The sequence below is a fragment of the Durio zibethinus genome, chromosome 18 (genome assembly GCF_047325235.1).
Source record: "Durio zibethinus cultivar Kanyao isolate XHJ-2024 chromosome 18, ASM4732523v1, whole genome shotgun sequence".
Classification (NCBI taxonomy): Eukaryota; Viridiplantae; Streptophyta; class Magnoliopsida; order Malvales; family Malvaceae; genus Durio; species Durio zibethinus.
The window spans coordinates 4,748,002-4,815,467 of NC_143179.1; the positions used below are offsets into that span (position 1 = coordinate 4,748,002).

Consider the following 67,466-nt stretch of genomic DNA (forward strand, 5'->3'; position numbering starts at 1 on the left):
AGTTGCATTGTCTTTTGTTTCATCGACGGACCCTTACTTCCAATTTTTTAAAAGCAAGTTAGATATGATAATTATTAAATGAATTAAATTGTTGATGAAAATAGCCTTCTGTCAAATGCATATATTTTAAATGAAAAATAAATACAAGTCTTATTCCATAGATTGGATAGTATAATATTTAAAAATATTTGAGGAATTTAAGATTTAAGAGAGTGCGTCCAACGCTACTCCATTTATATTCTCTATTATTATATTGTATCCTTTTTTTTTAATTCAAATCAGAAAAAATCAGTTCCAAAGATCCTGGTTCTAGGGTTCTTTCTTTCCTGGTCATTCTTTGTATTTTTTGGTTAAGTTTAGATAGATCTGATAATTCGTATCATCGTATCATATAAAATATTATATTTGTATTAATTTTTATATAAAAATTATATATTTTAATTCGTATTGACACAAAAATATAAAATATAATTTTTTGATTTTATTAAATCTATTTATAATTTTTAAAAAAATTTTAAGTCGTGTTATTTTTATATTTTTTATTTATGTTATTTTTGTATCGTGTTATTATATCATGTTTTAAATTACATGTATAAGTTTAGGTTAAGCCATTACTTTATTAGTAGCTCCACAAAGTTATTAACCATTGCTAATTGCTTTTACTATTTCATTTTTTTTAATTAATAAATGTATATAACAAAAAAAAAATTATATTTTCAAGAGAAATGTCATTGCAGAAAAAGCTAGAGAAATTAAGAATATACAAAGATGCTTCGATTATTTATATTTGCTTTGGAAGTCATGGCAATTTTTTTGTCACAATTATTTGAATTTGCTTCAAGTAATGACATTTTGCGACGAAAGAAGGCTTATTGAATTTTTGTTTTTCATATATTAGGAGGTGTAAGATCAATTATTTAAGTACATTAGATTTCTTTTAAGAAAATTAGAAAAAAAAAAAAAGATTGGGCATTCAAAGTCATTGGTCGATCAATGTCATTGACTATTAGTTTATTTGAATAGCTGATGAAACTTTAAAAATTTAATAATAAAACAACGTGATGTCGCATACATCTTGTTCAATATTTAAATATATTGCTTACCAAATGTTTGTTGTTTTATCTTTTATCATTTATCTAATGTTTATTAAATAATATGAAAGTTGTCGTAACATAAATCAAGTTATGGTACACTATTTAATTTAACATATTAAAACCTATTAAAGCTATTTGACTTTCATTTAAAAGCAACAATATACTTTGATCTTATGCAAATTTAAATATCGAAGTGAAAATAAAATAAATCCCATGAAATTAATTTGAGCACATAAATATAACAAAAATTATTTTAACTCACCTAGTGTCAATTAATTTTGGGTTTAATGCCATTTTAAAATTTCACATGGTATTAGAACAATCACTATTTCTATTCGTTAATCCCTTCGTCTTACATCATTTATCTTTACACGTAAAATTTATGACACATTATGGGTTTATTGTCTTTATACATGAGAGGGAGCATTGAACTGAGGATAATGTAAATCCCATATATATTAAAATGAGGATAAATAATAATTATTTTATATATTATCAATTAATTTTAAGTTTGATGTAATGAGTTGAACTATTAAAACATATGATGATGATTTTTTTTTAATATATATATATATATAAAATAAAACTAACGAGAGAAAACCAAAGATTTTACTAAGTTTTGTACTTATCTTCTTAGATAAAAAATTATGCATTAATATATTTATTTCTTAGATATAAAGCCTCCCCATTCTTTTATGTCTAAGTTTAAAGGATTTATTACAACAAAATTATTCTTTTTTTTCAACAATCATTTTCATTCCATTTCACAATCAGTAAATAGTAGCTTTAGATATAATTACAAAGTGTGGGTGTTACGCATTTGGGAATTGGATCATGTTAGTGGTAAGTCTTAGTCCATAAGTGAAAAGAGAGATATTTCTTTTACTATCCTAAGAAAAGAAAAAAAAAATTAGTTGCTGGCCTACTGGTCTATGTCAAGTGTTTGGACAATTTTGTTTGTTTATCTATGAATTATTAGTGTAGTGATATTAAAATAATATTAAAATTAAATTTTAATCTTAATCAAAGAGAGAAATTGCTTGTTTTGTAGATGACTAGTTGTTTCAAGATATTCAAACTAAAAGAAAGAAATAGATTTATTTGGTTTATAAGTTTCTAACTAACCATCCAAATTAATATAAAACATCCCTTTTCCTGATCCTTTAAATTTCTTAATTTGTTAATTTCGTAAGGATTAACAACTTTCTATGGTTCAAAAAAACCAAAAAAAAAAAAACTTTCTATTAATCAACAAAATATCAAAAAAAAAAAAAAAGAACCAAGTCCTATCATAGCTTTCTATTAATCATAAATTTACTTTTTTTTTTTTTTTTTGGTTATATCACAAAAACAAAACTCTAGTATAAGTAAAGAGAGGGAGGTTCGTAATCAACCATTCGATATTTCTTCAAATACCTTCAACCACTAAACTAAAGACTTTAAGATAAATTTATTTATTTTTTTTTATCTTAGCATTATAATTATTCTTTTTAGTAATAAAAAATCAACAAATATCTTCTTTATAATTTTATATAGATAAATATCCTAATTTTGTTAAAAAAAAAAAAAAGCTAGCATTTCCATATTTATACACTCAAACTAATGAAAAAAGTATTTTTAAACAAAATAAAATGTATTAAAAACTCCATTCTTTCCTTTTAAAATTTCCCACTTGAAACTTTGAAATGAAATTTCAAATTAACCATTGAGGTATCCTCTAAAAGAATATATATATATATATAGAATGAAAAAAATGTACGAGATGGACTAGGGTCAAATTGTTTAGAAAATCAACAACAGATAATCTACAATGAAGGAAAAAATAAATATTTTAGCCACATTTTCCTAGACTTCTTTTTATGTACATGTTTGTGATTTTTTCATGAATTACATTTATATTGAATAAGTGCATTGAATTATTGATAATATATCATATATAAATTTATATATTTATATGTATATGAGTTTATAGTTGATGTATTAGTGAATTAATTAACGACTTTTATTTATAAATAAATATAAATTTTTATAAGCTTTTAAAATAAATACAAAAAATTTAATTAAAAAAATTCATTAATAATATATTACTATTTAATTTATTAATAATATATAAAATTTATATACTAATAATATATCAAATATAAACTTTATATATATTTCTACTATTATTTTAATAACTTTGCTACATTAAAACGAAATTCTAAAGCTTTACAGGATAAAAAAAAAATAATAATAATTTAATAATTAAAATTTATAATATTTTTTATTTTATAACTTAAATTTTAGGTTAACAAATTTTATATTCTCTCCTCTTTCAATCTTAATGCCAAGCAAAGCTTAAAAGAAAAAAAAAAAAAGGAAAAAAAAACGAAAAGAGAGAGAAAGGGGTGAGGGCGGCAATTGCCATCCCCACAAAAAAGGTGGTGGGAAAAAAGTTTTTTTTGTACACACTACTGCGTTGATGGTGATGATGATGCCTTCAATCTCCAACAGCAACAACACCCACACTCCTTTCCCTTCTCTCTCTCTCTCTTTCCTCTCTTCACTCAACTCAACTCTTTCCTTCTTCTTCTTCCTCCTTTCATTTCTCACCACGGCCAATCTCTTCTTCTCCTCGTCCTCCTCCTCCTTCTTTTCATGCAATTACTGTAACATCCCATGAAACATAAACTTTTTTTTTTAAGTAACTAACCAATACTTTCTGTCCAAACTAAACACTTCCTAATTGTTCTCCATGGGTGATAACAACTGTGGCTGTTGGGGTGTCTTGAAACGCGGTGTTTGCAAGTCCTCTGCTTCTCGTGACTCTGCTAATACAATTCCTCGTACTAGTCTTGTTTATGATGCTGGTAATCTCTCTTTTTTTTAACAAATATGTCTTTTTCTCCTTAGCTTTTGCCTTTTTTGTTTTGAAAACATTGATGCATTTTTTCCTTTGTTCTTGTCATTTGTTTCTTGTTGTTGGGCTCCTTTGTTTTTTATTTTTAATGTTTTCTTATTCTTGTTTTCTTCCTTCCCCTCTTTCTTTCTTTGCAGCTAATTTCTGATACTAATTCAATGTTGCTTTTCCGATTTTTGTTCTTCTTTTTCTGGAAAGTTTCAAAATTTGAGTTTAATAAGCAAAATATCAGGCTGGGAAACATTTTGGCTACAGATCTTCATAGTTAATTTTTCTTCTAATTCTTGCAAAAATATTTGTTTTCTTTAGTCATCCGAGTTTCAAAATGGGAATTTTAAACAATCTCAGCTGGAAGTGGGTCATTAAAAATCATAGCTGTGTTTTTTTTCGCAGGACAGGAAAGGGGATTGATTTATTCCACTTGATATCTGACAAATTTGCCAAATTCCAACCAAGATGACTTTATCTTGCATAATTCATTTTATTTAAGATCTCCATTTAAAGATTCATGACTGACAAAAGAATTGTGGTCTTTACCCTTTTCTTATTATTATGTTCAACCTGAAATGAAATGGAATTGATTTTGTTCCTTTAGCTGTTAAGGAATTATGATCATCGGAAGACAACTTACTTGCAATCTCTATTTGCAGCTACCGAGACAAGATATCTAAATGCTAGTAATAGAGAGCTTTGCCCTCCAAATGAAGCTCATCTTTCATCTGATAACCCTGATCCACCACCATCAGATGACAAATCTCCATGCCAGCTTCTCCAGTTTACTTTTCAGGAGCTAAAATCTGCAACAGGAAACTTTAGACCTGACAGCATTCTTGGAGAAGGTGGTTTTGGCTATGTCTTCAAGGGGTGGATAGAGGAAAATGGGACAGCACCAGCGAAACCAGGTTCAGGGATTACAGTTGCTGTCAAGAGTTTGAAGCCAGATGGTCTTCAAGGCCATAGAGAATGGGTGGTTAGTAGAAAAAATATGTGCTTTGGGTTAGTAGATTTATTGTTGAAGGGACCATTGGTAAGTTACTGAAACTTGGGAGTGTAACATTGGATGATTCTTTTAATGCAGGCTGAGGTTGATGTCCTCGGACAGCTTCATCATCCTAATCTTGTTAAACTCATCGGTTACTGCATTGAAGACGATCAGCGGCTGCTTGTATATGAATTTATGACCCGAGGAAGTCTTGAAAACCATCTTTTTAGAAGTGAGTCTCACTGTTTTCTTTCCTTCTTTCCTTCCAACTCAGAGTCATTTTTTTTTATCTCCAATTTGGTGTTTTAAGTTAAAATCCGATGTTGAAGTGGTCCTCATGGACTTTTACTCTGTTAGTTAGCATTATACCTTCTTATTAAAGGGCTTTCCCTTGTGAGAACTTGGTACAGGCGTCACATAATAGCACTTCTGATAAACAGTTTCAGGAAATTCCGTTCTTGCATAGTTATAGAAGTTCAAATGAAAGAAATACTGATGTTGTCTTGTTGCCTAATTTTGCAAAGGGACAATACCTCTTCCATGGTCCAATAGGATTAAGATTGCACTTGGGGCAGCGAAAGGATTGGCCTTTCTCCATGGTGGTCCCGAACCAGTCATTTATAGAGATTTTAAGACATCCAACATTTTACTTGACTCGGTATGTAGGTTGATGGTTTTAATTTAGGTGGTTATATCCTCCTGTCCTATATTTTTGTTTCGTTTTATGGAATCACTAATATGGAATTTCTTTCACAGGAATATAATGCCAAACTTTCAGATTTTGGTCTAGCAAAAGCTGGTCCTCAAGGAGACAAAACACATGTTTCTACTAGGGTTGTTGGAACCTATGGCTATGCTGCACCAGAGTATGTTATGACAGGTATTAAAATTGTGCAAGATGATCTGAACTAATTGAAAGCTTAGAGCTCTAGTATTATTTATGCCTTCTCTATGGAAATTTGACTCAACATTGAGAACCCGTGTGGGATAGTGGTGCAGTGCAGGATCCAGAGCCGTTAGGGGGTTCTGTGCCGTGGGAGCCCCCTTTCGCTGCACTGTACCACTATCCCAAACGGATTCTAGAACAAATTTTAATTTCTGCAGCAAAGCAGTAGGAATGACATCAAACTGCTAAGACAAGTAGGTATCTGTTTTGGTCTTGGACCATAAATTTTGCTGGTTGTTAAAAGCAGGTCAGATATATTGTTCTGATTTCAATTACCATTAGAAATGCCTGTTATACAAAATATCAGTGGCAGAATTGGAAACCAAACCCAGATGGTCATACAACAACGAAGGCACAGCCGAAATCAATAAATTAACATTCTATAATGAAATTTACTTTCATATCTGCGCCATGCAAAAATCTGGAGAACTGATAATATGTACAACTTTGGATCTTTTTTCCCAGGACATTTGACATCTAAGAGTGATGTCTACAGCTTTGGTGTTGTATTACTTGAGATCTTGACAGGCCGAAGATCAATGGACAAGAAGCGCCCAAAGGGGGAGCAGAATCTTGTTGCTTGGGCTCGACCATATTTAGCTGACAAGAGAAAACTATACCAGCTGGTGGATCCCCGCTTGGAGCTGAATTATTCTCTTAAAGGGGTGCAGAAAGTTTCTCAATTAGCTTACAGCTGCCTCCATAAGGACCCAAAATCCCGTCCTACAATGGATGAAGTAGTGAAAGTTCTCACTCGATTGCAAGATCTTAATGATCTCGCCATCTTATCCCATCACTCTCGTCTATCTCAACAAGGGAGACGTAAGAAGAAACCAGATGGATCTGAGCAACTCTGCAACGCTCAATCCAAAGGCATTAGAGATTCTCCCTTGAATACTGGAAAACAGAGGTGTAGATGATCTGCAGTCAATTCCTGTCATTATTGGCTCAACTATCAAACCAACCAGAGGTTGGGATGCCACAGTTGTATCTTCAATTGTGTGAAGACAATATTTCAGGCTTGTTATACAACTTTGGGGAGTTTGAAAATTTGCTAGAGGCAGAAAGATTGGAAGAGGTAAACCGATTTCCTTTTCTTTAAAACCTTATACTAAAGAGCTAACCGTGAATGTGGGACCATTATTTGTCACGATTTCCCAATGTTGTAATTAGATCAAACCTCCCATTTCCAAGATTTGCAGCTACCTGAATGTCAATTTCTTTGAGTTTTTGGAATTTGCAGTATGTTTCTCCATGACACTATCTTGTACTTCAAATCTACACGTTCTCTCTTACAACGAAAATGTTGTTGACAGTTTGCTTCAATTTGAAAACCTTATTGGATCATTCAACTCAGTACTATCTATATCTGTAATTGTGAATGTTAAAGATGGGAAGTTTTGTTTTAGTGAACCAGATATTAAGGTTATACATTAAACTTGGTCTAAACTCATAGAAGCCGCTGGCAACAAATGTTGTTGCAACTGCACAAACTCAACCTGATTCCCTTGATACAATAGCATCTATCCGCTGGCTTATTTGCAGCAAAATCAGCACATAATTTTCTAGAAATATAAAAGGCATAGTACTGTTATTTTTACAAAGAACAAAAAAAAAACTATGAATATTGAGTAATGCATGTTTCCACTAGCTGTACTGTTCAAACTAGAATCTAATCCCTGCTTTAACTTATTCTGAAAATCACTTACAAAAAGAGTATAGTGCAATTGTTCAGCTACAAATGCATCTTCATTTGAGTTTGTATTTTGTATCACATTCAATCTGGAATCTTTCTGAGCTTTACATATTCTGCAAATCATTTCAGCAAAGGCTACAGTAAAAATTCTGATATTCTTTACAAATAAAAGTGGTTTAGTTAAGTGTGCATTTCGTTCTCGAATTTTCCTTTTTTTAAACAGAAAACAAAATCATTACATTAGACAAACGGCTCCAACTCAATTTGAAAAAGAGTAGAGTGAAAATTTCTGGTAAAAACGGAGATTTTATCGAGCCATAACAGCAGCAGCTCTAGAGAATATTATGCTAACCGTCAATGGTGAGGGCTAGAGGTTGTTCCAAAATTAATATATATTTCTTCACCAAGAGATATGGTAAATGGCATATATATTTCTTTCTAGGTGGACCGCCTCACTTTATCCAATTCACTAAAGTTCTAAAATTACTTCATTCAGTTAATTTTCTTATAGACTTCAATCATATGGCTTAAGACAAGTGAATTAGCAAACCTAGGAAATGTACTACCGGCTGGCCACCGCATAATCAGCTAGTGAAGGACACTCATTGCTGGATTACTGATGTTAACAGTCATGAACTTGCAAGACAAGCTACTTTAAACATGTGGCATAATTAATTAACCATCAAATCGAAATCTTTTTTTTTCTTCCTACACCCATTTTTCTCCTTCAAGTTTCGACTTCATTACATACTATATGATGTAAGCTTCATACTTTAATTAAGGAATGTTCAGTAGCTAGCTGGCCGGTATTATTATTATTATTATTACATACATTTTGATACGAGGAAGACGAGAAAGTTTAAGGGGACAAGAGAAAATTTGTGAGCGCAGGGAATATAATCCCCAATTTTACTAAAATCCATCTTAAAAATGAATGAATGGTTTGCCATGTTTACCAGCATCATTGCAAAAAGACTAATTAATTAATTCCATGTAAATTATATAAGATTCCTTGATCCGACCTATAATGTTTCTTGCTTTTACAAGATCAAAGGCTCCTAATTAAAAATCATCTTCCACCAGGTTTGGTTTAACATATGGTGCCAGTTAATGAATATATAGTTTACTCCAACCCGCCCGCTTGAGAATTGCTTAAGGGGAGGGAAGCACCTTTATGCCATGCATATGGTAACAAAAATACCCGTACCAACGTGGTTAATATCGGGCTTAATATATATTAAAACCATAGCTGTTTTTCTTTTTTTTTTTTTAATTTTATACATAAGATTTTAGACTACATAAAAAGATGTACCTTTTACTTAATCCTCTTCCATTTCGTGTATAAATTTCATTCTGTCTATCTTAAAATTTCAACATAAAACGAGTATGTTGAAGCCAGTAAGACATTTCTTTGTAAACATGGAAATTCTTGTTGATATGTAGTTTGATGTATCCCTTGCTAGCTAGGATTGAATATGCTGGAAATTAAATTTTTAGAGCCAGGGAGAGGCCCAAGGGAACGAGGGAAGTGAATTTGTTGAGCCAAAAGCCATACATACATATGTACATAAGTCGTCATAATCTGAAAAAAAAAAAATTGTATATGTTGAAATTCAAATCTTAAATTTATTGAATGTTATTTTTTAAAAATGATTAACTAAATTAAACTCCGGATTCCAAAGTCATATCTTTTTTACCTTCTAAAATGTTAAGTAGTGATTAACATGTCCTGCTTTGCCAAAACAATTAGTAGCAAATTTTGACATTTGATTTTGAAATGACCAATTAATATTACACTTTAACTTATTTGTTCATAAGACATACTTTATGATACTCATTAATATAAAATATATAAATGTGAAAAAAAATATATTAATAAAAAAACCAAGTTTATAAAATTATAAAGGAAAATATTACAATGAGAACATTAAATATTAAAGAATAATATAACTTTTAAATTAATGGTAATATTATTAATTACACAATCTTCCAATAAAGTATTAGATCTTTCTTGGTTCTTTTGACAGTTTAATCTTGAAATAAAACATAACAAATCAATATTTTTATAAGCATCAATGGAAAAATATTTTTTATCCAAACAAAAAAAAAAATAGATATACTTTTAAAAAATGAAGTTGAAATTGTAAGACAATATGAGATAAAGATTTAAAGCGATTAAAAGTGAAATATGATATTCAAGGAAAACTTGTAATTACTTAAAAAGAAAATGAAAACATCAATAGTCGTGCATGGTTATTAATTGAGTATTAAATTTTTAGTTTCAATGAACAAGATTCAATCTTTGATAAAGAAAAAAAAACATTTAATACTTGGTTAAAACTTAATATAGTTGATAAAGCTAAAAAATTAATTTAGTTTTTATTAAAATCATATGATTGTGATTTAAAATTTATAACAAAACTTTTTATTTTAAGAATTTCTAAATAATGATTAGTGAGTACAATAAATAGACAAATAATAATGTGAGTAATGGGTAAAATAAATAAAAAAATAATACAAAATTAAATTATTAAACTATGATAAATAATATTAACATATTTTATGGGACCAATTTAAATTTATTTAACACAAATATATATATATATATCTTAACTATAAAAAAAACATAAATATATACACATTCTAAAGATTTTTCAAAACTTCCGATGGGGCCAAAACCCCTCCCGCTCCTCTTACGGCCTGCTCCTGATAATGACAGTAATTAATAATGAAATGATACTTAGCCATGTTTTTTCTTCTCCTCTGTTATATGCTAATGTTAGAAATTGGACAAGACTAGACCACCTGACAATCACTTCATATACATGGAGAAAATACTTAATTTTCTTGCATTAGGTAAGAAACTTGCTTCTGGTATAAGAAATGATTTTCAGAAGTCAAATGTCTGTTGGCCTTATTCTTTATTATTTCTACTATAGTTTATATATATATATATATATATATGTATTATACAAAAGAGTTTCAACTTGAAAATAGAAAAAAAAAAATTGCATGTGTTAAGATTTAAACCTAAATTTATTGAATGTCATTTTTTAAAATTGATTACATAAATCAACTTAATTAAGTTCCGACTTCCATACTTCAATATATTTCTATCATGTAAAAGTTATAAATATTAATGCAATGTAATATACCGGTTACTTTTTAGTTTTATTGGATATATAATGAAACAGTGAAATTATCTTTGCTACAGTATTATAAAGTAGTACTGCAAACAATCCTCTATATATATTCTTTCATTTAGTATACCAAGCTTCTGAGAGTAAGACATCTCAGACATTTTTCTAGTACTATTCCATTAGCCAAAACATACAATTCTTCTGCAGAGGAAAGAGAGTTGATAAGAGATTATAAAATCAATTAAGATCTAAGCAAACTTGGTTCAACTCTGATAAGTCTCAAGCAATATCTGTAAATAATAAGTAGCCTTTGTTTGCAGTGGTTACAATTGGATCGTCATTAAAAATAAGAAAAAATAAACTCTGCATTTGTAGTCATTCCTGTGTCTGATCATCAATGCAAGAAGAAACCTGAAAAACAGTGATAGTTTCTACTTCAATAAGGACAGCCAAGGATGAAGAGATTAATACTTATTTAAGCAAAGACAAGTTCAAGATGAAATTAACGAGAAAAACATGAAAATTTGCTTAGGAATTAATTATATATAGATTCATGACACACTCCTAACCTAGCAACATGATAGGACGCAATAATACAATATAAAAATGATATGAAAAAATATATAAAAAAAATATTAGTTAAAATTTTAATAAAAATAATATATGAATTTAACAAAAATAAAAAAAAAATGTATTTTATGTTTTTTTAATACGAATTATGATATTCAATTTTCATGAAAAGCATAACAAGAATACATAAGTTAATCGATGTTTTATGCAACATGAATTGTCATGTACCACCCCATCACCCCATGCAAAAAGATATACTATCATACTAGGAAACATTAATGAAGCTGAAATTGAGAACAATATATAGATATACAGTCAAAAGAGAACTTGAGAGTGAGTTTGGAAAGCAAATTAGAAAGAGTTATGAAAAGTGATATTGGCGCGGCTCAATCTGAGATCGTATTTTACAACTGAAGCCATGGCGTAAATCCGTCTTCGGATTGAACCTCACCAACATCGCTTTCCTTTTTGCTTCCCAACAACCAGCAAATTTCATTCTCTCATGGGGGAAAACAAGAAAAAAGGCAGAGAAAAATAAAAATGATGCTCCCCGAATGATCATATCCCACGAATGCAACGAGAAGCACACCACAATGTTAAAGAGTTTCCACTGGTTTTGGAGCTTTTATATACTTGCATGCCTTGTATCACTTACCAACCAAAAATAAAGAAGAAAAGTACTTGAATAAAGAAGTCTTTAGTTATGGTCCCATGACAATAAAATTGATCTTTTTTCAGTGTCCCTGATAGGGCAAAAGATGCCTAGCTTCATGGAGTAGAAGGTGGAGATGGTGGATTTGTTGGTGGTTGGGGATGATAATGCCAAAGTGGGATCTCAAATCATGATTTATATTCCTTGAATTGAGTCAAAATCAAGGCAATTTGATGCAAAAACTTTTACTGTATCTATTCAATGGAATCATGAGGAAAAGAAATGGGATAAAAGAAATTACAGCAGAGGAAAAATCACCTCAACCAACTATCCCAAAACAAGACAGGGAAAACAGTAAAATCATATGATGTTTTTGGGTGCACTAAGACATAACACGTCCCAATTTAGGAACATTAGAAATGAAAAACAAAAGACAAACGAAAGGGACATTCTTCTGTCATCCATTGATTAAAAGTCTAAGGTAATCCTTAAAGATTTCAGCAAACTATACATTATTGTTCATCATGGAGTACCACTCAAATCAATCAAAAACAAGGCATATTTTTCAAAAGGTTTAACTCAATTAGGGTTTAAAGAGAAGAAAAAGGAAAAAAAAAAGAAAAAGAGAAAGTCACAACATAAATGATACACACCCGACGATGAGATTGTGATCAATATGTCAACAAAAGAAACAACTGTATAACTTTATTTGATGCACGAGAGGGGGTAACAAGAGACTATATAGCTGGGGAAAAGAGAGAATAGAGATTGAGTGAAGAAGAAATTAAAGGGTGGGGGCGGGGGTCGGGTTGAGGGAGAGAATGTTGTTATAACAGTGATGGTTTGCCTCGGGATGGGGAGGTGAAGAAGGTGAGGAGAATGATGTAAAGGGGAAGCAAAACTTACTTTTTAGGGTTTGCCATGCTTAGTTTGTAATCAATGAAAATCAAACTCCTTACCTTGCGCATGCACCTGTAAATATTCTCCGAAAACAAGAAACCCTTCAACAAACAACTTCTTTTGACTGTACCTCCTTCTTCTTTCCCTAGAATTATGTGGTATTATTTTTACACCCCCACCTTTTTGTATCATGCTTGCATTTGATTAATCTAAGTGAACAGATATTGCTAAGGAGAGAATAAGATAGTTGGCTTATATGCATTCCGTATAACTAAACAAATTCATATACAATGGCTAAGCTTTATTAGTTTTAATACATCTTTAATCATCGAATATCATAAATTTGAATGTATCAAATATATATAAACAAAAATATAGAAAATAAGTAAATCCCATAGAATGTTATGTCTAGCTGTACTAATTTAATTTAAAATTTTTGAGCCCACTAAACTCATAATCACAATTAAATTTACACAAGTTGTTCAAAACTGGTTAGTACAAGAAACAATCCTCTCTTAGGCTCTCCCAATGGGTTCCCTCAACTTGGCTGTAGCTTTAAAAAATGGCATTTGGTGATTAGTTGTGCCAAAAAAAGTGTAATATGTATCCATATTCCATGGTAGAATATAATCAAATAAGACGTTCACATTTTGATGAAAAAAGAAAAGGATTAATTGTCACTAATATTGGGGAGAGGAGAGTGAGAGGGAAAGGGCGGGGATCTTGGGAACAGGAATGCAGAATGTCAGCGAAGGTGATTGTCTAGAAAGAAGTTTCCATTGGGAAAAAAATGAGTGGGCAAGATTTTGCCATTTGCCAACAACCCAAAGCGGAGACACCGGCGCAAAAGGAGCCCTGCCTTGGGCCTGCAACAGGGAACACACTCCTTGGGTTTTGCTCTGCTGACCCCTTTTTTTTTTTTTTGAAGATTTTGGGAACTGTAAAAAAAGAAAAAAAAAAAGGAAGACCCTTTTTGATTATATAAAAATCGGCATTCTCACACACTCATGATTTTTGGGCCATAAGTTCGCGTGCCGTTATCAAAACAGATTCCCCCACGCCTTAAACCATTCCATTGCCACCTTATTCTGCTTTCATCACCGGATCCTAGGACTTCTTTTTTCTCATTTTTGCTCCTTCGTAGACGTTGTTTAGCATTATCGTTCAAAGTTATTTTTACGTTTAAAAGTTGTTTTTATTCAAATCTAATATTAAATAATAAAAAAAATTTAATACAAAATGTAGAGTGGGAACATAGATTTCCAAAGTTGTATTGATGATACTGAAAATTTTGATTAAAGGGGGTTGGACAAAGAGACACCACTGTTTCTACTCATACATAGATTTCTTAAAGTTGTATGGTCCATTTTGGCTTTTATTCTTTTATCAGGAAAGCAAACATTCTTTCTTAGCATCTCTCCAATGAAGGGAGTAGTTGAATGACTTTTGATTTTTCAAGTTTCCTCTGTTTTCTTTAATTTTCTCTCTCTCTCTCTCTCTCTCTCTCTCTCTCTCTCTCTCTCTCTCTCTCTCTCTCTCTCTCTCTCTCTCTTTTAATTTTATTTAAAATAATTTTCAAGGAAAAATCAAGGGAGAGATTAACACGATTTCTCCGGCTTAATGTACTTAACACATCAAGATCAACAATGACATTGTGAATCATAGTCAACAAAAGATGTTGTTGCTCTTTCTCACGCTATCTGATGGTAATGGGCAAGCTTTAAGCTTTAATGAATGTGGGGATGACTGGTATGTTTCAATCATGCAAGGCAACTAGGCCAAACTCGGTTGTCAGCTTGTGGAGACAAAGAAAGACACACCTCACTCTTCGGGAACTCCTGTTTGCTGTCCATCTCTCTCTTACCTTAATTGCTACTATTTATGCTGTAGTATTCGAATTGAGATTTCTCTGTGTCCGCACCACACATGGGAGCAGAGGGGGTTACCTCCTAGAATGCCCTCTAAAAAAATTTGCTCCGCAATAAGTGGATGGCATAAGCCTTTTGCTTTTGTAAAGATTCAGGCACAAATGGACACAATTTCACCTTTTATGGGGACTTAATGGACACCTGAACTGTCCCAAGTCAGTGGGCACACCATACCAAAGCACAAAAAAATTACTGCACGAATTGTTGATACCTTATAATAATGTCTCAAGTGTCAGGGCAATGGCAACAGTATTCTGCTTTGATCAGAACCAGGAACACATGAAAATAAATTTAAAATCACTTATCGTTAAAGGAAATTAAATGCGTCCAAGATTAAGGAAAATAATCAAGGATTAGGTGTTGTTGTCCCCGGAAAGTTTTATCCAGCGCCAACACCTGTATCTAATATTTAGTATTATGCATGTATTCTTGTTTATTCAGAACATTCTTGGTTCTACCATCGGCCATGGCTTTTGCAACAGTAAAGTAGTCAGATTATATCATTTATTTATCAGATTAGAAATGTGTAACAGAAGAATCAAAGTCAAGCAATTGGAATGTTTATATGTGGTTACCGGCCACACCGGACAGCCGTGATGAGATAAGCTGGGAGTGCTAGTCTCTAGTGAAAGATATATGCTAAAGGTCATCACAATGCACGAGGCTCTTCCACTTTGGGGTTTGGGAAGGATCAGATGAGATAAAGCTGGGAGTCCAAGCAACTTCAAATTTTCATTTTGAGTAGTTAAATATTTTAATGATTCTAAGATTAGCTAGAAGAAGTGAATGTTCATCAGAATCCACCAATTTCCTGTATTGAGGACACTGAATTGTTTAAGAGCCCCTGTTCCTCTCACAAACCTAATTCTTGCCTCTCTGTATGCAAGGGAACTTTGACCATTGAAACTTTTCATGTGTGCTTTAGAGTATTGATCTCTGAATCAAAATTTTGCAGAAGACAAGGTAGCAGTAATTGGCCATCAGATTATTCACCTCCAGCATGAGGCTCTTAAGCAGTTGCCAAGTGTTTATTTTCGTTTTGAGTTAACAGTGGGCAACTAGGCATACAAACATGATCCCAAAAACCCAAGAGATTGCCCAACAACATTCATCTGGTAGCAAAAACAGGAAAGTAGGTTACATAACTATACCAGCTCAATTGATACTTTCATGAAACGGGCCCTGCAAAACTTTTTGACACGGAGTAGGAGTCCATACTCACTAAATCAATTGGAAGCCCGAAAAACAGTAGCCATCCCAGTCCAATAGTAAAAGGATCCTACCACATCACAATTAGGTTCCAGGGGATAAGCTACATAAAAGGCAATTAAATTCACAAGAACAAAATTTTTTTCTCATACATATCTGTAAGAGTTGAAGTTACACTGTTTTTTTTCCCATACATATCTATCAATTGAGCCACAGGCCATGAGCCTAGTAGCTTTAGTGTTGATATAATTTGCAATATTTTAGTTTGGCATTTACAAAAACATGGTGAACCAAACGTTAAACAAGAATCAGAAAGATGTCAACGAAACAGCTAGGGCCTTATGCAAACTTAAAATTAAGTTCGTTCTCTCAGACAGTTGAAGCAAGAATCTTTTGTTATGCCTTGTTCGGCTTGCTTAAAAGTGAAAACCATTTTGATGGATCAGCACTCAGCAGTGCAACTGACAGATGTTCATCATTCATAAGCATCTAGATCACAATATGACCTTTAAGTCCTTGAATAGCCATCAAGTCGTGATTGATCTTTCTAGACATTCAAGAAACTTAATATATATAAGCCCAGACAAAACATTACTGCAGACTACTAAAACCATCAGGCACAAAGTGATTTAGTTGTCTTCAAAATGGTTCATCTTATTTGATGCCCTCAACCTCTCTCGCATAGAATTTGTTCTGTCCCAACATATTAAAAAAAGAGAATCAGTCTTTTCAGCCACTGACTGCATATGCATTACGCAGAGTTAACATCAAACAGACAAATATGTTATATTAAACCAAAGCTAGAAAAGTGATCACACCTTCAAATTGCCACATATTGTCTGCGTCAGAGCTGAATTGAGATAATTTATCAGCCAAGCCATGATACAAGAGAGAAGCAAACATACAAAAACATTCAAATGATCAAAGTGTAAAAGAGTTTAAATGCTGTAAAGTTTTTTCTAATCTCATGCCATCAAATTTATTAGTTATGGTAGCTAAAATCTTGATGTAATTTTAACGAAGCTATGAAATTTGCCAAAATGAGTCAAATACACTTGTTGACTGGATTACAAAACTGTTACATGCCGATTATGAAGTTATGAAATGCCTACCATTCCTTGGAAAATTGTTCTTCGCATTGCATTCCTTTTAAATACGATTTGAAGTTATTTTTGATATACTGACAATATATAATTTTTAATTTTACAAATAGAGTTAAGAGATAGAAACATGTTTTATTTTTTTAATTTGTTAATATACTCTAAAATGTATGCATAATCCTGTTAATTTTCTTTGTAGAGTTTAAAAACTATATTAATAATGTTCATGGATTAGATAATTTTCCGATTTGAGTTAGGATAAATTTATGGATTAATTCGAAAAGAATGACTTCATACAAAATTTTACTATATCTTTAATAATACTTTAGTGTGCCTATTCTTAATTACAATCTACACAATAGCTCAAAAGTCAATATGATCCCAAAAAAAATTATTGCCTGAAAAAAAGCTAAAAATTTGGCAAAGTAATTAAATACTTTCCTAAAGTATTAGGTTTCTCATTAATCATCTACTTGTAGTGGGGATAACCAAATTGAATTGATTATTTCCTCTCCTTATAATGTGGGAAATCCCTTTATAATTTGGAAAATATTTAACTAAAAATTTTTAAGTGAAGTATATAAAATCTTTGATTAAAAAAGATTAAATAAAAATTAAAATAAAATATCAAAATTAATGGATTGAAAGATTTTGTTACATATTTTAAGTATTTAAATTTTGAAAAATTTTTAATAAATTTTTATATATTTCTTAAATAAGTATCATTAGCAAAAAATTTGACAAAATTTTTATTATTAAATAAATATCAATCAAATGTTAACTATAAATGATATTTTTAACATATTTTTTATATCATTAATTTTTACATTAGATTTTATTAATTTAAATTTTTATTAAATCATTTATGAAAACTTTATAAATTTTATCAAAAAAATTTTATGTAAATTTTGTTCTTATAATGTACCCTAATTCCTGAAGAAAAATGTTTGTATTTATCTTATATTTCATCAATGGACATCTAAATTAAATTTATTCATCTGTACGGTTGGTTGCCAGACCCCAAAGCTGGCATGCTTGGGAAATTGGGATAGAGTATTGGACAAACATTTTAAAGCCAAACATTAAAAATACATATTAAATTAATAAATAATATAGTGTAATTAAAAACATAATAAAATAATATAAAATTAAAATTTATAATCTATTAATTAAATAATTAACTCAAATAATCAGTCAAATCATAGGCTTAAGAATTAACATATCAAATAAAATTTAATACTTCTAATCTAAATTTTAATCCTTATTTTATAAGCAAAAACAATCACATATCTTATTTTTATTTTTTAATATATTTTAAAAAATATAAACCATATTATTAATTTTACTTGTAAAATTTAAAAACTTCATATATAATTTTTCTTTTAAAACTCCGATTATTGAAAAAAAAACCAAAAATTAGCACATAGCACAAAATTAAGTTTAAATTAATTTAACTTGTTTATTAAGTAAAAAAATATATTTATAAAAAAATTAATTCAATTCACAAAAGCAATAAGATCTTAGTTTAGTGACAAAAAGAAAACTTTAAAATCTTAAAATTTTAGGTTCAAATTTTATTGTGTTAAATTTTAATTGTTTAACTAATTTTAAGTCCGTGCTATGTACGCGGTAAGCAAACGATTATCATTTTTATTATCTAACATTATTTGCTTTAAAATAATCATATAAGTAAAATATTAGAAGGTTTATAGTGGTATAATAAATATGTTGCTATATTTAACATATCCACTTTTTTTTTACAAGGTTGAAAAAGTAAATTTTAATTTTTATCAAATATTTAAGAATATTATGTAATTTCAAAAAATTAAGGTCAAGAAAAAAAAAATTTTTTCAATTTAAAAATTTGTCAAATATTACTTATGTGAAAATTTAGAATTTTATATTTGTGCTATGCATGATGCAAGTGTATATATAATAATTTTATAATATAATATTATTTCAAATTTTAATTTAATTATAATTTTAGAGAATAATTTAAAATTTATTTTCATGATCACAAATATATTGATGATAGTTGATAAAAAACTTAACTCACACTAAATAATTTTTTATCATCATTTTATTTATAGTTTAATAGATAATCTTGATTTGATTATTAATAAAAAGTTATAAAATTACAAAACAAAAAAATATGATATAGATTTTTTTTCTCAATAAAAAAAATAATTTTATTTATAAAATCAACAGATTAAAGAATTTAAAAATCTCACTAAAGAATGCTCCAATGTATAAACAGAAAACAATTATAACAATACTTAATAGTGCACACAATATGATTTCTCAAAAAAAAAAAAAATACACATATTCTAACCTCTTGGAGTTTACTACCAACATGCATGAAATAATTTTATTTTTTTCACTCCCCATTTTGTTAAAAAATATAGTTTGCTACTTTGCTTCTCTACAAGTATAGGCAAAATCAATAATTTCCATTTTACTTATAATATTTAAAAAATTTTCACTCATCCAATATCTTAAATGTGTGTGGAATATCTATAATATAATTGTAACTTTAGATCGAATATTATATATATTTATTTAATTTTAAAGAGATGTAAAAATAATTGATTAGATAAAGTTACATATTTAAAAAAATTAACATGAAAATAAATTTAGATCAAAATATGTTATAAGTCTATATGCTCATCGAATTTTAAAAATTTAAATCCTTTAATATAATTTAAAAAAATTTAATCATTGTATTCTTATTTTTTTAGAAACTCAATTCAATCATTAACAGTATTAAATTTTATCTATTAAATAATTAACATAATATTTTTATTGATTTTTAAAATTATTAATATTACCGTGTATTACAAATTATAACCACGTAGACTACAAAAAATTTATGTCAAATATCTCAAATATTTCTTAAACTTAATAATTTCATTAAAAAAAATTACTCTAAAAATAAAAGAAAAAAACAAAAACAGTAACAGTAACAAAACTCAGCAACTGGTCGACTCGCTGTCGTTCGACCACCATCAACCACCGTACATTATGACCGCAAGCGCCTCTTCGATCCTCCTTGCTTCTTTTTTTTTTTAGCTTATCAAACTCCTTCCTTTTCTTAAGCCGAAACCCAAAGCCAAAAATTCCATAGCCAGAAACTACTAAATATCACCGTCATAGTCGCCTTTTACCTCCATCGGCATTCTTTTCAGTAGCGTAGCTTTTTTGCCCAGACCCTAGAAGAAAACCAAGAAACTCTCCAAAAATTTCAAACAAAAGCTACAGAAAAACCTTTGGCCCTTTTCTTTCTTTGCAATTTTGTCTTTGTGAATTAGGTTGTTTATGCTACTGAATTGCTTGAATGTTTGCTTATTGTTTGGTGATCATTTGATCTAACTTTTGTTTGTTGGAGCTTCCAATTTGGCTTCTGGGTTTTTAATTGAATGATTTCGGTTGTTTGTGTTAGACCTTGTTGTTGATTCCTGCCTTGAAGTTGCTTTATTACTTTTGGTTGCTTGAATTTCAAGTTTGCTGAGTTTGTGAAATTTTTGCTTGTGGCTAGATTCGGTTTGAAGTTGCTTCATCGTAAGACTGTGTTTTTTAGCTGTCGGGTTTCGGTTAATCTTCCGAGCTTGCTGGTTCTGATTCTCTGCTATATGCCAATCAGAAAATAAAGCTTGAATGCCAAATTTGTCTTTGTTTTAGATTGTTTTGATTGCTTCCTTCTTGTTAATTGAGGCCCTTGGCTACTGTTTCTAGAAATTGGTTGCTTCTATTTTTTTTTTTCGGAGTAATTTTTTAATGATATTATTAAGTTTAAGAAATATATGAGATACTTGACGTGGATTTTTGATAATTCACATGATCAATATTAATAATTTTTAAAACCAAATGAAAGTACCGTATCAACAATCACATCGATCATTTAAAGTATAAAATTTAATACGATTGAATTAAATTTTTAAAAAAATAATAATACAATGATTAAATTTTATTAAATTATACTAAAATGATTAAAATTTTTAAAATTCCATAAGCATAAGGATTAGGACACATTTTGACATAAATTTTGATATTAATTGTAAAACATTTTTTTGCTATATTAATATTTTAAATTTAAATTGTATGTATGTGTTTTTCAAACAAACGAAACATTTGTATTAATTTATATCTTATATTATGAAGAAGTTGAACTTATATTAAAATTAAACTATTGGCATTTTTATTTTAACATTGTTTGTTTTTGTTATTAATTGGTGGCATATCAATATGGCTTTTTAAAATTTTTATCTATAAAAAAAAAATCAATAATATCTATCTAAAATAATATAGAAGAATATAGAAAATTGAGTATAAGAGTTTCAATTATAGTTTGAGTATTTCTAAAATTTTAAAACTTGTTAAATGAAATAAATGATAAATTTCATAAAATTGAGGAATTTGTTTCATTTTTTATAAGATTAGTAAAAATTACAAATTAGTACCCCTTACATCATGTAAGGCTTCATTCACTATGAACTTAGAAATTAATGTTTCCATTTTCAATTGAAATCAAAACATATATAGTAAGGTCATAATCAACTATATCATTTTAAGTCTATTTAGCTTATAATACAATATTTGATAATCCTTATGATTTGATTTTCTACCAATGCATAATTATCCAGCGTGATAGTATATAAATTAATCAATCGTTATTAACATCTGATTGTAAAGTTTTGCAAATCAACATAATCTTATGGAATAATACTTAAAAAAAAACAAAATCTAAGCTTTTACTAATTAATACCTTGAGAAAAAAAAAGAATTTTCTAGCAATATCACATTCAATATCATATAAAAAAATAAAAAATTCACTTTTAAATTATAAATTAGAAAAAAAATTATACCAAAATATATAGTTGATAAAATTACTATTCTAAAAATAAATTATAATAATTGCATAGATAAAAAGCATAAGTAAAAACATTAATAAACTTACAAAAGAATAACAAGCAATACTAAAAAGTAAATTTCTTATAATATAATAGAGATAAAATTGCAATAAACAAAGTTGTAGAATAGTCAAATTCTATTTGCTTAATATATATTTTTTAAAGAACATTTGTATTTATATTATTGTCAAAAACATTATCGTAAATGCATTAAAAAGTTATTATTATTAATTGTAAAATACAATAAGTAATAAAAGACATATAATTAATGCAATTGTTCTTTTAAAATTATAAATTCTGAATTATTATCTAATCTGCTATCTGTTTAAAAAATAAAATAAAATATTCCCTAATTTAATGATATCTCATTTCTTTTTTCTTATTTACTACATTAAATTTCATTTAATTTTTCTTGAATAATTAGAGATATGAAAATATATTTATGAGTAATTAGTTTTTTATTTAATTTATTCTTTTATTTGTATTATTGATCAAGTTAATTATAATTTATTTATATAAAGTAAAAATATTTGATATTTAAAAGGTAATAAATGTAATTAATTTAGTTTAATTAATTATTTTCAAGTAATAAAAATATTACTATAAAAAAATAAAAATATTTTAAAAAAATAAAATGTATTTATTATAGAATACATCATAATTTCTTAAACCTATCCACATATTAAAAATGTAAACTATCCACATTGTACTATTTTTATTTTTATAAAAAGTTTTGAGTTTTATATATTTATATAAAATTATATTTTAATTTATTAGTTAATTGCCAAAAAAAAAGGATATTTTATTTGTTATTATCAATATCAAGTAGAATTATGAAGTAGAAATTTTTTTTAATTCTTGAGTTCCGTTGAGTATTTTTTTTTTAGTCAATTGAAACAAATTTATCAATTTAATGAATTCATAAAAGATTTTTTTATAATTTTTAAATAAATTCAAATTAAAAAAAAAAAACATTGTTTACCACTTGAGTAAACCATCTATAGTTGGAGTACAATTTTTTAGGAAAGAAAATTTGTAACTAAACTAAAATATAAACGGGAGGGCTGTAACTGCTTTCTCAGGAAACTAACCACAGGGTACAGAAGTTTCTCGTTCACGCGGGTCCCACCCCGACCTCCCGCTCTACACCTCATCTCCTCTCCTTCTCGTTTCTTCACCTCGAAGGTAGAAAAAAAAAAAAGAGAAAAGAAAAGAGAAACATCTCTGGAAGATGCAAGAAGCCGAGCTTCACGATTTATCAGACGACGCCGATTACGCTGCGTCTCAACAACAAGTAAGCAAAAAAAAAAAAATCACATCCAACGTAATTCTTTTCCGTTTGTTTGATTCTTAGTATTTATTTTTATTTAAATGAATTGCTTTTAATCATTTCCTTTTTGCGCGATTCGATCCCATGATTAATTGTTATCTTCAAGATTTGAATTTAATTACGGTTTTGTTGTTTTCATTTTGTTTCCTTCCTTTTTTTTTCTTGGGGTGTAGGGATCGGCGAGTATGACGCGGTGTGACAGTGGGAAAAGAAGCTCCTCGAGTGAACCGGAGGGAGCTGAAATTGTTTATTTGAAGGATAATGTTACAATTCATCCTACACAATTTCCCTCTGAACGGATTAGTGGAAGATTAAAGTTAATTAAGCAAGGCTCTTCTCTCTTTATGGTAATTACTTCGTTTTTAAGTGCTTCTATGTACTTATATCGATGGTTTTGTTAATTATTTTTATCATTGAATAACATGCCATCGATTGTTTTGATCATGCTATTTGCCTTATCTAATTTGAGCTGATTTTTGCAACATTTCATGTGGCAAATAGTCATTCGATGAGTTCGTAATGTGCCCGACCAGTTCATGGATATGATACGCATCAAGGGAGGCAAATAGGATGTGAAAAAGTGTTGGGGAAATTATTATTTTTGAATGTTTTATCTATTGTAGAAATTATATGTTTGTTTTTTGTATTTGATTGTAGACATGGATTCCATACAAAGGGCAAAGTACGAATGCTAAGCTGTCTGAGAAAGGTTTTCATCTTTGGACTTGTGATTTCAATGCATTATCAATTTGGTATTAGATTATATGTCTGCTGAAGTTGTTGTTTCATGGCTTTATTATGCAGATAGGAATCTCTATACTATTAGGGCAGTGCCATTTACTGATGTGAGGTCCATTCGTAGACACACTCCGGCTCTTGGGTGGCAGTACATTATTGTTGTTCTATCATCTGGTAAGGAACCGTAAACTCTATTGTTTCCATGGCTTGTGGTATAAAAGGTCAAGCATGTTGGCTTTTGAAGTTGTATGTTCTACTTCTACTTATTATGTTCAGTTGATCTTCATGCGAACTTTCATGGCCTTGTGGGAGGAGAAATATATTTTAAATACGAACTAATTCATATATTTAAGGCCAAATTTGTGTGGAGATATGTTTTACCAAAATCTCTTAGGGTTATGTAATGAAAATGTACTGCCTTTGGAGATGAGCCATTCTTTTAAAGCCATATATTGTTTAATTACCACCAATGCTATGCACACACAGAATTTCATCAAACGATAATAAAGTTTGTGTGATTTCCATTGTGTATGAATAAGTAATCAGAGCACTCTTAAAGGAAGATGGTAGATTCTACTCCACAATTATAGTGCCTTTAGTTCCAGAAACTTGTGAATAGAACCTCTAAGTAGAGAAGCTGATAAATGATAATCTTCCAACTTTACTTTTTTTATTGAGTTTTTTAAATGATAATAAGCAAAGTCTTTGGAGATGCGGTACTTATCAATTTTTTATTTGCTTCTCTTCTTTGTTTGATTTATCGCTTAGAGGCCAATGCCTGATGTGAACAATGTAAATATGAAAAGTTAAATCCTTGCACAACTTTTTAACTCAACTAAATCAACTTTAAGGAGATAATTAATGCTATAATCTGCATGATTATATAATGAAACCTGTCATAATTTGAAAACTCTGAAGCATTGGATAATAGATATTCAATATCTTAAAGAGCTGAAGCATCGTGAAAACTGGTGTCATCTAGATTTCTTTAAAATGGTCATGTGTGGAAATTGCTTCTTTACAGCCTTTACTACATATTGACAACTAATTTCTTTCCCTAGACATTTCAAAATTTTAGTGGAATAGTAATGATTTTCTTTTTAGCATACTGGCTGCATGGCTACGTTTACCTGACAGTTGAAAGGACTAGTAGGCACAGAATTGACTGTGTCATCTTTGTGCTACTTCCAGCATCTCATTTGTTTATATCCATCTTCATCGAGTGTCCCAAAGAACCACTTATTAACTGACTAGCTCGAAATGTATCAAATTACTACTTAATAGTTGATTTGTTCTTGTAGAAAAACTAAGAAATAAATCAGTGTGGAAACTGAATGTATGTTGGAAAACTGCTTATTGAGAATTATACAAGAATTTTAGGTTTATATACAACTAACTAGGGGTTAAACTAGGAAACTAAATCTTCCTAAAAAACTAATCCTATAATTGAGGGATTGTCTATCCTAATTTTAGGGATACAAATACTTAATTCTAGATACAAATATAAATATAAAGATTACAATATTACAACCAGCTGTAAATAAGTATTTTCCCACACTCCCCCTCAAGCTGGTGAATAGGTGTTTTCCATTCCTAGCTTGAAAATAATTTCTTGAAATGTTGCACTACTGAGACCTTTAGTCAATACATCTGCAAGTTGAACCTTGGTTGACACATAAGGTGTACAAATCAACCCATTGTCTAGTTTCTCCTTTATGAAATGCCGGTCTATTTCAATGTGTTTTGTTCTATCATGTTGCACAGGATTGTGTGCAATGCTTATTGCAGACTTGTTATCACAGTAGAGTCTCATTGGTCCATCCCACTTGATCTTCAAGTCTTCTAAGATAATCTTTAACCATAGTAGTTTACAAATTTCTTGAGCCATTGCTCTGAACTCTGCTTCAACACTTGATCTTGCCACCACATTCTGTTTTTTACTCCTCCAAGTCACAAGATTACCACCTAAGAAAATGCAGTAGCCTGAGGTGGATCTTCTATCAGTTATTGAACTTGCATAATCAGCATTTGTATATGCTTCTAGAAATAACCCCGAATTTCTTCTGAATAAGATACCTCTCCCAGGATTGGCCTTCAAATAGTGCAATATACGGTAGACAGCCTGTAGGTGCACTTCTTTAGGACTATGCATAAATTGACTTACCACACTCACAGCATATGCTATATCAGGTCTAGTATGTGAGAGATAAATGAGTCTTCCAACTAATATTTGGTACATCTCTCTATTTACAGCAGCATCTTCATTAGCTTCTCCAATTTTATGATTAGGATCTATAGGGGTATTTGCAGGTTTACATGCAAGCTTTCCAGTTTCCTTCAGAAGATCCATCACATATTTCTGTTATGAGATGAAAATACCATGCCGTGAGTGAGCTACTTCAATTCCTAGGAAGTACTTCAATCTCCCTAGCTTCTTTATCTCAAATTCTCTAGCCAAACACTGTTTTAGAGATTCTCTCTCTTTTTCATCATCTCCAGTTACAATTATATCATCAACATACACTAATAGAACTGTGACTCTCCCTGAATCAGAGTGCTTGATAAACAATGTGTGATCTCCTTGACTCTGTTTATATCCCATTGCTAGCATCACTTTGACAAATCTCCTGAACCAAGCTCTAGGAGACTGTTTAAGGCCATATAAAGCTTTTTTCAGCCTGCATACTTTGTTTGCTTCTAGATGACCTCCAAATCCCAGTGGAACCTTCATATATATTTCTTCTTCCAAATCACCATGTAGAAAAGCATTCTTTACATCAAATTGTTGAAGTTGTCAATTGTAATTTGTAGCCAATGATAACAAAATCCTAACTGTATTCATCTTGGCAACTGGAGCAAAGGTTTCCTGGTAATCCATTCCATAGGTTTGAGTGTAGCCCTTAGCCATTAACCTGGCTTTATACCTTTCAACAGTGCCATCTGCCTTGTATTTTACAATGAAAACCCATTTACACCCCACTGAATTTTTTCCTTTAGGCAACTTTACCAGTTCCCATGTCTGATTTTTCTCTAAGGCCTCCATTTCTATTGTCATGGCTTGCCTCCATTTCTCACTGGATGATGCCTCGGATAATGTAGTTGGAATAGAAATAGTGTTTAGGCTCATAAGAAAATTTTTGTGGGATGGTGAGAATTTTTCAAATGACACAAAATTAGAGATTGGGTATAGTGGATGCTTGGTACATTCTCTGGTTCCTTTCCTAATGGCAATAGGCAGATCATAATCACTAGTTATAGTTTTAGGAGATTCATGCTCATTTTGAGAAACAGAGTAAAAAACTGTAGTTACCTCATTTCAAGAGTTAGGATCAGGTTCTTGGACTGGCACTGGTTCAGAATCTGGAACTTTTCTTCTTGAGTACACCTGTAATTCCTTCATAGAATCAAGAACAATATTATCCTTTGTCACATCTTCCATATTTGGAATGGGTTCAGACTCAAATTCATTGTTTGACTTGGGCTCAGCAGAAACAGGTTTCGACTCAGAAGAATTAATGGGTGTAAATGTTGAAGAAGGGGGCAAATTAAGTAAAAAGAAGTCTTTATCCTTATCTTCCATGAATGAAGTCTCCCCCTGAAGATAAGGTTGAGTAAAAAATGGTTTATTTTCTTCAAAAGTGACATCTGCAGACATATAATTTTTTGGTAGGAGGATGATAGCACTTATATCCTTTTTGAGTTGAAGAATACCCCACAAAAATTCACTTAATCGCTCTTGGATCCAACTTTTCCCTGTTATGACTGTGAACATGAACAAATGATGTATAACCAAATATCCTAGGTGTGAGATTATTTGTGGTATTGAGGTTGGGATAAAATTGTGAGAGTGGTTCCATAGGAGTTTTAAATCCCAAAAGCCTTGAAGGTAACCTATTTATAATATGTGTGGCAGTGAGAACATCTTTCCCCTAGTAAAATTTAGGTGCATTTGCTTGAAAAAGAAAGGTTCGGGTTGTGGCTAGTAAATGGCTATTTTTCCTTTCTACCACTCCATTCTGTTGTGGAGTATGAACACAATATGACTCATGGATAATCCCCTCTTTTTGGAAATAGGTAGATAGACTCTGGTTGAAGTAGTCTCTTGCATTATCAGACCTAAATCTCTGGATTCTCACTCCAAATTGATATTGGATCATGTTTTGAAAGCTTAAAAATACATTATTCACATTTGATTTGGATTTAAGTAAAAAAAGCCAAGAGACCCTGGTACAATCATTTATGAATGAAATAAACCATCTCGCACTAGAAATATTAGAAATTGTAGAAGGACCCCAAATGTCACTATGAATCAAGTAAAAGGGAGTAAAACTTCTTTTGTTACTGATTGAAAAAGACACACGTCTATGCTTTGCAAGTTCGCAAACATCACAATGAAAATCTTCGACATTTAATCCTTTGAACAAAGAAGGAAACATGTTTCTCAAGGTTCCAAAAGAAGGATGTCCAAGACGAAAATGATAAAGCCAGATTTTGTCTTTATTGGAAGATTTTTCAGAAAGAAATGACAAAGGTAAACTATTCTTGATACTACTTGTGTTATTTGATGTCTCAAGATAGTATAGTGTATCCTTCTCTTTAGCAAGTCCAATCATCTTCCCCGAACTCTGGTCCTGAAATTCATAATAAAAGAGATAAAAAGTTACTTTGCAATTCATATCTCTGGTAAGTTTTTGTATAGATATCAGATTAGTAGACAATCCAAGAACATGAAGAACATTTTTTAGAACAAACGAGGGATTAACTTGAACATCTCCTAATCCTGCCACTGTGGTAAGTGAACCATCTGCAACAACAATTTTCTTATTACTAGGACACAGGTTATATGTACTAAACTTTTGTGAGGAATGTGTCATGTGGTCTGTAGCTTCTGAGTCAATGACCCAAGAACTTGTAATAGGCTTAGCCGAGACATTTAATCCATGAGAACTGGAAGCTTTACCTGAACTAGAAACCTTACCCAAAGAACATACCACAGTAGGCTTTTCAAGGATTTTCAATAAGCTTCTCAGCTTTTCAATCTCTTCCTTGTCAAACTCTCCTTGTTTCTGAGATATCTGTAGTACTTCAGTGATTTTTCTAGTTAACATTTCTTCAAATTGGGTGGTAGTGATATCTTTCTTTGAAAGGGTTCGGCAATGAAGGCCTAAACAGGATTCGGCAATGAAGGCCTAAAAAAGTCGGCAATGAAGGCCTAAAAAATTCAGCAATGAAGGTTGAAAATTTTGCTTCCCAAGAAGAGCCTAAAGCTCTGATACCATGTGGAAAAACTAAGAAATAAATCAGTGTGGAAATTGAATGTATGTTGGAAAACTGCTTATTGAGAATTATACAAGAATCTTAGGTTTATATACAACTAACTAGGGGTTAAACTAGGAAACTAAATCTTCCTAAAAAATTAATCTTATAATTGAGGGATTGTCTATCCTAATTTTAGGGATACAAATACTTAATTCTAGATACAAATATAAATATACAGATTACAAGATTATAACCAGTTGTAAATAAGTGTTTTCCCACAGTTCTACTTGCAAGTCTTTGCAATTCCTTTGATGATTGTTAAAAGATGATGTAAATGGTTTAATCTTGTGGATTTTTTCAAGTTTTTGATTTAAGATTTTATCTTTACATTATGTTTATTTCTATTGTGCCTATCCTACTCTTTACGTTTATGAAATGAAATTGTTTTTTAGGACTTGCATTTCCTCCCCTTTACTTCTATAATGGAGGAGTTCGAGAGTTCCTTACTACAGTAAAACAACACGTTTTTCTTGTGAGGTTGGTTTGTGCTCATTTTAAGTTCCAGTTTAGTAGTTTTGTGTGATCAATAATTTTGATTTCATCTTCAAGAGTTTGACAATACTTGCTACAGTATTTTACCAAGAATTAAATCTTGGGATTAACCATTGTTGCCTAACATATTCTTACTTGTTAAAATAAATGGGAATACAGAAAGACATGTAAAGGAATAAAATTACGAAGAAAAACTATTGCATATATATTGTAAAAGTTGCCGTGAATTGTTCTCCTCACAGAATCAAGGGTTCAAGTCTTTTGGAAGATTGTGGAGTTTTGCTGATTTATTCATTTAGAATTTGAGCCTGTGCTAGTACAATAAACTTTCTTTTCTATAATGATGTCTGGACACATATTCAGAAATCTCAGGAGATTTGATAGATTGTTGGAATCCCTAAGAGGGTTTTTTTCCTTGATTCGATAAAATAAAAAATGTCTTTTGTATTATTTCCTTTTACACTATAAGTCTTGATTTTTCTTGATGAAGAATCTGCTACAATGAGGATTTTTTTTTTCTTTTGTCAAATGTGCCATAATTAATAATTACAATTGTTAATGGTACTTGTGCCATGAAGCCTTTGCCTCATTTTTAAAATGAAAATTTTCTTGCACGTGTGTCTGGGCATATATGATGGGAAGAATTTTAATGATATAAATACATCTATTTTCATACTTGTTTGGTCCTTCCACTTATAAATTTTCTTAATTCAGGAGTTTTCTCTTGAAACAATTAGTATTATTTTGCAATTATCTTCGTATATTGCAATATTTTTTTGTTGTATCTGTCTTAAGCTAACGATTTATTACAAAAAGATATACTGTTAGATTTCTTTGAGGTCTTTATTTTTCTTCTTATCTTCAGGTCAGCTGAAGATGCAAATGTATTTCTTATGAACGACTTTCAAAATCCTCTGCAGGTGTGTATAATGCTAATATACCTGTTTGGTTTGTTGTTACTACTGAAATGTCTTTCAGTAACTGCTATATAGTTCATTAATTCTTCAGCAGCAATGTTTCCCATAGCATTTGCCTCACATGGGAAATAAGAATACTTTAATTGCAGAATATCTTACTTTTATAGAGGTTAATTATTTTAAATGCAGGTCTAAGTTGTGCCAACTAACATTGTCTTTTCTGCTTTTTGTTTTTAATTCGATACTAGATTTGTCGAACTAAATGTCCATTTTTATTTTGTTTGTTTTTGTTGATCATATGTGGTCAAAGAGTTGCTATTTTTTCTTAATCTCCTAATTGCTTGTTACAGCGAATTTTGTCTTCATTGGAGCTTCCCAGGGCAGTTTCCATTGCAAGTACTCCATCAACCCCTGTTTCAGTTGGGGAGTCTGCTTCACACGAAAAAGAAGAGGGGATGGATGTGGGAGTTTGTGATGGAAGTGCTAGTATTCCTCATTATAATGGGAGGCGGAGGCAAAAGATTCATGATCCTGCTCGAGACATTTCAATTCAAGTTTTGGAGAAATTTTCTCTTGTAACCAAGTTTGCCCGAGAAACAACTTCACAGCTATTTCGGGAGACTCATAGCAATGGTCATTTTGAGAGGAGAAACTCTAACCAGTCTGCCCTTGATTATAGTCACAAACCATCTGATGATACTGAGGAAGTTCCTGTTCAAAGCCCTGTGACTCCAGATCCTCTTAAGGTGGCTGTTTGTTCCCTTTTTCAATTGTTTGCTCTGTTAATTTTTTCACAAGAAGTGTCTGTCTGTTACTCATTTAAAAAGGCTTGTGTTTTTACATTAGAATTTAATCTCTAGATACTCTTACTCACTTTTAATGCTTATACTTATTGGAAGGTGTACGCATCTTTCTATAGAAGCACATGTTCATAGATCAATTGCAACCCATTATAGTCATCATCATTTTTTGGGGGTCATGGCTGAGCATGGTGGGTCAGGGTAAAAAAAAACGCATAGTTAAAATATAGGATAGAATCCTTTTAAAACTTTTCAATCTTGATGACAAAATTCAACTACTTACCACTTGGTATTTATGCTATTGATTAATTTTCTGAAGATGGTAGATAAATTATATCTCTTTTCTTGCAATATGAATAAGATAGCTGAGTTTTTGAGGTGGCAGATAGCTCCTGGAAAGTTATCTTGGTCTAAAAGTCTCTATATATTTCCACATTAAGTATTGTTGCTAGTTTAAGCATAGCTTAGAGTTTTTTTTATGTTCTTTATTCAATTCATGCTACTTGCATTATTTTAGCTGGAAAAATTTTCGACTTTTATACCAGGGCAACCTGATGCCAACCTCTATCCTTGTTAAACAGAGAGTCCCATATAGGAAACACAATCATGATGATGAAGCTGCCACCAATGTGGGGACTTTTGAGCTAATCAATTTTAAGGAGGTATAGAAAGGAGCGTTAGTTGTATTATAGTTTCTGGGTTTGTTTTCTTTTCTTTCAACATTTCTACCCTTTCCAAGTGTGATCATGAGTTGAATATAGATATTTTGACACTTTCCTTTATAATCCTTTTGGACGTGCTGGAGATACTTGTTAATGAAATTGCTGCTACAATCTGCTTCAGGGTTCCAATATGCCTTTTGGTATATGATTGCTGAATGAGAGTGCATAATTCTATTCTTCGTAGTGTTTGATGTATGAGTTGGAAATAGGCAAAGGGGCCAGAAGGAGGGGGAAATTGGTTTGTCAATCGTTAAAAAATGATGAATATGTTCCAATGTTGATGCTTCTGTAAATAATTTTTGTACTGGGTGTATTTACAAAAAAAAAAAAAAAAATTTACATGGTCTTGGATGATGAATCAACTAACTTTTGGTTCTCAGTTTAGCCTGGCGAAACTTTTGTTGTTGTCTGGATCTAGCAGATAGATTTAGTATGTAGCAAATAATTTTGTATGTTCATTAGTTATTACCTTTGGAAATATGAGTGGTGCTGGTAATGGGCTTTCCTACTTTTGTTATTGATGTGATCTGACTTTTGGTGTTTGTTTTGAGTTCTTTTCTCTTGCTGAGGATTGACCAATTGAGAAGCAGTGGAAAGTAATCATAAATTAGGGCATGGATATTAAAAGGCTTCATGCCATTCTAAGGTTTACAAGATAGAAGCTGAGATGGCTCTACTTATAATCTTTTGATTCTATGTTGAACAAATCTGCAATGCAACTATTGTGATTGTATTTATATTTATAGGGGTCTTTTCTTTAACCTTTTGTAGACTAAGCTTGACATTCTTAAAAATGTTACAGGGCTGCAAAGAAAATCAGAACATTAATTTATTACATCTATGAATTCATTAAGAAGCAATGGTACTTTATCAAATTAGAGAACTGAAAACTGAAAATAAATTTCATTTTGCTGTTGTGTCTATTTGTATGCAACCCTCCTGTGGGTAGCTGTAATGAAACAGAAACATAATTTATTATATTGCTAGTTTGTGTGTTATAAAAATCAATTCCTCTCTTATGCTAAACATGCACTATTGTGGTGTATTTAGTAATGATAGTGGGGACGAGCACAATATTTAGCGTGGTTGAACATTGAATTCAAGAACTTTTGTATTATTGTTTCATTTTTGGAAACACTTTTTGCGTCTCAAGTTGATTTATGTTTTTGTCTTCATTTTCTGGCAGTTTGACAAACTCTCACTAGTGTGGGGAAAACCCCGACAACCACCGTTGGGGTTGGAAGAGGTAAGGAACCAGATGCAAACTTTGTTATTTTCTTGTGTTTAATTTGCTTATCTAATTTCGCCATCCTTTCTGGTTGGGCTGGTTACCTTATTTCCTTGCTTCTGTGGGTTATGCCTCCATTGCCGGTGTCTTGCTATATGATACGGAATAGATTAGTAATAAAATTTTCTAATTTTTATGTTAAAGCCTTCCTTAAATATGATCTTTGAAGTTGCTACATACTTTACGAGCTTTCTTCCAAGGACTTCTAATTCGTTATGTGATTGGTATTGTATTGCCCTTCCGAAATTTAATTGTTTTTTCAGTGGGCCACATTCTTGGATTCAGAAGGGCGAGTGATAGATTCAAAAGCTTTAAGAAAAAGAATATTTTATGGAGGAGTTGAACACAAATTACGAAAAGAGGTTTGTATTTGTACTATGAAAGGAATTCTCAGTGGATCGGTTCTTTTTATTTAAAACACAGCTTAATCTTAGAGATCTTAGTTGTGATTTTTAGGTCTGGGCAGTATTATTGGGATATCATACATATGAATCAACATATGCTGAGAGGGAATATCAAAGGTCTATCAAAAAGGCAGAATATGAGACTATAAAAAACCAGTGGCAGGTTTGCAGTATTCTTTGTCTATTTGTGATGCAGCATTCTTTCCTTTCTCCATTAGTTTCAGTGGTCTTTACTCTTTATGAGCAGCTGAAAATTTGAGGTTCAGAATAAAAATGTTTGTTTTCAACCAAAGACATATTTGGATGTTCTTTATTAACATGAAACTTTCTTTCTCTTTTAATGCTTCTATGACATGAATTGTTTTGGTACCTCTCTTAGAAATAGGTGTTTTTTTCCTTATCTTTTTGGTTGCCTTTATGTTGCTTTGCATGTTCCTTTCGGGGGAATGAGGGTGGGGGGGGGGGGGTGCCTAAAGATTTGTGTTTGTCTTTGAGGTTTCTTTCACAAGCCTGTGTGCTAAGATTGCTGGTTGGCTTCTAGGTGTATGGCATGTTGCACAACTTGCATACCTCCTAGATTTGCCTCTGAATGGAGAACCAACCAGGAAAGTGTTTTTTATTAAGACAAACCCAATTAGCTTATAAGGGCAGCGTATATGGCTTACTGGGAGCTCTAAGGAAACCAATGACTTTAAAATGAATCCACCCTAGAGATGACATATCTGTTGGGGTTTTTCAATGTTGGAAAGCGAAACCTGTTGACCTTATAACATCTTCTGGATTACATCGACTAATGGAAAAGCCAAAAAGACAATGCCTTCCAGTGAGTTTTGTTATTTAGAACTGATACTTGGTTATAAGTTATATTAGAGTATAAGAGTATGGGAACGTAAAATGCTATATGATTACTTAATGAAGCATACAGATAATGAATGCTAGAATAAGAAATACTGCAGTGGGGAGATAAAATCTGGAGCCACCTTTTTTTTTGTCAATTATTTGATCTCAATCAGTATTGTCTTAATTAAAAATGGGGGCTATCAGATGTTTGTAAATCAGTAATATCATTTTTAGGTTTTCTAGTCCAGATGTAATATAATTTTTAATGGGGATAATTGCTTCAGTTTGCAATACCTACTGCACTGCTGCAGAATCTATTCATTTGTGCTATAAGCACAATATTATTCCAAATTTCTGATGTTTGGTGAGAATAGTTTTGTAGTTTATTTGATAGGACTTAGCTGTGATTAATGCTTTGGGTGTTTGGATGAATAATGTTCTTAGACTTCTTGTAACCATGTCATGCTGTTTTTCTGTTAAGAAAAGTACTTTTTCATCCTGGCAAAACTTATTTTTTTATATGGAGCTTAGTACTTGTTTGCTGAATATTTTGGCAGAGTATCTCTCCTCAACAGGCTAAAAGGTTTACAAAGTTCAGAGAGAGGAAAGGCCTTATAGAGAAAGATGTGGTATGTATGAAACCATCGCATGTTTGAGTTTGGAGTTTCATATATTCTTTTTATTCTTGAAAAGTGTAATAGTGCCATCCTGAGTTCAATGTAACCACTGTGTTTTTGTTGTTTTAAAGGTAAGGACAGATAGATTGCTCTCTTTCTATGATGGGGATGACAATCCAAATGTGAATCTTTTACGTGATATCCTGCTGACCTACTCTTTCTACAACTTCGATCTTGGTTACTGTCAGGTAATTACTTCTGTTATGCTTTTATTTTCAATCTGTTGGTCGCCTAGCAAATAAGCTAATTTTACAGTCATGCTGAGTTACGACTTTAATGTTGGTTGTTTTATTTGATTCAATGAAAAAATCTTGGGTGTTTTTAAAATAGACCAAAAATGGTGTTTTAAATTGGATATAGATGTTCTTGGCGAAAATAACAATGGATATGCATGGGAGCATGAGGTATTAGTCTGATCTAAATTCTAATGTGTGCTTAATAAATGGCTTTATGTGGCAATACAATTCACTACATTTCATGCGATTGCACGATGAGCTGCCAACATGCAGGTGACATGGCATTGTTGAAATATGACATAAGAATCTCATTAAGTAAAGCAGGCAGGACAGATAATATTCCATGTCACATACTTTGAGAGCATTAATCAATGAATGAATTTGAAACAGCTTTTCTTATATGAATATATTTTAAGTGCATTTAAGTGGGGATTATCATCAGAAAGCTATATTTAAAGTTGAGCATAATGGATTGTCTATGTTATAATTTTCTTTTTCTTACATGTGGGGCACAATTTAATTTCAAAGTATTGTTTGGGGCTTTTCTCCTTTGGTGATGTATTTCTGATTTTTGTTCCTTTTTTTCCTTTTCTCAAATTTACTCAGGCAAAGGGTTGGGCTCTTTATACGTCTTAAATGCATCTTTTTTTCTTTAGATAACTTTAAAAACATAGAGACACATACACACGTGGAGATGGACATAAAATTGCAATTGTTTTTCTGTTTGTACATCTTATTGTAGATTATTGGTTCAGGCATGTGAACATTTAGGCCTATAGCTTGTTTCTTTATTCCATGCATGAATGAGTTTATCCAAAGTTTATATCCATTATGGCAATTGTTTTCTATATGGTCGTATCTTCACCCCTTTTTCTATCCTTTCTTTCAGGGTATGAGTGATCTGCTATCCCCAATTTTGTTTGTAATGGAGGATGAGTCAGAATCATTTTGGTGTTTTGTGGCCCTTATGGAACGCCTTGGGCCCAATTTTAATCGTGACCAAAATGGCATGCACTCTCAGCTTTTTGCATTATCTAAGGTCTTGCTCCCCCCCTTCTCTCTTACAAATTGCTGGAGTCATTAGGTTATCAGTTAAAAGGGCTGAGACTTTTGGTTTTTCTTTTGTTAAAATGTGGAATATAAATACTTAAAGATAATATCTTGTTTACACAACCCCATCCCCTCCTCCCCCGCCCCTTTTTTTCTTTGGAGTGGGGTTATTTTTCTCTTCCTCTCTGTAGTGGAAATGGGCAATAGTGTCTTGTTCAGAATTTTTTGGACATCAATATCTCTTAGGACTATTTAACTTTGTAAGTGTGTAAAATAATGTCAGAGAATTCTGGCATTTGTCTTTAGTTTTTTTAAGAAAATTTTTTATTAATCTTATTGATTCTTCTTCATCTTGAATCACTCCCTGAAATTTCAGCCTCTGCATTTGCAGTGGTGTAAAAGCAATAGTTGCATTGATATGATATGGATCTAGCATGAGTTTGTCAAACTTTGAACTCTGAATCAAAGTTTGTGGTGTAGCTTCTTAGGAGGCTTAACATGATGAGAGAGCAGGCCTCAAAAGTTTATGTTTCATGAATCATTCTTATAGTGATAGATTGCATTTTTATGATGAGAATAGACCTTCGTATCGGCCATTCTTTGCTTGAGTTAACAACTATAATGTAGAAACATGTATAACATGGTTAGTGTTGATTCCTTGAGTCCTTGAAGAAAGTTAATCATGAAGCACCTATATGCAATGCCATCAAACTTATGTTTCTTAGAGATCGGTGGGATTTAATCCTTTAGGTTCCTGGGAAGGAAACAACTTGAAGAAGATTAAAGGGGTATTATGACTATACTTCTAACAAGTAGTTTATGAACAGCTAAACCACTCTCACCTTCCCTCTAAACAACATAAAGAAGATTAAAAGGATATTACGACTTTGTACTTCTAACAAGTAATTTATAAAAAGCTAAAGTGAATTAGTTGTGAACAGAGTTTTGGTTTCTGATTTTGAGCTGTACCTCTACTTTTTGCAGCTGGTTGAGTTGGTAGACAGCCCATTGCATAACTATTTCAAGCAGAATGACTGCTTGAATTATTTCTTCTGTTTCCGCTGGATACTGATACAGTTTAAAAGGTCAGACTCTTGGATTTAGTAGTTCATTCATTTGCTTCCATGCTAGCATTCATTTAGGGTAGATTTCCTTTAATTTTGCAATGCACATATGTTCCTGTTGCTGCATTCCTATTTTCATTGAAACATGTTGCAATGGTTCATGTAAAGTAGAATAGTTTGTGGTATAACTCTTACAATGTTCTGCAAGGGAGAGGAAAGTGGGAGGATGAGTGCCGTTTTTTTCCCAAGTCTGTTCATTTTAGTTCACTCAATTTGGATGGACATAGGGAGAGGAGAATAAATGTTGACAATTTTGCAAATTTCCGTCATATCATTCACATTTCAGATGAAAGTTAGCTCTTTCTGCTGTTTCATTTTTCATCCCTATTTTCAACAACACCCTTAATCTCATTTAGCATATACTTTTCTCGATGTGCATATACTTTTCGTGATGTGCATGTACCTCTCCTTCCATCCTTCAGAATTCAACATCAATTATGTAAATGGAAACGTTGTCGGGAGGGACAGAGGAAAGCAGGGAGAACACTTGTTTAAGGTGTTCAGCAGTTTGAGTCGATTGCTGAAAAAATAACAATGAGAAAAAAACTGAGGCATAGACTTGATTTTATCTGCATGCAACCATATTGAGATTTCAAATTTATTTTTTTCCTTTCAAATTTCATCTTGAGCTTGCTTATTATGCATGCACTATGAGACGTAAAGATGAATTACTGTGTTTTACATGTGATGTGGTCTCAACATGTTTATCAGGGAACTGGAATATGAGAAAACAATGCGATTGTGGGAAGTATTGTGGACACATTATTTGTCGGAACACCTGCATCTGTATGTGTGCGTAGCAATCTTGAAGCACTATCGTGGCAAGATAATGGGAGAGCAAATGGACTTCGACACCCTCTTGAAGTTCATCAATGAGCTGAGTGGTCGGATTGACCTTGATGCAACCCTCAGGGATGCAGAAGCTTTATGTTTATGTGCCGGCGAGAATGGAGCTGCTCGCATCCCACCTGGAACTCCACCTTCATTGCCTGTTGACAACGGATTATTCTATTCTCAGCAAGATGAAGTATTGTAAATGAGATCCCTTTCTACATATCAAATCTGAATTCATGATTCTATATTGAAATAGCTGATTTTTCCAAGACAATAATTCAGTATTTTTTTTTCCCTTGAAAGGCAGCTTGCCTTAAATAAATCAGTTAGCCATGTTCGCAAATCTCCTAGTAATCTTCTGATTCTCAGCTGATTTTTGGTGGATTTCTTTTTTAGTTTTTTTTTTTTCCTTTTATTTGAAACGAAGGAGAACATCTCACTATTTCAAAGAATTGAAGAGATCATTTCACTATTGGCTTTCTTTTTTTTTTTTTATGAATTATTTTCCGAAATGGAAAGAATTATAATTTTAACTCAAGCCTTAGGATCAAAATTACTGATAAGTTAAAATTATAATCCTCGCTTCACTGGTTCACAATTAAAAAAAAAAAATCCTCGTGATGCTGTCAACACGGCTTTCTAAAGGTGGTGGTACTACGATGCCATGACCTCTCCCGCTAAAGCCTAACACTGTTTGCCCCTTGGGATAAAACAAACACCTCCCTCTGGCCCTACCCGGCAAAGTGCTCTTCCCCGGTGGTGGCCCATGTATATGCTGGCTGTATCTAAGGCAAGAATGATTGGATTCCCACATGATCTGAATCTGTCCCAAATGCTTCGAACAGAACAAAAGAGTCCATATAGGATGTGAAAGGCCCTTCATCAAACACGAAATTTGAATAATCGGGGTTCATCATCATCAGTGGAGTTCCTATCATGTCAATGTCATAGTCATAGTCATAGTTGAAGCACTGAACTGCTCCTTCCATCCATGTACCATCTGTAAAACTACTTTCTTCCTTCACTTGTTGCTTCTTCTCGTCCAAATCCATCAATCCCTCATCTGTTGTCCTTTCCGGACTTGTGCTGAAAATGGACTGAGACTTATGCGGCTGGCTTGGTTTCCTGCGATCTTGCTTCTCAATATTGTCTTCGTTGTCAATATGTTGCTTGTTTGAGTCAATAGTTTTTCTTTTGCCTAAAAGATTTTTCTTGTTCAAATGGGTATTCCAATAGTTCTTCACCTCATTGTCGGTTCGACCAGGAAGTCTCCCAGCAATTAGAGACCATCTACAATTCATTAAAAAAATAATAATAATAACAAATACACCAACACCAGAAATGACCAATTTATATTTAATTTAATGAAACCAAAAAAAGAATATAAAACATATTTTTCAGCATGGATAATGTATAATCTAATACTAGTAATTGCTTGATCGAGTTGGAATTCTAAAAATCGAAAATATATACTAACCTGTTACCAAGAAGCTTGTGCATTCGGATTATAAGGTCTTCTTCCTCCTGAGACATTCCACCACGTTTTATGTTTGGTCTTAGGTAATTCTTCCATCTCAGTCTACAACTTTTCCCTCCTCTCATCAACCCTGACAATGTAGAATTAATTACAAAAGCTATATATGGCTATTGTTGCCTACGTACTTATAATTAGCATAGTGAAAATCAAGAGCTGTTGCTTACAAAATTACTTCATCATCAACATTAATTCGAGATTAGAATTGAGAAACAGTGTTGCTAGTTAATTTGATATACCTGATCTCTTAGACACGGTTCCCCAGTTGCCTTCGCCATGGGTCTCTACATAATTCTTCAAAATCAAGTCTTCCTCTGGCTTCCATAAACCTCTCTTTGACTGTGCCTTCGTTTCTTTAATTTTCTCCATTCTTGCTTCTCTCTCTCTCTCTCTCTCTCTATCTTTTGGACTCAAACGCTCATCACAAAAAAGATTTTGGGGGTGAAGGTGATTGATTATTCTGAGTTAGATTGAGAAGAAGATTATATATAAAAGGGAAAGCGAATTCTAGCAAACTGAGATAGTGAGATGTCAAATCTTTGGGCCAATTTGCAAAATATTCGTGCATGTACAATAGTACTAAAACAGTGATCAAAGGATTGACAAGGGAGGGCCCCCTATTTTCATTTACTTTTGCTTTCCTTCTCACGATCTCCCTCTCTCTGTAAAAGCAAACCAAATTTAATTCCTAAAATCAATTTAAATCTCCATCTCCTAACCATATTAAAAAAACGTTCACAACAAGCTAAATGAAATATAGGGACAAAAAATTTTGAGAATTAGGGTTGTTACTTGTTACCTACCATCCTTTCTGATATCTCCTCAAAATGGTTTTAATGGCTTTTGCTGAATTAAGGAGGACATAGAGGAAGATTATTAGATGAGCCTAATGCAACAACTATTAAGAAAAATGCAAAATCAAAGCACACCCAGTTCTGCAAACTTATGAATTATATCCCTTTTTGCCAATTATATCCTAATAATTTATCTCCTAGCACATTGGGATATGTAAATGATCTGATGCACCACTATCTCCCCCATGCAGCTTTTGTCAGCCCCATGAAATGACATGCAATAGTAGGTGTTAACTGATTTGGTGGAGAGAAATGTGATGAATTTTATTTGTTTTAAGAATTCAAGATGTGGAGGGATGGGAGCTAGGCAATGTATGAATTGCTAGCTTTTCAGCCGTCTCTGTCAGCTGATCAGTAGGAACATTTGCTTTTGATTGCTATAATTTTGCCTTTTCTCATTCTCCTTCAGTAGGGCAGTTTGTCTCAAAATCTTTGCCAAGATAAAACAAACTAGTATCAAACAATTATACCTCTCATCATCGAATAAGCAATGCGGGCTCAATTTCAACCAAAGCCATTCACAACCAACATTTCAACAAAAGTTGACGATAAAGAATAAAAAACCATAAGCTTTTGTGAATTAATTTGCCAACATTGTCGTATTTAGCTTGTCATTCCTAGTTACCTACGCTTTTTAATCACTCGAATATTTCCATCCTTTTGTTACTACACAAGAAAGATAAATCTCGAGTTCTACTGCTAATTGTTTTACTTGAATATTTCCCACTTACATGGACAGGGATAGCAGATTTCCTTTCCTTTTTCTGAACTACCAAAACGTATTTCGAGATACCAAAAATGGTAGTATCATATTTGACTGACGGTTACCTCGGAACGTGTCACAAAAATCATGGCGTTGGCCCTCCGGGTTGACAATTTAGTTCAGGAGTCTTGTAATGTCGATAATCGTGTCAATTTGGTTCCACGTTTAAATAGTTTCATTTGACTGAAATTAATCAATCTTTGACTTTAATTAGTTTTTAAAACGAGTTATATCTTACAATTCTTGAGTTGAACATGAAATAATCTTTACGTTTATAGAATTATTATGAGACTGAAATTATTATAATATTTACTTATTTCAAAAGAAAAGTAGTCTCTGTTTGATCGTATCAAAAAGTTTTGAGATTAAAACCTATCATCATTAGAAATGAAGATTCCAGTAGGAACAATCTCCCTTGGGTGTAGCTGCAACATTCAAAGTTAAAGATAGAGCAGAAGCAAGAAAGTTGGTTGCCGACTTAAACCCATTTGAAAGTTGGAAATTATTATCTCAGCCTGCGTCCTTGAGCTTCAAGTCTGTCAGAAACTATACTGTTGGATTATTCTCTTGTATCCCCGCTTTCCTTTTTTTCATGTCATTATCACAATGTAAAGTTCTCCCTACATTTCTCATCCTTTTACTGCCTAAATACAACAACTTTAAATTTTTTCAGGGGCGGAAAACTTTTACGTGAACTGCAATCTTGATTTTTTGGGTTAATTCCTCTATATATGGTTAGTGGGATTTTCCCTTTTACAGGATCAAAGCTGCAATAAAATCTCAGTCTATCTCCCCAGTCCTCTCTCTCTCTCTCTCTCTCTCTCTCTCTCTCTCACACACACACACACACACACACGCGCGCGCGCGCGCACAAAAGCCTCATGGGAATGGATCCAGGATGCATCCATTCCATTCTGTTCCATTTCTTTTGTGTTGTCTCTTCTCATATAGGATGTATATATATTCCTAACTAATTGGTCATATAGTTTTTGTCATAAGATTTTGCCGATGATTCGCATGAAATATCATATATTCCACTTCGTCCTATGCTCTCAAAGTTGTATTTTTAAAATACATGAGTATTTAATATTAAGATTTTCAAGCACATATATATATTTCATAATGAAATCAACATAAAATAAATTAAACATGTATTAAAGATAACATTTAATGTGGTTTTCTCAATTGTTTATATCCACAGACAAAAAAAAAATCACTATAAATATAAATATAAAACTCCCAATAACCAAACATTAATCTTGAATCTTATAATAATCTTAGTTTTTATGCCACTTGTGTTTAAACACATAGAATATTTTATATATAATGTAACTTAATATATATATTTTTTAACTTTTTCTCACGTCCTACAAATTTATCTCCTATGGAAACATTACATAAATGTTACATTTCTCTCGTATTCTAAAGGTTTTTTTTTTTTTTAGCAAATCTCATAAATATCTAAAAAAAAAAAATCAAATCTTTTGATATTTGAATAAAATATGTTCAATATTTAATTTTTGTTAAGTGCATGGATTCTATTAAGCACTCAAATAACATTCGAGTCCTTTTTTTTTTTTTAAATAAAACGCTACTAACATTTTTTTCCTTTTTATTTTCACCCTATATGTGTTTAGATGAAGTGATTTTCATTTTTTCCAGACCAGGAAACTAGCATACTGTCTATAAGAACAAAACCAAACAATATGGGATTGGCAATTCATTTTAGAATAGATGGTTAATTTCTTGGGATATGAATTTGGTGCTACACTAAATGTGTGCACGTATTACGAAGTTTGTGCAATATTCACTTTTAGGCTTGCATGTGGGGATAGGCTTTAGATCACGAGTCCTTCACTTTCCCACCATTTCCACAATGATATCTTACTTTGTTTTTCGCCTGCCAATTCACATAAATTCTTCCCACACTTCACCAGCTCCACTCATTTTCAAACTCCAAAATTAATCTCCCTACCTCCTTGATCTTGCTTGAAAAATGGGTGTTTTCCCTTTATGTAACCATGATTATTAGGATATTTTTACCTATAAAAGACCATTGTCTTCAACAATCAAATATATTACCAAAGTAATGTCTCTTCACTCGTGCCAAGATTCTGACGGAAGGGCAAGATTCACGTGTATATTTGCTTAAGAGCAAGTCTACCAGTGGAGACCATGACAAGCAAAATTAGGGAAGTAAAAAAAACAATGTTTTGGTGTATTCTTTTGTCTATTAGTAGAGACCATGACCAGCAAAACTAGGAACAAAAGTTGGACGTTCATTGGAGACGAGGGGATCATGCCCTGAAGCTTGTGATATGCCTGACACAAATGAAGGGGACTTATAAATATTTAATTTTGTTCGAATTGATTAAAATGAATTTGATAAATTAAATTTAAATTTATCGATTTGCTATTTTCTTACTCATGTTAGGCATGAAATTTTTTATTATATTTTTTATAATTTAAAATATTATATATAAATAAAAATATTTGTAATCATCTATAATTTGTATAAAAAATTACAAAAATAATTTATATATAAATTATTACGAAAGAATCCAAATTAGCATTTTGTAAGTTTTGAAAAAAAAAATTAATTTCAATAAAATTTCTTTGAGTTATGAAAATAAAATTACAAACAAAACTTAATAAAAAAAAGTCAATACCTTATTTTATAATTATATAAACTCTTAAAAATATATATTATTTTAGTGTGAAAATTAAGATTTACACATGTGACATATTATTTATAAGTTGAAAGCCTTAATTTTGTTTTTCTTTAAAATTTTTTGGATAGTAAATTTATAAATTTTAATTTGAAATTTCAATGAAAATAAAAAAGAAATTTAGGCTTATAATTAGGATTTACCATTCTATTAATGGATGTAAAGATTATTATTTATATGCTTTTGAATTCAAATTTTTTTTATAAAATCAAATAAATTCACAATATTGATAATTAAATTTAGCATTTCAAGACCAACATAAATACTATTCAAACTCCAAAATTGTCAAAAGAAAAGTAGCGTATGAATTGTGATTGCATGCTTATATATTAAATTATTACATGATAAATTGTTTTTTAAGAAGAAATGTACTATTTTGCAATATGATTGTAGGTTTAAATCAATATTTATGATTTTAACTATTAGATAAATTTGTGAATAATTTGGTCAAAATATAAATATCAATTTAAATATGTGTAATTTTAAATTGAGATAAAATATTTTTTTTTATTTTACATCGTAGGAAAATGAAGATAAAAAAATTGGTAAATAATAATTATTCAACTACAAAATTTATTAATTGAAATTTATATAAATATTGATTTAGATGATGTATGATTTTTTATGATTCCTAATTAAGATTTAGAGATTTAACCTTTAAAAATTATTTAAATTTTGTATTTCATATATATGGGAAAGAATGAGGTATGAGATATGTTTTTTGGATTTAAATTAAGATAAAACTTATATACTTTGAAATATTAAGATAAATGTAAATTTTAAAATTTTAAAATTTTAAAATTTTGAATAATTGATTGAATAAAATTATTTAGAACTGTTTCACGTGTCAATAATATAAATTGTTCACCTAAGAATTCACTAAAGCAAATTTTATGATATTTTTATGTATGTTGTAATATAATATTATATATAATTTATTGCATATAAGATTCAATTGATTTTCTTGTCCCAGTAATTGATTCAAATTCAAATTGAATTTGAAACCCAATAGTTAATTTGAGATTTATGGCATAATGAAATTTAAGCCCAAAACTATAGTCCAATATTTATTTCTTTATTTATTTTATTATTATTTTCATTTTAGTTGTAAAAGTAAAAAGTCAAAAAATAAATAAAAATAAAAAAAAAAGGACAAAAACTTAAAATCAAAATTTTTTTGTTAGTATTCTTCCATTTTTCTTCTGCCATTGCAAGACACAAGCATTCAATCATCCCCGTAACCTGACACCACACACCCTGCCAACTCCATGAATCAAGAAATTCTGATCCCTGAAAATCTGGGATGAAGATTTTCATCCCAGATTGGACCTTTAAAACGGCTATCCACAGACAAGCAAAAGGGGGAGGAAAAAATTTTTTCACATTGTCTGAAAAAAAAAGAAAGAAAGGAGGCCTTTTTTTTTTTTTTTGACAAAAAGAGACACTGCCTTTATCAACCAGAGCCAACCCCTGCATTCAACCAACCAATTCCACCTCTACCATAACCGAACCACCAGCAACCTCCACAGCACACCATTGAGACACTGCCATTGCCAACACAATCATCTACAAGCATCCTCTGATCCACCCTTAACCAAGGCCTCCCATCATCCTCTGCCTTCTCAATCCCTTCCCAGAACCCGAGGTTTTTACAAAAAGAAATGGAAGGCAGATTTGATTTTAAGCACTCAAAAGAGAAATTAAGACTGATAGAATTTGGATATGAATAGGTTTTTGCAAGGAGACGTAACATGATTTTCATTGCTCTCATTTCGATGGAAGGGGCTTAGGCTGAGCCTGAGAAGTATGATATGTGAGAAAACATGTTCAACATTTTTGCATAACTTTCACTTCCTAGGCCAATTCGGTCATGATATGGCGTAGATAAGCTATGCTTTGGCCAGCCTAAACATAGTCATTCTCTAAACCTAAAAAAGAAGGTGACTTGTGTGAAATGAATAATCCCCTTGTAAACAATGAAATTTTGAAAAAAATATTTTAATCAATTAAATAATTATATTTAATTGGTTAAATAAATTAACAAAAAAAATTATCAAAATCATTTGGTAAAGCCAGTTAAAACTTTAGGACATATGAATAATGTAATTAAATTATATCCATAAGTCATCTTTCTTATCTCTAATTTATTTAAAATAATTAGAGATAAAATCAAAGTGATTAAATTTTTTTAGAGCTCCCTCGTAAAGTATCACCTAAACACTATAAATAGAGACTTACACCAAGTTATGGGAACAAAAATTCTAAAGAAGAGAAAAACTAGCCCTCTTTCAGAGATTCTCAAGGCTTCAATTTCTACTGCCTTTTCTCATCAAGTTCCACCGGCTACCAACAACTCTTTTCATCGGATCCGATTCCAATCCAAGTAGATCAACAAAGAAATCATAAGCTTTCAGCCTTTTCCTTTGAAGATTTGCCACATCACTTGTTGTTTGTGATCAAACTTTTGCCCTCGGAGATTAGTTTAACATCCTTAAAGCCTTGCTCTCAAGAGCCCAACGCTCATCCATTCGAGATTCAAGTTTTTTCTAAGCCCTCAAATATTTTATTCTTTTTCTCAAAGAAATCGAATCAGAGATTTTTTTTTTTTTTTGTATAAAAAATCTAAGGAAAATTGTACCCAATACTTGATAAGTGTTATATAAAGCTTTTGATGATCACATATCCAAATACAATATAGGTTAACCTGTTCGATCGGTATCATTTCGAAGAGCTTATATGAACAGTAATCTTTTCATTAAAATTATCATATCACCCTAAATAATCAACAATGTTGCGTTACTGTCTTTCTGATTGATATACGGAGTATTAGTTTTTGAATAAATTACCTACTTTAAAAGTGTATTTGGTTATTGGTGAAGGATTAGTTGAGTTGGTAAGGATAAATATTTCATATATAAAGCTTGAATTTGATTTCCATTATTAGCAGTTTTTTTTTTTTTTTTATGGATAATTTTTATATTCAATATATGCCTCACTAACATTTATGTTTGAATTACATGAATGAAAAATACACTTAAAAATTAGTGTATTCATATCTTGTAAAATATTAATATAATTTATGTATTCGTATCATATTTTATATTAAAATTGTGTAACATCTCTCGTGTTGATATAAAAATATAAAACATATTTTTTTATTTTATTAAACTTATATTAATTTTTATTTAAATTTTAAACTATATCATTTTATTGTATCATCATATTATATTTTAACTTATCAAATCTAATCACAATAACCAACCTAACTTAAAGTAAAGGCTCTTCATTCTCTAGATGGCGAATCTTGATTGACTAACAATAGAAACCGACTTGGAGAAACAAGAAGCATGACATGAGAATTGCGACGGAAAATTATCCGATAGCAAATTACTTGACTCGGTGGATGTATGGAGAGAGGCCTCCAATCCAGCACGAAATGAATGTTGAGTCCACAATCAAGCAGGAAATGTAGTTGGTTATTTCTTTTTATAATTACATAATTAAGCATGACTTAACATCAAATTGACGGAATTTAGTCATTAAAGAAATGATGAATCATTAAAGAAATTAACACCTTATGAAATCACTAATAATTTCACTTCACTTGCGATCCTCTGCTTGCAGCCAAATGTTCCCTGGTTTATAGTAGTTAGTGCAAAATGGGTGGCACCGTTGTTGGAGTTATATTGGCAATACGGCCGCCAGCAGAACCCAGCCCAAATCTACTTGGATGGCACTATTTTATAAAATACATGACATGTTGAAATTGAGTTGTTGATTTTGTGAACAAAAATAATAGCACAGTACTTTTGCAAAATACTAATAAAAATAAGTGGATGTGACAAAAAAAATTAGATTTAACAATTTAAAACTTAACACGAATACAATATGAAAAAAAAGAGATGAAGGTGATATAATTTTAAAATTTAATAATAATTATATATAAATTTAACAAAATAAAAAAAAAATATTTTATATTTTTATATCTATATAAATTATTATATATAAATTTCATATAAAATATAATATAAATACACAAATTTTAATATTTTACACAATAAAATATACGAATCATCAAATTTTTAAAAAATAACATCTTTGGGTGCATTAACCTAACTGGAAACCAAACCCTTTTTTTTTTTTTGTGTTTGATTGTTGTTTCTTCAATGTGAGAAAATGGGATAGGGGAGATGGAACGAATATCATAGGATCATATATAGGATGCTTTTTCCACTATTGCATTTTTTTTTCTTTCCATCCATTCTTTTTATTGACCCAACACTAGAAAAAAGATGGTGCCTAATGACAGCCCAACCATTGTTATCAATAGACTGAGCCCCTAATGGACCAACCATGTTATTAATGTACTAAACAACTGCAAATTTGGAGAAAATTTCTACCTTAAAAGAAAAAATTGGTGTAAAATTGTTTTCCATTTTAAATTTCCTCTTAGTTGAAATAAAATATTCAAACCATTTAAGATGAAAATTTTATATTAATTCACCAACAACATATGGTTGGTTGGAAAACGATCCAAGAAAGCAAATGGGTTGGATTCTTAATTCTATTGGGTGCCAATATTCTCTCATGGATTTTACCAAACAGCATATTTTCTAGGCCTTTAGGTGGATCAAAATTGGGTTTGTCCATGGCTCTTTTTAGTCAAGCTAGGCTGCCAAAAGAGAGAAGAAGACTGTACCTTCAAAGTCAAAATCATTGAAACACCCTTCAATTTTACCGTCTATTTCTCCCCCACGTGTGAATGTAATGCCCATCTCCCCATCCGGATCCAAAGAAACAGAGTTTTTTTTTTCGGAGTTTGAAATGGAAGTTAGTGAGAACATTGAATAAAATGAACGAGACAGCTCGGGAAGTTTTCATCTCACAAGCTATTCAACTTGTAATACCAAATCTCAATTGATTTGCTTTGTTCAGCTATCCTGGCATGTGGTCTTAAAATCAATTACATTGTATGGTGATTTCACAATTTATCAGCGACAGTGATTGACTTTGAGCTTTGAAGATAACTTCAACATGCAAAACGTCCTATTTACTTTCCCGAGTAAGGATTGAATAAAATGAATAACCCCAAAAGTGGGGGACCTCTCTCGTTGAGACAAAATCAAGCTTCCAAACAGCCTAGTGACTAGACGGACCCTCACCTACATTTCTAGACTAATGGAAAATAGCCTAACAAAAACAACCCATTCACTTCAATCCCCACAACACGAAGAGCCTTGAGTGAGTGGTAGAGAAATTTATCTAATTCTTCACCATTCAAGTTGCCCCCCAATTCCCTCATTGATTTGCGCATGCACATAGATTAATTGACTAAACCAGAAAACCCAATCCCTTGAACAGTGTGATAAAAGCCCTGGCACTCACTACAACAAAATTTATAAAATTTTTTATCCACATTGCCTCCCAAGTGAACAACCCTAAGTAAACTCATTTAAGTTCTGGACCACGCAAGGGGGACTCGTGGGTTTTGATCGGATGGAAAATTTGCTTTGTTCGAATGTTGGTGGCACCATTCCACCGCCCTGTGCGGGTTGCCCCGCCTTGGCTGTCTGACTCGTGTGCTTCGGCTCTGCCTTGGGGGGGCCCCCAATCACATGAATCCCCCATGTTCCCATTTCAATCTTGTCCATTCTATTCCTAGCAATGGAGTAATGTGATTTGAAATGCGTTTTGGGTTTGAAGAGGGGGCAATGTTACCAAATTTCATTTTATTGGAACTAGTTTTGTTAGCATAAGCCAAAAAAGTGCTATAAAATTTAGGTTAAAATATAATATTAATCAAAATTGTGTTTATTAGGAATTGAAAAAAAATAAGAAAAATAAATTTTGATTCAAAATTATAATATTTGATTTAATTCATATAATTTTTTTTATTCGATTCGAATTAAGTTCGAATATTAAATATAAATATTAAATTCAAATGAGATTTTGAATCAAAAAATAATTAAAAATTAAATATAATAGAGTTATATATTTTTATTAATTTTTATATTTTTTAAAATTTTTATAAACTAATATAATTATTTTATACTCAAATTTATTTTAATACATTCAAAATTATATTAAAATGATATATCAAAAAATTAAAAATTAATAAAATAATAAATCAAATTAAACGGATAAAATTTGATTGGAATCGAATTATATAAAATTTTAATTTAAATTTAAATCAAAATTTATAATTTTATATATTATTAAAAATTCAAACAAAAAATCCAATTCCATTTTAACGTTATCACCCTAATGTTTATTATTCAGCACAAAACATAAAGAAAAAAAGCACATAGGGAACATGCGTTCTGTTTAAAAACGACAAAGTTGTCTTCTTGGCAAGACCATTGAGACAATTTTGCTGTGGGTTCCATTCTCCACAGTGCTTGTCTTTCTCGCTCTCCATTCCCAAACTAAAATAAAGACAAAAAAAAAAAAAAAAAACCATTTTTTCTTAACAGAAAAAGATGTGGTCTGCTCTTGAACAGTTATTCTTTATAAAGTTGTATGTTCGTGAGAAGAAAGACTTAAAAAGAAGATCTTTAACGAGGTTTGTAAATTTTTTTAAAAATAATTAAATTAAAAATAAAAATGAAATTTAATATATTAAAATTTTTATTATATAAATTAAGTATACAAATTTAAATAAATTTTAATACATATTTGTAGTAAAAATATTGATCAAAATTTTATCATTGAATAAATATAATTAAATTTGAATTATAAATAATTTTTTATATATATTATTAATTTTTATATTGAATTTTATAAATTTATAAATTTGATTTTTTTATTAAATTTTTTTTTAATTTTACACACATTTTCTAAATAACTTAACATAAATTTTATCTTATTTATGAGTAAAATTATTTAAAAAAATATGCATATAATACTCTACTGTAAATTGGTTAATGGTAATATATAATATATAACTAGATTATAAACAGTGCGATGCATGAAATAATTTTATTTATTTAATATATACAAATTAATTTTTTATTTATATTTAAAATTTTAAAACTTATAACATATATAAAATTTATATATATTGACTTATTATTAAAAAGTAAATTTTCTAAAATAGCAAAAAAATTTGTATCTTTCCTTTGAAAATTTTTGTTTATAATAATATTTATATACCTGTTAAATTATATCAAATAAAAATAAACTATGTCTTTTTTAAAAATAAAATCATACATTATTAAATAATAAATTAAATAATAAAATAAGTATTAATACACTTTCATTTTAGTAATCTTGAAAAAAAATTATTTTTCATAAGAATAAAACTATAATAATAATAAAATATATTTTAGAAAAATTTATAAACAAAAAAAAACAAATTGCATTAGTAATAAAACATACATTAAAAAAAGTTATTGAAAAAATAAAAAAAATTGATGTATAACACATTACATTTGTAGTCTTAAATTTATAAAAAAATTATTTAGTGGTAATTAGGATTAAATGGATAATTTTTTAAATTTAAAATGGATACAATAAGTGATAACAATAATATTAAAGTTTTTGCATTTCTTTGATAAATTTGATAATTAAAGTTCAAATTGATATAATCATTTTGATAATCTTATTATTTAAAGATTTAAGATGAAAATTTTTAAAATTTTTAAAATTTTACATAAAATTACTTGAATTTTTAATGTTTTATGTCAATTTTTTAAAAGATAATTTTTTAAATCAAGATAAAAAAATATTGTTAAAAGATTTAGATAAACTTAATATTTGTAATTTTTAAATATGTTTGAAAGATTTTGATAATTAAATGAATTTTTAAATAAGGTTATTTGGTAAATAACTAAAATTATTTATTAAAATTTTTTTTCATATTTCATATTTTTACTTTTAAAATATATATATCTAAATTGATTTGATTTTAAATTATAATTTAAATAATTTTGATATTTAAATAAATTAAAAAATATCTAATTTGAAATTAAAAAAAATTATCTTATTCTTTTAAAAAGTTATCTTACGTGTTATTTAAAAAAATTGTCTACATAGATGCATATATGGTAAACTTATTTATGTATATTTTTATATATAATATATACATATATATATATATTAGATTTAAAATTTAAAATTTAATTTCATTAATTCATATAATAATTTTTAAAATTTTTTTAATAAATATAATATTCGAATTTTATTACTTATAATTTTTTTTATATTATTAGATTACGGTTTTTTTCTAAATATGTTTAACTTGAAAGCAACGGTTTAAAAAAATTGAATACTTTGGATGGATTCTATGGATTGAACATCTTGACTAGCAAGACAGAGAAGCTAATGAAACGTGCCAGATTGGGTAAGTGTTGGTATAAAGAGATGAGGAAAGAGAAGACGTGTCAATGATTTTGAATGCAAGGGAAATCGAGAGGGTGGGCCCTGTAGGTTTGACTATCAAATCTGCATCCTACACAGGAATTAAAAAGGATCTTTTGCTGATCTCTAAGCTTTCTTTCAGTCTCACGGAGTCCCTTTCCCTCAAAACCCAAAACCCCAACTGTCGGTATTTATTGAAATGAAGCTTGTTTCTTTTTTTTTAGGCTTTTGGCCATGATTTAGAGTTACAAAGAGGGTTAAACCATCACTTTTAATTGCTTTCACAAGTGAATTCTTTTGTCAAACATAAAGTGGCCCTTCCCTTACTTTCAAAGCATACAAAGTTTACATGGTCAATAATTCAAGTTGTCTGTTTCACATGTTGCAACTATATATTCCCTTGTTAGTCTTTAAGAGATTTTAAAGAAAAGCTTAATCCATCAATTTAATCGAATTAATGTAAAAAGATCTTAGCTAAAAATCGTGATTTGCAATTTAAATTAAAGAACCTGTTATTCTAATTTGAATTGCCATTTTATAGAATTCTAGTAAGTGAATTCAAATTCCACATCTTTATTGTTCTGGTAATTTTTTAATTTCATAAACATATCTTTTGATAATTAAAAATTTTGTTAAAAAATAATGAGATATATGATGAATTATTAGTCTGATTTATTTTATTTTGTCAATGTATAAAAAAATACTCTTTTTAATAGCACAAATCACAACTCTGTTAATGTATTTCCCACTCACTGTCAAAATGCCGTCAAAATGAGAAATTCACGAACCAAAAGAGTTCAGAAGAAAAACAGAACTCTGAGGTTATGGTGCGCGTGAAATCGTCGGCAGTGTAGTTAGCAAAGATGCTGAAAACAATGGGAAGCAACAAAAAAAGCAGAAGGGGACAAATTGGTCGGCCAAAAGTGTAGCAAAGCTTGGACCCACTTCACCAAATGTTACTATCTGTCTGCTGAATGTCCCCATCCTCACCGCTACAATTTCACCTTATATTAAAATTCCCCAACTTCGGTACGCCAAGAAACCCAGATTTCCTTGACTCTTGAGCCTTGACCCCCCCACCCCAGGTTGCACTTGCTTCTTTTGAAGTATTCTGGTTTATTTCGAAGGAAATCTTTTTTTCTTTGGACAATTTTTGTTTCATGTTGTATTTGATGTGCATGGAGCTCCAACTGGGACTCGCTCTTCCAAGTGATCCTCATATTATGCCAATCAAAATGTTTGACCTAAACAGCTGTGGTTACGAGCCTGGGGAGGGTTTGGGTTCCAACACTTTGAGCCGGCCATTGCTAAAACTGGGTCCATCTGACATTAACATTAATAACAGCAGCAGCAGTAGCCCTAGCCGCAGCGGTGGCAGAAGAAAACGGTGCTTCGATGAAGTACAGCGCTTTGATGAGAACAGAATTTTTCCCAAAACGCTGCCTCTTTTGCTTTCGACTAACCAACCTAATGATGAACATGACCCTAATGGTCTCGAGGACAACTCTTCTTCTGCCATTTTCAAGTACTTCACTTTTTCTCTATCTTTCTTTTCTTTTTGTTCCGTGCGCCTGTCTGTTTCTGCGTTTGTATTTCAACTCTGTCGTGTTTTTTTTCTTTTTTCTTTTTTGCGTGCTTTTAAGAACAAAAAACATGCAAAAACTTGAGTTGTTAGTTTTCTCTCTTATTTTGGGTTCTTATCAATTTTCTTAATGAATTGATGTTTGGGAATTTGTCGTTTATGCGGTTTAATCTTTGATTTGATAGGAATGATGGAGAGGGTTTAGTGGGGTGGCCACCAGTGAAAACCTGGAGGAAGAAGCTACTCCTACAAATTCCAAAGGGCGGAGCAGTTAACAATAATCGCGTGGCGGCGATGGCGGAGAATGGCTGCCGCGGCAGGGCTTCAAATTCCACGTACGTGAAGGTAAAGATGGAGGGAATTGCAATTGCCAGGAAAATTGACCTTAGCGTCCATCACTCTTTTGAAACGCTTACAAGCACCCTGATGGGATTGTTTGATATATGTAAGTAACCAAACCTTGCTTAAATACAATTAAAAATTTTTTTTTTTTACAAAGAAGTCCATGATCTGATGACAAGAGTAGGGGTTTAAGATACGAAGATTTGAACTTAAAATTTAAATATCATCTCTTAAGGCATGAATTAACTGAACTGAACTCGGGTTCAAATACAATTCCAATTTCATCATCAAGTTTGATTAACAAGGCCTGATTTAACTGTTGATTTTCCCTTCTTGTTTCGGAACAGCTGATGAGAATTGGAAGGGCTTTAAACTCACTTATCAGGACATAGAAGGAGACTGGTTGCTTGCTGAAGATGTTCCCTGGAGGTACTTTTCTTTTTTCCTTTTTTTTTTCTTTTCCCTGTTTGCTTAGATAGAAACTGATGGAAACAAACTTGGGTTATTTCAGGACCTTCATTCGCTCCTCGAAATGCCTCAAATTGATTAGAAGCAGAGGCTAGCAAATGGGGAGTTTTCTCATGGGACCACATCAAATTTATAAAAATCGTCGGCCAGCAAGTTTCAGCTTCCTTTTGATCTTAAAAGAATCATGGTGGTCCTTTTTTTTTTTTTTTTTCTTGAATTTTGAATGACTGCATGTAATAAATAGTAATTTAACTCTTTTTTTTCTTTTTTTTTTGTGTAAAATTTGAAACAGCAATCAGTTCTATGAGAATCGGAAAAGACTAGAAAACATATGACTTGGTGATCATATTTGAATCTGCTTGAGCCGCCGGTTTCTTTAAAGCACAAGCACTTGAATAACACCATGGTCAGGCCATATTTAAGTGCAATTTACGCCTAACACTAACTTTTGGCTATTCTTAATCATAAAACAATTTTGGGACAATAAAAAAGGCCTTTGATTTCTTTTTTGAGTGGAATGTTTCCGGTTATCCTTCTCTAGAATAGCACTAAAGATTGTAGCTTTATAAGATTTGCAGACTGCATTGCCATTGCAGGAGTACGAAATCTCCCAAATGGCAGAACGAGAGATATCCATGTTGCCGAGTCCGAGCTACTTAATGGGCCTGCTTCCACTAGAACATGTTAGGTTTGAATCTGGGCCATGACACACTACTAATTTTGAAAAGGTTTTATGATGCGGCTCAGCTGAAATATTTTTCCTTTTACAAAATAAAAGAAAAATAATGCTTATTTTAAATTGACAAAACATTGAAACGACGTTTCAAGATGAAAAAGGGCTGAGCTCGTGCGTTTTGACGGGGTAATCCTGGATAAACAGTCAAATTAATTTTTATGAAATTGAAAATAATGATAAAGATAATATTAATTACTGTAATTATGAGATTAAAATCAATTGTAAAGATACGTGTTTGAATATAAATGTAACGATAATGATGAGTTAAATTATAATAAGAGGAGAAATTATCATTAAAAATATTAATTTAAAATGTGTAAATTATTTAATAATTATAAATTTATTGAAAAAGTTAAAAAATTATTTTTTGTCAAATAATAATTTTATTAATAAATGATTAAAAATTTATAAAAATAATATTCTTTCTTTATTTTTTTTATTTTTTTATGTAGGTATTGTTAATTGATAAAATAATCTCCAAAATTTTTATATAATATTAAATTTTATTAATTTATTATTTATTAGTATGATTATTTATTAGTTTATTATAGTAAAATTTATTTATTATATTAAAGTAAATAATAATAAAATTATTTCATAATTTTATATAAAAAATCAAAATAAAAAAGAAACCTTCTAATCACAAAAGTCTTCCAATCTTTACAAACTTACATGCTTAAATAAAAAAAATTTATTTAATAAATTAGGATCAGTGACCCTTTAAGCTTTTCATGGTTCAAAGGTAAAAGTGAAAAAAAAAAAATCGACATCAGTTAGGCACTAGTAGATTTTCCTTTTGGTGGATCATTGAGGTTTGGCACAGTAAGAATGTAGCAACCGCACTGAAATCAGAGCATCCAAATTGGTGTCCTGTTCAATGGGTTTCCATTTTGAGGGTTAAATTTCATCACATTGGAGGTATGGCCAACTGAATTGGTTTTTTTTTTTCCACTTTTACCCTTAAATCATAGGAAGCTTATAAAGGTTACTGTTCTGAATTCATTAAATATATATATTTTTATTTAAGCATGTACACCTATAAAGATTAAAAGGCTTTTGTGATTAGAAGGTTCCTTCTTTTTATTTTTTTATTTTATTTTTTATTTAAAATTATGATATAATTTTATTATTATTTAATTTAATATAATAAATAAATTTGACTATAATAAATTAATATATAAACAAACTAATAAATAATAAATTATGATATAATAAATTAAAATTTTAATAAAATTTAATATTATATAAAAAATTTTGGAGATCATTTTATTAATTAACAAACCTACATAAAATAATAAAAAAATAAAGAAAAATAGTTTTTGATATATAAATATTATTTTTATTAATTTTTAATAATTTATTAATAAAATTATTACTTGACGTAAAAATAATTTGAAATTTTTTAATAATTTATTAATTTTATAAATATGAAATAATTTAAATATTTTAAATTAATATTTTTAATGGTTATTTCTCCTCACACTATAATTTAACTCACCCGTAGTGATGCGTTTACATCAAAACATATATTTTCGCTATTAATTTTACTTTCACCATTAAAATAATTAATTTTATCTTCATTATTAATTTTAATTTCATCGAATTCAATTTTACTGACTATCCAAACAGAACTTTAAGTCTAACTAACATAACTTTATTCTCAAACTTCATAGGTTCATTCTCAAACTTCATAATAATAGAATACTCAGTTGATTAAGTTAATAAAGTTTGAATATTTCGTTTATAAAATTTAGTATTAAATTATGTCTTAATAGTTCTTTTGACAAATGATTTGTAAATATGATATAAACAATATTCTTGGAATGCAAGGAGAGTAAGGACCGGGAAATCATGAGCAATCCCAACCCTTCATGGGAACCCCAGAAGAGAATTGCTTATTGCTGGGGATAGACATGATTGGCCATACGTGGAAAGCTTGTAAAACTCTATCAAGTGAATCTATTCTTTTGCACGAACAAAAGTAACCGTGAAATGAGAATTCGTATCTTTAGTTTTGTGATTAAAAATGTTTGAAAAAATATTAAAAGTTTAATTTTAAATCGAGTTTTTTTTATTTTTCTTATTTATACTAGAATTTTATTTTTATGATATAATTAAAAAAAAATGAGGGTTCAGTTTTTTTTTTTTTGCTTTTTGTCCATATACAATTTTATAAACAAAAGTACACAATGTAATGGAGAAAGTAGATTATAAGCCTCCAAAAATGTACGTTAGCGGCCAACATAAGGTTAATGTGCTAGGCAACTTCCTCATGCCATCTACCCGCAATTGATTGCCTATCTTATTCAACAATTTTAGTCTCATATAACTTAGTTTTGATTTGGCTTTGGATAGGAGAACTTATTAGATACGTCTTTATATATATATATATATATATATATATATATATAAAGAAGATATTGAAAAAAAATGATTACAAATATTATTAAAAAATAATATTTAATAAATTTAAAATCCAAATATATGTACTTATAATTTTTTTTATTCTTAAACTCTTATCTGTTTTGTACAAAAAAAATTATAAATATTAAAATTTAAAATTTAAATATGTTATATATTATTTTTTAATAATGATTTTATTAATTAATTAAATTAAATTTTAAATTTGAATTTAATAAATATTTATTATTATTATTATTATTATTATTATTATTATTATTATTAGATGCATATATTCAGTATTATGGTTAGCTGTGTATATTCAATAAGTTATCGAATGACCCGTCATTTGTATTTATTATATTAACATGAATAGTTCCATACTTTTTCTAGTAGTTGCGTTGTGATAGAACTAGGGATGCCAAATTTCTCCAATGAGAATTACCGTACAACTTCGACCCCAAGGCATTTATAAACACGCATGAGGCTGACTTTGATCAACAAATATTATATAATAATACGACGTTTTTTATTCTAAAATTAAAATTGGAAATGCAAACTTTTATATATCTAATAATATCTCAATATCCAATGCCCTAGCTTAAGTATTTTTTTTTTTTACATAGAAATTTACAATCTAAAAATAAAAGAAGAAAAAAATTATGAACGATGAGATTTGAATTTTAAATTTATTAAATTTTATTTTTTAAAAATTATTATATAAATTAATTAAACTAAATCTTTAATTCTTAACTTAAATATTTTACAATTTATAGTCATTATTTATTATATTTTACAATTTAATTATTCAACATTTTTTCATCAAAAAATAGTTTTTATATTAATTTACAATAATGCACTATTAGAATTATTAATTTGGGGTTTCTTTTAAATTTTTTCCTTAGAGTTTTTGATGATTTATATAGTGGTTCCAACTTTGAAAGCAATAGTTCTCCCTTTGAAAACGATACTATCAAATAATATACACATGTCCCACTATTGAATTTAAAAAGTTCACAATCACCTAATCTCCAACGCCAAATAAGATTCATCCGACTTACTAGAATGTATGATTTAATAAAAAAATAAATGAAAAATAGGATATTGGAGTTTGAAGAAAAAACATTGAAGTAAATTGAAAGAAAACTTGAATCTAAAGTTTATTTATTGTATCCAATTGAAAACTCAAACATTGACAGTGACATGTGGTTGTGAAATATACGTTTTTTATTTTTATGCATTTGCTGCCTTTATCCCATTGAGTAAGTGGCCCGTTGAAGGGGGAATTTTGTCTTTCCCATGCTAAGGTGCAGCACTAGCTAGTATCATATAGTTTATTACGGGGAAAAAAAAAGTCAATGCTAAGGCTAAGCCGGCTCTAATGTTAGGTACGTTTTTAAATTATAATAAAATATTTAATATAATATTTAAATTTTAAAAAATTTTAATTTGATATTTAAATTATAAATATGTTAATTAATATGATATTTGAAAGATTTTTTTTTATTATCTGCCATCATATAAAGCTAAACATGTAAGGAATAAATATTATATTAATTAAAAATTATAATTCAAGTATCAAGTTAGAGATTTTTAAATTTTGAGTATTATATTAAATATTGTATTATTGTATATAGATCATTTGTGACACTAATATTTTTTTTACTACGATGGTTCTAATTTGAGAAAAAATAAAATATTGTAAGTGTTGGTATTTGAATTCAAAATTTATTGAATATTATCTATTAAAAATAATTGTATGAACTAATTAAAATAAATTTTAATTTTTAAATATCATAATTTTGTGATAAGTGGATGAAAGATTTGAATGTAACTTTTATTTAATTAGAGAAAAATATGTATTAATTATCGAATTAATATATTTCAAATGTTAATATCATAATTTTAAATATTTTTTATTTTTATTTATATCATGTTAAATATTTTAAAAATCTCAAAATAAGATATAGAAATATTAAAAAAAATTAAAAGTAAAATTTTATGTGACTTATTTGAACCATTATATTTTTTTAATTATCTTTATCATTTTTTATTTATTTTAAATATTAAAAATAATCTAAATAATTGAAAATATTATTATTTAGAATGATTCCTCAGTCCTCAACAAACAATGATGTGATCATTGTCATTTTTCAAAACTTTTTTTTCCAATTTTTCTTTAGGTTGAATAGAAAAAGACGAAAAAATGGTTAAAAATTGAGTAAAAAAAGAGAAAAAAGATGTTATACACTATCAATTATGGATGATAACTATTCACATGATTTAGTTTGATTTTTTTAATAATATATAATATTATAAAATTTTAAAATACAATCTAAATATAAACTAATAATTTTTTGAATCGATTTAATTTAAATTGAATTTTATTGATTTTGTTTTTGTTTTGTTAATTAATTTTTTAAATTTAAATTTATTTTATTTTTATATATTATGTTAATATAAATTTTAATATATTTAAATAAATTTAAATATAAAATAATTATTTTAAAAATATATAAAAATTAATAAAATATATCATTCAATTAATTTTTTTTTAATTTTTACTTTTTAATCTAAATTTATATATATTTAATATTTTAATTTAATTCAAATTAAATAAAAATAATAATTTAAATTGAATCAAACATTATTATTATTATTATTATTATTTTAAATCGATTTTGAATTTTTTTCTCACCTCGAATTTGGATTTTTCCTCATCTCTACTGTCAATCCGTTCTATCACCAAATTTACGAAGAGAAGCGTCCCATTCATCCTAACCGACTTTTTTTTTTTTTTTTTAAGACAAATACAGAAACCCGTCTGATTAGAACAATTTAAAATGTCTTGCGTCAGAGTGACTTGACGTGCTCTTGTTTTTGTTAAACGAGATTAATGATGTGATTTTGAGAGAGAAAGAAAAAATATCGGACAAAATCTCTCTTTCCGCGATATCTTCGAAAAAACACGATACTTTTATTCATTTTCATTCAACTCTTTTGTCACCCACGTCTAAAGTATTGCTCACGCGAAAGTGCTCTTTCATCATCCTTGACGCGCTCGAGTATAATAATTTTTTTGTACTCGATTATCTTGTACGCTGCGTGTCACTATTCACTGGCAAAATCTTTTTCACAGTTTGACCACCAATAATAAGCTTATATTTCAGCCATAAAAATTTTTTTTTCTTCGATTAAGATTTTAATTAAAATGACATTTGTACTTGTAACTTCAATGGCACATAAAAAAAAAGGTGAATCAAATTTGACACATGATGTTCTCATTTCAAGGGTTTGCCTTCTCCTTTTTAATTATCTTCGGTAAATTCATAAAGGTTATTTCATTTGATATGGAAATAATTTTTTTTTATCAATTTAAGTTTAATTTCTATGAAAAATATTTTGAAAATAAAAATTTGAATATAGCAATTTAATATGAAAGTATTCGTTTTTAAGATCATTTGGAAAAAATTAAGTCCAAATAAAATATGGATGATTTTTCTAATCTTAAAAAATTATTTGACAAAAGTTTGATCACCATATGGTTAATGTTGAAATTTACCTTGAATCTCATAATCCCACATCGAAAATTATAAAAGTTTTGAGATTGTCTTGTATCTCACATTGAAAGTCTAGTAAAGATATAAGGGATTTTATCCTTATAAATAGAATATTTTGGTTTTGGTTTGGTAGTCTCAAATAGTTAGACACCAAGATAATAACTATGTGAGTAGGCTATTAAAATGGTGTAATTGAGTTTTTGATTAAGTTTTGGGTAAGAAATTTTTGGAGATTTTTCTCATTCTAAAAGTCTCACAATTGTAAAGATTTATTTGATAGTAGATTAGGTTTAGAGTAGGCTATTTTGAGTTAGACTGAAATAAATATATTTGTATGTTCTTATTCTTGATTTGAGCTTGTTATTTTATGTGTGGGTTCTACGTGTGCATGTTGATTTTCTTAACAAGTGATATCAGACCTGTGGTGATCCCTAACAAGTGGTATCAAAGCAAGGTTCGAAGTTAAAGTTCGTGGGCTCAAGAGATCGTAAAGTAGTGTTTCAAAATGTCTGAAAAAGGTATGTTTAGTATGCCTATGCCTATGCCTAAGTTTGAGATTTTGTTATTTGATGAAAAGAGTAATTTTATGTTATGGTAAAGTATGATTCAAGATCTATTAGTACAATAAGGGTTGGATCAGGTGTTAAAGAGTAGTAAGCCTGAAGAAATATTTGATGGTAATTGAAATAGAATTCAGAAGAAAGCACGTTCATTGAAGAAGTAAAACGATTCACGGAAGATGAGGGGTATAGGTCTCGATCACGTGGTTGGGATGCATCGGGGTATCTATCTAAAGTTACTGCATATGTGACTAAGTCACTCGGGTATAGAAGCTATGGATCTACTGTATGGATCACTGGCTAAGGCTGGCTTAGATGGACTTGACTTAGACGACTTAATCTGCATAATCTACCTAAAAAGGAATTCCTTCTTAGGTGAATCTAATTAGATTGGCATTAACCTCAGAGGTAAAGTATAGTGTGTTAACTGAGAGTACTCTGAAGAGTTTGTGGGATAAGCTTAAGGATATTTATGTTTCGAAGTGGTTGACTAATAGATTATGTTTGAAGATGGATCTGTATTCTCTGAAGATGGAAGAAGGTATGAGTCTTCATAATCACCTGAATGAGTTTAATAGATTGGTTTATCAATTGTTAGTGATTTCTATTGATGAGTTAAAAGATGAAGAGAAAGCTTTAATTTTGCTATCATATTTGTCCAAGTCTGATAGGCTTTTAGTTCAGACTTTGTTGGTGGGTATGTCTACTTTGAAGTTGGATGATATGACTGTCATATTGTGTGAGAACGAAAGGTTTATGGGAGCTCAGAACTTATCACCTGGGAGGAGTACACTAGCTGTAGAGGGTTTTAATCGAGGGAAGACTCAAAAGAGAATTGATGGATTAAGAGAGAGATCCAAGTCAAAAGACAGAGATTATAATGATATAAAATATTATTATTGTAGTGAAAAAAAACATATCCAAGTGCGCTGTAGAAAGCTGAGAAGGGATATGACTACTTTTAAAATGACGAATGATGAGAATAAATCAGATAAAAAAAGTGATACTACTGTCATCGTGTCTAATGATGATGATATTATTTTGATGACTTGTATGGATGAGACTCAAACTTTGAAAAGTATAAAGATTGAGTTTTAGATTCAGCTGCGACAGTTCATGTTTGCAATGATAGGAGTTACTTTGTAGAGTTTAATGAGAATGAGAAATATGGAGATATTGTAGTTGCCAACAACAAAAAGGTACAGATTCAAGGCATTGAGAGTGTTCGCCTTAGATCTCATAATGGTGTTGTTAGGATGCTTCGTCATGTAAGGTATGTACCGAGTTATAGCTATAATTTAATTACTTTGGGTGAGTTAGCTTCTTTGAGGTACACATACTATGATAGTAATGATTCATTAAAAATATACAAGAATGATAATATGATTTTACAAAAGAATAGGGTTAAAAATCACTTGTACATACTTGATGGAGGCTTAGTTGCTGGGATCTCTGTGATGAAAGAAAAGAAGAAAGGTAAGCGTGTTAGCTTTGCAGATACTGTTGAAGTGTTTAAAGATTCAATCAAGAGAGGATTTGTTGAGATTTACCTTGATCTCATAATCTCATATCGAAAGTTGTAAGAGTTTTGAGATTGTCTTGTATCCCACATCGAGAGTTTAGTAAAGGTATAAGAGATTTCACACTTATAAATAAGATATTTTGGTTTGGTAGTCCTAAATAGTTAGATACCAAGAGAATAGCTAGGTGAGTAGGCTATTAAAATTGTGTAATTGAGTTTTAGGTTAAGTTTTGAGTAAGAATTTTTTGAGACTTTTCTCATTCTAAAAGTCTTATAATTGTAAAGATTTATTTGATAGTGGATTAGGTTGAGAGTATGTCATTTTGAGTTAAGTCGAAACAAATATATTTGTGTGTTCTTATTCTTGATTTAAACTTGCTATTTTGTGTGTGGGTTTTGCATGTGCGTGTTGATTTTCCTAATAAATTGTATCAGACCTGTGATGATCCCTAACAGTTAAAATATTTTACTTTATTTAAATTGAATAATAGGTTTAACGAAACAAAAAAAATGTATTTCGTATTTTCGTGTCGATATGAATTATGATACGTAATATTTGTTAAAAATATTTTTAAAATATGAAAATCTTTATATTAAAGAAACTTAATCATAAAAATAATCATATTAAGTTTTGTGATAATTTAAGAAAAGAATTTATAGGTCTAAAAGGCATAAAAGAATTTAAAATAGAAGACTATCTAATACAAAAGTCGCATACCATACCATAAGGAGTTCATTGCCTTAGGCTACCATGGAAGACAGCCAACTGCACTACCAACATGAAGTAGTTGGCTGCTATGCTTATACAAAAACTAAGCAAAGTCTTGGTACTCAAACATACAATCGAGCAGTCAACTGCCTAGGCTAGGCAATTAACAACCATAATTAAAAATCAAAACCAATCGATTCCATTACTAGGGAAGTTGACTTTTATTACATATAAAATCTTCTAAATAATTAGAAGACAATTGATTTTTATAAAGAGAAATTGACTGCCTTGATAATAAGCAATTTCTAGAGTGAGTGAGAAGTTGACTGCACCCTATTGCAGTCGATTTCATCATTGTAGTGAACATAGCATATTGTAGGTGGAATTTGATGCCTTACTAATGAGTCGACTGCCATTTTTCTTGTAATTTTCTAGAAATTGAAAATATAAAAGAGCATTCGACTTCCCTCTTGAAGCAGTCAATTGCTTTATATGAAAAGTTACAAATTAAAAAAAAAGTAAAAAGTGATTTTTCTTAAAATGAAAAGATGAAATATTTAAATGAATCTTAATTATTCAGAAAGATATATTTTTTATTAAAAAAAGTGATCTTGGATTTAAACAACACAACCAAAGAGTCACAACTTTGGGATTTAATATCTATAAATAAAGATTATGAGTGTTCATTTGACGGAATTCAATAGATTGAACAAAATAGAAATCTCTTTATTTTTCCTATTCTTTCACAAATAAAGTATAGTTACTTTGACATTATTTCTTCAAAAATTAATGTTTAAAGTTTGATGTTTTTGCTTTTATCAAGGGATATTTAATAGTTTGATATCACAAGTAGAAGGTGAAATCAAACAAGATTTTATTGTATTTTGGAGACATTTTAGTTATATTTTTTTTTTACATATCATGATTGGTATGGACAAAATAAATTTTAAAAAAAGTGGCATTTGCTGCAAGTCTTGAAGCCATTTTCTTGTTCTTTGGTGGTTTCATCTTATGATCAACCAAGATTTGAAAGGGAAGATTACAACTAAATATACAAGTGGAGGATCGCCATCGACTACAAATTCATGAAGTTGCAAACTAACAATATTAAGCCTTATTATTGGCTCATCAAGAGCTAAAATGTCAAGACTCAAAGGCACATGAAAATGACTATAATGTTCCAAAATTTAAAACAAGATTAATGAAACAATTTGTGAATAGAGGAGATGGTTCACATATAAAGATATATTAAGAAAGATGAAAAGAAAGTTTTTCACCAAAGAATGATTATAATGGTTCTCACAAAAAATCAAATAAGTCATATCCATTGTTTTGACTTTTGTGCATGATTTTATGATTTTAATTATTTGTTACATTTATTTATAAGATGTAGTAACGACTTGAGTGGTTATTTAAGTTGGATTTTCTTAAGCCTAATCATATGATTCATGAATATCCATCATCATGAAATTGAATTTTCATGCATATCATTTTTATAAAATGAAAGGTAATTCTTGATATACGTATGTGTAATCTTCAAATAAAAAGATAGATAACATAAGAAATAAAAGAAAGAATAAAGATTATTATAATCTATTATTCATGAGATAGAGTTAAAGTTAATTTTATTCAAAGAAAAGATTTAAAATTGGTGCCATAAAGATGCATGGTTTATTGAAATAAACTCATGAAAATGACTATTACATTTTGTTAAAGGAAGCGTAGTGCATCAGTAACAACTAGTTTAACTTGTTACAATTGTAAAGAATAGTCGATTGCTTATATAAATAAGTCAATTACCTATAATTTTTGAGAAAAAAATGTTAGCTTTCTATTTGGAAAGAAGTCAATTGCTCTATACTAGGTAGTCAATTGTCCTACTTTAAAAATTGAAAAATTAGCTTTTGAAATGAAGGCAAATGACTGCTTGTCGAAAAGAATCAATTACCTTTCATGGAAAACATTTTGGAAAGGCAAAAAGACAATATCTAAAAGATATGTAAGGAATAATAATAAAGTCTAGTGCTAAATATATGACAACAAGAAATATTTAAGGCATTTCAATTATATATAAAGAAAGAAATATTATAAACATGGAATTCCTTCATATTGAAACCTAAGTTAAAGCAATATAAATTGATAATTTATAGTATGCTTTATAAAGTTAGTTTTAAGATAATATTTATAACAAAAACAAATTTGTTTTGTTTAAATATAAACATAATTTGAAATGAAATATGCTTTGAATATGTATGAAAATAATATGACTAAAAACCTTGTTTGCTATGATATTTTGACAAATAATTTAACATGACTATTATGATGAATGAACTTATAAAGCATATTTTTATGATTCTATTATTAAGCATGACAAATTGATATATTTAATATATTACATGCTTAATATGATATCTAAGAATTTATTTTCAAAAAGTAGAATAATGTTTTAATAAACATTTATTGATTCATAATAATGATTTCCTTAGCAAATGATATATGTTATGGCTATGCTATGGTTTTTGACAAAATATGATTTTATTATTTACTATGATAAT

At 29.9% G+C, this 67,466-nt stretch overlaps 4 protein-coding genes across 10 annotated transcripts; 3 read left to right on the top strand and 1 right to left on the bottom strand.

Moving 5' to 3' along the window:
- Window positions 1-3,422: 3,422 nt before the first annotated feature.
- Window positions 3,423-7,277, top strand: LOC111299033 (serine/threonine-protein kinase PBL34-like). Its single transcript, XM_022893916.2, has 6 exons — window positions 3,423-3,943; window positions 4,644-4,963; window positions 5,072-5,207; window positions 5,500-5,633; window positions 5,732-5,855; window positions 6,387-7,277. The coding sequence occupies exons 1-6, from the start codon at window positions 3,829-3,831 to the stop codon at window positions 6,839-6,841; spliced, it is 1,284 nt and encodes a 427-aa protein (XP_022749651.1). The 5' UTR covers window positions 3,423-3,828; the 3' UTR covers window positions 6,842-7,277.
- Window positions 7,278-23,199: 15,922 nt separating this feature from the next.
- On the top strand, window positions 23,200-39,137 carry LOC111299034 (uncharacterized). 7 transcript variants are annotated; one of them, XM_022893917.2, is made up of 16 exons: window positions 23,200-23,317; window positions 23,527-23,700; window positions 24,011-24,062; window positions 24,158-24,265; window positions 29,803-29,887; window positions 30,768-30,822; window positions 31,170-31,565; window positions 32,165-32,281; window positions 33,528-33,587; window positions 33,893-33,991; window positions 34,086-34,196; window positions 35,431-35,502; window positions 35,622-35,738; window positions 36,676-36,825; window positions 37,821-37,921; window positions 38,672-39,137. In XM_022893917.2, exons 1-16 carry the CDS (start codon window positions 23,255-23,257, stop codon window positions 38,994-38,996), a joined length of 2,085 nt encoding a protein of 694 aa, XP_022749652.1. In that variant the 5' UTR covers window positions 23,200-23,254; the 3' UTR covers window positions 38,997-39,137. The 7 variants fall into 7 exon arrangements, with proteins under 7 accessions (XP_022749652.1, XP_022749653.1, XP_022749655.1 ...); XM_022893918.2 differs by having other exon boundaries at window positions 32,201-32,281; XM_022893920.2 differs by lacking the exon at window positions 36,676-36,825.
- Window positions 39,138-39,300: 163 nt separating this feature from the next.
- On the bottom strand, window positions 39,301-40,797 carry LOC111299035 (transcription factor MYB4-like). Its single transcript, XM_022893923.2, has 3 exons — window positions 40,568-40,797; window positions 40,272-40,401; window positions 39,301-40,084 (listed from the first exon to the last, which is right to left on the bottom strand). The coding sequence occupies exons 1-3, from the start codon at window positions 40,695-40,697 to the stop codon at window positions 39,580-39,582; spliced, it is 765 nt and encodes a 254-aa protein (XP_022749658.1). The 5' UTR covers window positions 40,698-40,797; the 3' UTR covers window positions 39,301-39,579.
- A 13,266-nt stretch (window positions 40,798-54,063) lies between these two features.
- On the top strand, window positions 54,064-55,770 carry LOC111300302 (auxin-induced protein IAA4-like). The gene is made up of 4 exons (XM_022895937.2): window positions 54,064-54,557; window positions 54,800-55,059; window positions 55,304-55,385; window positions 55,468-55,770. Exons 1-4 carry the CDS (start codon window positions 54,193-54,195, stop codon window positions 55,517-55,519), a joined length of 759 nt encoding a protein of 252 aa, XP_022751672.2. The 5' UTR covers window positions 54,064-54,192; the 3' UTR covers window positions 55,520-55,770.
- Window positions 55,771-67,466: the final 11,696 nt, after the last annotated feature.

Bases quoted from the DNA above. Each gene is read 5' to 3' on its own strand.
- LOC111299033 (XM_022893916.2), top strand. From the start codon at position 3,829: ATGGGTGATAACAACTGTGGCTGTTGGGGTGTCTTGAAACGCGGTGTT. The intron at 3,944-4,643 runs GTAATCTCTCTT...CTCTATTTGCAG, and splicing joins TAGTCTTGTTTATGATGCTG to CTACCGAGACAAGATATCTA. The intron at 5,208-5,499 runs GTGAGTCTCACT...AATTTTGCAAAG, and splicing joins TGAAAACCATCTTTTTAGAA to GGACAATACCTCTTCCATGG.
- LOC111299034 (XM_022893917.2), top strand. From the start codon at position 23,255: ATGCAAGAAGCCGAGCTTCACGATTTATCAGACGACGCCGATTACGCT. The intron at 24,063-24,157 runs GTTTTCATCTTT...TTTATTATGCAG, and splicing joins TGCTAAGCTGTCTGAGAAAG to ATAGGAATCTCTATACTATT. The intron at 33,588-33,892 runs GTAAGGAACCAG...TTGTTTTTTCAG, and splicing joins CACCGTTGGGGTTGGAAGAG to TGGGCCACATTCTTGGATTC.
- LOC111299035 (XM_022893923.2), bottom strand. From the start codon at position 40,697: ATGGAGAAAATTAAAGAAACGAAGGCACAGTCAAAGAGAGGTTTATGG. The intron at 40,402-40,567 runs GTATATCAAATT...CTACATTGTCAG, and splicing joins AACCGTGTCTAAGAGATCAG to GGTTGATGAGAGGAGGGAAA. The intron at 40,085-40,271 runs GTTAGTATATAT...AATGAATTGTAG, and splicing joins CACAAGCTTCTTGGTAACAG to ATGGTCTCTAATTGCTGGGA.
- LOC111300302 (XM_022895937.2), top strand. From the start codon at position 54,193: ATGTTGTATTTGATGTGCATGGAGCTCCAACTGGGACTCGCTCTTCCA. The intron at 55,060-55,303 runs GTAAGTAACCAA...GTTTCGGAACAG, and splicing joins GATGGGATTGTTTGATATAT to CTGATGAGAATTGGAAGGGC. The intron at 55,386-55,467 runs GTACTTTTCTTT...GGGTTATTTCAG, and splicing joins GCTGAAGATGTTCCCTGGAG to GACCTTCATTCGCTCCTCGA.